The sequence below is a fragment of the Lathyrus oleraceus genome, chromosome 5, assembly GCF_024323335.1.
Source record: "Lathyrus oleraceus cultivar Zhongwan6 chromosome 5, CAAS_Psat_ZW6_1.0, whole genome shotgun sequence".
NCBI lineage: Eukaryota > Viridiplantae > Streptophyta > Magnoliopsida > Fabales > Fabaceae > Lathyrus > Lathyrus oleraceus.
This window is the reverse complement of record NC_066583.1, coordinates 354,425,733-354,497,821: the sequence shown is the minus strand read 5'-3', so window position 1 is coordinate 354,497,821 and position 72,089 is coordinate 354,425,733.

Sequence of the window (72,089 nt, the reverse complement as noted above, 5' to 3'; positions counted from 1 at the left end):
CATGCAACACTTCAATAATGGAGCATTGTTTCTATTAGCAACTTATGGTTGTACACCCTATTTCATTCAACTCATTGCCTTGTAAGGTGGTAAACCTTGGCACTTGTTCCTTGCCTTGAGAGGTGGTAAACCTTGGTAGCTCCTTGCCTTGTAAGATGGTAAACCTTGGCAATGTTATCCTTTTCCTTGAGAGGTAGTAAACCTTGGCAGGTCAGTTCTTTGCCTTGTGAGGTGGTAAACCTTGGCAATTCAATTCTTTGCTCAGAGAGTTATGGACTCTGGCATTTGTTTCTCTTTTCCCTGTAAGGTGATAAACCTTGGCACTTATTATTTGCCTTGTGAGGTGGTAAACCTTGTCAGTCCTGTTCAATTATTTACCTTGAGAGGTGGTAAACCTTGGTAGCTCCTTTCCTTGTAAGATGGTAAACCTTGGAAATTTTATCCTTTTCCTTAAGAGGTGGTAAACCTCGGCAGTTCAGTTCTTTTTCTTGTGAGGTGGTAAACTTTGGCAATTCAATTCTTTGCCTTGAGAGTTATGGACTCTGGAATTTATTTCTCTTTACCCTGTAAGGTGATAAACCTTGGCACTTATTTTTTTGCCTCGTGAGGTGGTAAACCTTGACAGTCTAATTCAATTTTTTTCCTTGAGAGGTGATAAACCTTGGTAATTAAATTCAGTTTCTTGCCTTGAGAGGTGGTAAACCTTAGAAGTTCAGTTCTCTTTGCCTAGAGAGATGGTAAACCTTGGCAGTTTAGTTCCTTGCCTTCAGAATTATAAACTCTGGTAGTGATACCTTGCCTAGAAGGTTATGAATCTTGGCACTCCTTTTTCAGCCTTGAAAGGTTATGTACCCTGGAAATCAATATGTTTTCCTTTTGTTTCAGCCGTATTAGGTTGAACTACGAAAGCTCTGATTTTCTCATTGCACAGTGAGAATACGTAGGCAGGAGAATTCAGGTTCTTCGCGAGCTACCTTATTTATAAATCCTTCATTCTTCATTCATTCAATCAATACCATCTTTTGAGATCAAATATACTTTCTTTTAGGCCCCGTATATACCATTTTAGGACGATATAACAACAACTCACCTTGTAAACCAAGAGTTGTTTGGCTCGTACCCAGACATTTAATTCATGCTTTTTCGGCTAAGTCGTCAGTTTACTCTTCGATTCAAAGTCTATTTCCTTCATGGATCCAAAATACCATTCTTCTTTGATATCAGACTGTTTGTTCCCCAACTATTGATATATTGTCCTTGTAGTTAACAATACTTTCTTTTGGGCTCCGCATATACCATTTTAAGACGATATAACGGCAGTCCACCTTGTGAATCAAGAGTTGTTTGGCTCATACCCAAACATTTAATTTATTCTTTTTGACTAAGACGCTTGTTTACTCTTTGGTTCAAATTTTACTCTCCCTTGTGGGTTCCCTTGATACCATTCTGTTGGTGCAAATTATACTTTTTATCACCTATCTCTTGTTTTGTTCTCATGGTTCCACGAACTACGAATGCTCTGACTTTCTCATTGTATGATGAGAATACGTAGGCACGAGGATGCGAATCTTTGGTGAGCATATTTCTAATTATTCCTTCTTCCGCCTTTGGGCACCATTGATATCTTTCATAAACCATTATATACCTTCAATCATTAAACCGTTCACCTAGTGACATATTGTTTCTTTGAAACCGAAATTCAGTTTTCTTTGGAATTCCATATATACCCTTTTAGGACGCCTAATGAAAAGTCTGTGTTTGTACCAAGAGTTGTTTGTGCTGTCAAACCAAACATTTAATTCATTCTTTTTCGGCCAATAAGACTATTTCCCTCTATGGTACAAATTACATTTCTCCTATGGATTCTAATGTATACCTTTACCTTTGGTTTTAAATTATACCTCTTCAGTCACCTGTTACCAAATCCTTCAATTTTGTGACTTTGATCATTCATTCCATTCATCTCCATGATGCATTCATATTCTACCTTGATTCACTTCATGTGATATACCCTATCATTTGAGCCAAATACATTATCTCTTTGAGCTCCATCTTGTATCTCCTTGCGAACTAAGAGTTGTTTGCATTGTAAAACCAAACACTTAATTCCTTTCTATTCGGTTATTCCAATACAATGATACCATGTCGTAGGCCCCTCACTTGTTGGTTCATACCAGTTTTACTCTTGGGTTCATATTTCATCCCTTTTTGGAGTTCAAATCACATAATCCTTTTGGTGGCTATTGATTACTTCACAAAGTGGGTTAAAGCGGCATCGTATGCATATGTAGCCAAGCAAGTTGTTGTAAGGTTTATCAAGAATAAGATTATATGTCGTTATGATGTTCCAAGTAAGATCATTACTGATAATGGATGTAACTTGAACAATAATATGGTGGAAGCTCTTTGTAAAGACTTCAAGATTTCACATCATAATTCTTCTCCCTACAGACCCAAGATGAATGGGGTTGTTGAAGCTGCGAATAAGAACATCAAGAAGATCATTCAGAAGATGGTCGTGACATATAAGGATTGGCATGAGATGCTCCCATTTTCTTTGCATGGGTACCGTACATCCTTCCGCACTTCATCAGGGGCAACCCCTTTCTCTCTTGTTTATGGTATGGAAGTTATGCTTCCCGTGGAGGTTGAGATCCCATCATTGTGTGTCTTGATGGAAGCCAAGTTGACCGAAGCCGAATGGTGCCAGACCAGATATGATCAACGGAACTTAATTGAAGAGAAGAGATTGATTGCCATGTGTCATGGTCAGTTATATCAGCAAAGAATAAAGAAGACAATTGATAAGAAGGTCAGACCTCGTGTGTTTAGAGAAGGTGACCTTGTGCTCAAGAAGATTCTATCTTTCAAACCAGATGCTAGGGGCAAATGGACTCCTAATTATGAAGACCCGTATATTGTGAAGAGAGCCTTTTCAGGTGGTGCTTTGATTCTTACAACTATGGATGGCGAAAAGTTCACTTGTCCTGTGAATGTTGATGCAGTCAAGAAATACTTCGCCTAAAAAAGAAAAAGAACAGCTCGCTAAGTTAAAAACACGAAAGGACGGTTTAGGAAAAAATGAGCGTCTTAGTGGATTGAAAACCCGAAAGGGCAATCCAGGCAAAAATTAGAGGCATAAAACAGAAATTTATCTCGCTAGATTGAGTACCCCACCTTGGGGAAATCTAGGCAAAAATTAGGGATAATGGCAAGTAACTGCATTCGGTTGGTCCTGATCATTGGAGACATTTTTTGACCAAGTCATTCATTTTTGATTCGTCATTCTCGACCAAAGCCAAGAGCACAACGGATATTGAAGTCTGGTAGGAAGAGTAGTGATCATTGTATTTAATGTAGCCCTTTTCCATGTAAATTATCATTTTCAACTTTGTAAAGATCCATGGAGTCTTGTCATTTACAGGCTACCATTCCATTAAATAAAGTTGAGCTTTTTATCCAATTGTTTCTACTCTTATTTATTTCAGCTAAATAAAATTGAATTTTATCATGATAATTTTGAAAAGAATTAATAAATTAAAATCATTTTTCTTAAGAATATGAAAGAAATCATTTTAAAAGCAATCGATTTCAGTAAGGAATATCAACAGCAGTTTGAGAACAGGTAAGTCTTGAAATGTGGAGCCTTGTTGGTCTCCCTCAAGCAGTTGGTTGGGCGATAATTCCCAAACAATTCATCGTTTATCCCCAGTAGAGTTGAACTGGTGATCAATCCCTTTTGCAAATTTTCCCAGTTGAGTTGAAGGCTCACATCCTCAGCAAATTGGCTCAGACCCCGTGCAGAGTTTTATCTTCGGTACTCCCCGGCTGAGTCCATCTTCAGATATCGAAGATCTCTGATTTCCGGCGATGTTTTATTTGGTCCTCTGCAAGGTTGTCTCCCATGTGATATGGTGTTGACCTAAAATTCCCCGCATAGTTGACAACTTGGATCCTCAACAGATTTTTTTCTCCTTTCCCCAGCTAGGGTTGATTTATTCAGAGCCAGATTATTGGTGTTCATTCCCTAACATTTTTTCTCTAGTTGGTGTTCCCATCTTGTTGAGATTAGCTGAGTGTTGCAATGGTGATTCAAATCGGTGATATTTGTATCCTTTGTGATAAGTTTTGTCAGCATAATTATCAAACACGTATACATATTCATGCATAAAATGCAACATCACATATTTCATTATGCATTTGTTATTACATTTGATTTTATTATTATGATTCCCTGCTATGGTGACATTATTTCCCCATGCAGGTTTGGTGCGTCTGTCCTTCTTCAATGGTAGAGTGTCAGCCCATTAAGCAGAAAGAATTTAACCTTTCTCTTTTCCCCACTGAGTTATTTCCTCGTGGATGATTATTGTTTCAGTTTCCTCCCTAGTTAATTATCTGGATGGAACCACTCCCCTTGAGTTATATCCTCATTTGGGTTAAGTCCTTGTTTGACCGTTTCTTTCTAGCTCTTACCTAGATAGATACTTTTTGGTAATATTCTTCTCAATTTTTGAGTACTTTACTTTTTCCCAATACCTGGTAAATGTAATTCACTTCCTTTATTTTCCCCAGCGGATTCGTTTTCACGTTTCCCCAGGCAGTCTATCCTTGATATGTTCATCCTAACCGATGACGGGTATTCTCCCTTTGTGGTTTTCTACCCAGTAAAAAGGTAGTTGTAATCCATATTCCATTCCCTAGAGGGTTAATCCTTAATATGTTCATCTTAACCGATGACAGATTTCCTCCTCTTTGCGGTCTTCTTCCTAGTAACAGGTAGTTGTAAACCTGTTTTTCCCCGCTGAGTCTATCCTTGATATGTTCACTTTAATCAGTGACGGATATTCTCTTTTTGGTATTCTATCCAGTAACTGATAGATATAATTCCTATTTTTCCCCGGCAGTCTATCCTTGATATGCTCATCCTAACCGATGGAGGATATTCTTCCTCTGAGTCTATCCTTGATATGTTCACTTTAACCGGTGACAGATATTCTCTCTTTGGTCTTCTGCCCAGTAACCGGTAGTTGTAAATACTATTTGATTATTTTTCCCAGCAGGCCATTTCTTACCCAATAACGGGTAACGAATACACCTCTTTTTCCTCAACGAGTCATCCTTGATATGTTTACCCTAACCGGTAACAGATGTCCCTCTATCAGAGTATATTATCTTCCTAACCAGTAACCGGTAATATATAATATACTTCTAGTACTCATGTGTTGAAGTTCATTCTTCCCAGTTGAGTTTAAGTACGTATTTCCTTAGTTAAGTCGTCAATCCCCTATTTGGTTCGAGTATTTCAATTTTGTTCTGATTTACTCGTTTCTCCTGCAGATTTTCCCTTATCCCCAACCGAGTCTTTCCATCGATTTATTTTCATGGAATTCCTCTCGTGTCTCCAGCAGTCTTTAAGTTGTATCTTGGCATACGCATAACCACTTATCCCCCAGAGTCTCTGTCTCCCTAGTGAGTTTTCCTTATGGAATGCATTATGCTCCTGTGAATTTTCAGTTTTTCCGGATTCTTTTCTTTTGTGACAATATGCTCCCCACAAAGATTATTTTAACATTCATGTCAGATGCATCATGAGGTCTCTTAGGGACCAATTTTTTTTTATATGTTGTGATTTAAGTCCATTCTACTGAGTTGATACGAAGATTTTAACCTTCACATCCTCAGTTAGAATTTTCTTAAATATGGGCAGCTGTAAGACCCCCAATTTGACCCTAAGATCCCTCTTTCTATATCAACATATGCATTGGCTTTAGGATCACACCTTGGCATCCTCATTACCCCTCATTCATTGGGTTTGCATTGGGAGAGATCACTAAGAACATTTTGATTGTATCATACTTTGTTTTTCATTATTTACTAACCAAAATACCAAAAATATGGTAATGTATAGTTTGTTGCTTTTGTAGGTAGTGTGTGTAATCACCCATGCTCCATCAAGCTCATATGCAAGGAGATCAATCAAGACATGGTTTACATTGGCTCTATACATCATATATGGATCCACGTGGTCTTCACATATCATTTTGATCCAGAAATCATCAAGAGTTTGAAGCTTGTTTGCCTTGGAAGCCCTAATTCATCTAGGTATCTTGTGTGACTTCCTCAATAAGTTTCTTCATCATTTGATCAAATATATCAAGGGATACTTCATATTACATCATCTTACACATATATGATCCCCCATGAGTACCAAACATCAAGAGGATTTCAAGTTTGCAAGATGGTCATGGTGGTTGACCAGAGAAAATCAACTGGTCAAAACTGGGGTTCCTTAGACCCTATCTCCTACAAGTTTTGTCATATGAAAATGATTACAAGAGCCATGTTACTCCTTATTACATTCCAAATAACTTTCATGTTGAATTCAAGAGCTATTTTTGCTTGGAATGTCATTTTTTATGGTGAAAGATTATAGGTCATTTTGTTTGAACCCTAGTTAGGAGGTCAACTTCCAAGGACCATAACTTGCTCAATTCTTATGAGATTAAAGTAATTCTAGTTACATGATTAAATTCAAGATTTCATTTTCAACTTTTATGTTTATAAGAAGTTCAAATTCAACATGCAAATGCATGTGCCAAGAGGAAACATTATAGGTCATTTTGGGCCATTACCATTGAACAAGTGATTTTCCTCAACTTCTAAAATGCATACCTCCTTCATGCCAAATCTAAATGATGTCAAATTTGTGACCCAATTGAAGAGGTTTAAAATAGATACAACTTTGATGAAGGAACTTTTTTCCATTTGAAGTCCATAGCCAAAGTTATTCAAGGTGGAAGAAGTGAACATTTGGCTTGGTACGTAGAAAATTTTCAAATATGTTTGATTTTCCAAACTTCCACCTCAAAATTAATCATGACCCAAGCTTGAAACGGAAAAGTGTTCAACATAAAATTCATTCCCCTTGATCTCACCTTTCCTAAAAGTCCAAAATCACCTCATTTGGCCAAAGAATGAAGGACTTGCGCATGGGTTCTTTTCAAGGGACCAATTGGATGATTTTCACCTTCACATTTCAAACTCAAATGCATGGCTAAATGACATGATTTAAGCATGATTCACAAGAAATTTTGGACTTAATAACATCACTTGATGGGCCTATCACACGCCCATGCAAGCATGCAAGGTGAATTTTTCATCTCTTCGATTGTCCCTCAATTCTCCACTATTCTTTGTGATTTTTGGTTGCCTGAAGTCCTACCAATGTAGGCAAGAAGATTGAGTTACTTTGAGGTCAAATTGAAGCAACTCAGTTCATGGTCCTCAAAATTCAAATCCTTGTATCTTTTTATATACTTGGAATTGGAGAAAATTGAGGCCAGATTCGAGCTCCCGAGCATTTTCTCTTCAAAATAGTGTCATTGTTTTTCATTTTTCATCGAGTTGAGGTTGGACCAGACCGATGGTCATCACCAGAGAAGATGACCGGAGCTAGGGCACCGGTAGTGAGTTGACTTCATCTCATCCATCTGATCTTGGTCCAAGGATATGATCCCAGCCTTTGGTTTGAATTACCATTTGCACATGCGCGTTGACTATGGACTATGGTGGATGATACGCGCTTGGTCATCAGATCTGCCACCTCAATTAATGAGGGAGATCTGATGGGCCTTGTTTTTTTGTATTTTCTGATTTTTCATTTAATTGCTTTATTTTGTTTAATTCATAATAATTTTATTTTTAATCCAAAAAATATGGGACTTTCACAAAAAATCTTTAAATATTTTTCTCTTTCATTTTCTGAATTAAAATTACTTTTTGGATTAATTTCGGTATATTTCTTGAATGAAAGTTTTTGTGCATATTTTTAATTGTTAAAGAATACTTCTGACTTTTCAAAAATAATGAAGTTTTTTGTCTAAGGTCCTTTCACCTTGTTTGACATAGGATAAATCTCTTGGGTATTTATTTGGTGTTTTGAAGAGGTTTTAGGTTTTGACCAAACTAAATTGAATTTTAATGCATTTTTAATTTGATTTTTAATTGATTAATTGAGTAAAAATTATGTTGAGTCATTTTTATGGATTTGTGGTGTTTGACTATTTGTTTGGGCCTTGGTCAAGGTTGATTTGACTTTTGTTGGATTAAAATTATTGGATTTAGAGGATTGATGAAATGTACATTTCATCTCCCAAAATGAATGAATAATTTTAATTTGACAAAACTCCTCCCATGACCAATTTGTGTTTCTCTCATTCCCCTTCCCCCTCATCTTCATCTCTATTCTTTCCCATTCCTTTCATTGACCAATGAAATTTCAAAAATCCTAAGGCTAATTGGTTCATCAATGACCTTGTGTCAGATGAACCAATACAAGTATGGATGTGATAGGTCCATCCCCCTTGATCTTTTCTTTTAGTGTGTGGTATATTTTAGGAGTTTGGTTTATGATACCAAATATATCACATGCATTAACACCTATGTTTTTATTACCCGACCTCAGATAGTTTTGACTTCTACATAAGTCCAATTACAGTTGCTTAACATAGAGCTAAACTTGACCCTAAAGGCATAGCATTCTAGTAAGTGAGTTTATAAGTCTCCCATCTTTCTTGATATTGTGTGGAAACTTGACATTTTTTTCTTCCTAGGGAAGATGTCTTGGTTTAAAGATCCATGCTTGTGAATAGATGGTTGAGTGTTCTCCAAAAAATGACTTAATCAATTAAAAAGCAAAACACTACTAACATTCAATTAACTTTGACTAACATTTGACTAACTCTTATTAATATTGCTTTACTTTTCAAGTCATTTACTTTATACAATTTAGTTTCTAGTCATTTATCATTCATTGCCATTTACATTTCATTAAACTTGTTTATATTTATGCCATTTTCACTTTGCTCATTTGAGCCATATCTTGTGATTGTATACATTTGTTTGTGTATTTTGATTGTGCTTGTGGTCTTAGGACCTTAAAATACTTAATAAATAACAAAAACCCTAAAAAATATTTGGTGGACTGTTTATCTTGATCTGAACTTTTGGACTTAGGATTAGGCAACATTCCCTGTGCAAAAAGGACTTGGCCAATGCCAACATTCTGAAATCAAGTTATTATGAACTGAGCCTTCATCTGATGCAAGTCTTGGGATTTATTTGAATTCATCTGCTAAGTTGTCTTGATGCAAATTGTTATTTTGATCTTGTGTCTAATGCTTTATTCTGAGTTAATCAAGGAGTATTTCATTTGATACATGATAAGACAAAGAAGATTGCTATCTATGTGATTTACTTGCTTGGATGTGGCTATCTTTATTTGATGTCTTGATCTTCATGATGTCTGATATTGCTAACTTCCTTCTTGATTATTGCTTGATTCAAAGTACAAAGGGAAAATGGGGTTTCTATATGGCATTCTTGTCTGTTGGATTGCATCTCATCGGTCAGATCTTTTCAACTCTTAACTTTTAATTTTTATACTTAGGGTAGCATCTTCATCTTCTCCCACTTCTTAAATTTTAAAATCTCTCACCCTTTTTTCAAAAACTTTCTTTTCTTGTCATTTCAAACTTAGACCTTATCTCAAAAATAGAAACTTTGGCCTTATGCGAATGGATTTTTAAACCTTTTCTTAAATCAACTTTGTAAATAAACTTAATTATATTGACTTAAAATTTCAAAAGACAAAAAGAACTAACAACTTCATTCAAACTTTTAGGCCTTTGTGCCTTTCTTATTACTCCCTCCGTCTCATAAAAAATGTCCTGTTTGAACAATTCACGGTTCTTAAGAAAATGATTAGATGCGTTGGTTTTGATGATAAATTAATATCATTTACTAGAATACCCCTATTAATTGTACTTAAAAGAGTGGTTGGATAAAGTGAAAGTTAATAAATAGGGGTATGATAGTGTAAAAATAATAAGAAATGTTGCATTGATATTGTAAAAGGACAATTATTTTGAGATAGAGAAAAAGTGTAAATGAGTCACTTTTTATGAGATGGAGGGAGTAATCTTTTATTAAAAGAAACCCACTCATTTTGAAATTGTTACCATGAACTACGAGGTTTTGATCCCTCATTTTCATGTTGGTACGTAGACACAAGTCCGAAGGTTTTGTCAAACACAAAAATATAATCATTGAATTCTTTTCTCATCCCCACACTCTATTTCTTCTCAAACATCATTTATACCAAAAAACACATACACACATAAAAAGGGCTCCCTAGGAGTACCTAAGACACTTTGGGTGCTAACACCTTCCCTCTGTGTAACCAACCCCCTTACCTGTAATCTCTGGCATTTTATTAGTTTTGATTTGAAAACTTCTTATCTTTGGGTTTTGTTCGTACGTTTCCCTTTTACTTTAGAAACAATAAAAGCGCACTGGAGACTCTGGTTTTATTGACGTTAAGCTTATCCATAGTTTGATGATCATGAATTTACCGCTACAGCTGCACTATTTATAGACAAAATTAATGAACATTAACGTGTTTACCGTCATATATCTTTAAAAACCATTATCTATAAACCATATTCTTTCAAGAACTATAAGACACTATTAAGATGTAAAACTTCTCTCTCAACTTTTGAAATCATTTTCTTTTGAAGAGATATTTTCTCGAAATGCTTTAGACAGTTGATTATATGAAGGTTTAAAATGTGAGTTTGGATCACATAACTCCAAGGTTTTTCTTTGTGATACGCCAATAAGCATAAATGGGTCAATTCATCATCATCTAAACTTGAGTTAGAGGAAAAATATTCTTCGTCTTCTTATTCCCAAGCTATGTAGGCTCTACGGCCTTTGGAATTTTTACTTTTGCCCTGTTAAACTCTTGCTTATTCTTATGCTTATTTAGGCTTATATAATTAATTTTATAACACTTGGATGTCTTTCTTTTTCTTGGGTTGATGAGACTTCTTGAAGATTATCAAGTTTTTGTTGGATGCTTGAGACATTTTATTTTAATGTACTTGTTATAACGTTTCACGAACAAACCATTTTTTCTTATTTAGAAGAATATTCATTAGCAGTGTCATCATCTTCCTCTACTATGGTCTTGAAAGTGGAGGCCTTAAAGGAGACGTTTCTCTTATCTTCTCTAACTCTTTCTTTATTTTTCATGTTAACTTCACTTCGTTCGAGTCTATTTAACTCATGCTCATGGTTGGCGATTTTTCCAAACAGTGTTGATACATCCAAAGTCTTCAAGTCATATGACTCTTTTATGGTTGTTACTTTTGGTTTCTATTCTACACATAAATCTTAACACTTTGTTAGCATAATCCTGGTTAGATAAAGTTTTCCTAAATTTTCTAGCTTGTTGATTATATGAATAAAATGCACTAGATTCCACGGTTTCACTAGGTTCTATATGAAAAAGCTCATATTCAAATGTTAACATGTCATTCTTAGATTGCTTCACATATTCAGTACCCTCATTGAGTATTTGAAGTGTGTTCCACATCATTTGAGTTGTCTTACAATGCAAAATCTAGTAAAATACGTTAGCGCTCAAAGCGGAAATTAGTAGATTATTCGCTTTCAAACCACAAGAAGCTTTCTTAGTTTTTTAATCATCCCAATCCTTTGAGGGTTTTATAGTTTCAATGCCATTGATGATTCTTTTTGAGACAAAAGGATTGTCTTCGATAACAACCAAAGCATTTTATCAACTGACATTAAGTGAACAAACATGTTATTTTTATGATACATATAATTTTCACTCTTGAATATGAGACCTCTATTGTATTCACATTTCAAATTTCCCTTACCCATATTCTCAACTTTTGAAGTCGCGAGACATGATCAAAAGACCAGTTCTTGATGCCAATTTTTGTTTAGAATGTGGGTGTAGAATGGTTTAGAAAGGGTGGTTGAATAGACCTTTCCCGAAAAATCAATTTCAAAAACAGAGTTTTACAAAAACTTGGTAGTGGAAATTACACAAGACGCATTTGAATTGATTTCATAATTTACACTATAATCAGAAAATATAATGAAGATGAGATATGAAGATGCTAAACAATCATTGTGTCAATTAACCGAATTAAATTTATACGAGATGTTTAAATTCAACATTATTAATTGATATAAAAATCTAATATTATAAATTTATCATAGCTATAATTAGTAGAAAGATTGTTTGGCAGACTTAATCTATCACATACAACACTACAAATAACGCTTCTAACATCGCACATAAAAGATATGTAACCTCGGCTACCGAGGGGACGTAACAAGGGTGACATGAAAAGATGTCACTTAACACCTCAGTTAAAGAAAAACCGAGGGGTAAAGTTATATGATGACGAGTTCGAACCCCAACATCTTCATTTTTATTAATTACAAAAACATTGTCTTATGCGTCTCGGTTTATTCACAAACCGAGGGTTAAAATATATTGTTTTTTTTAATAAAACTTATTACATTATTAATAAAATAATTTTTTTATAAACTACAATGCTTACCCAGAATATTACATAGTTTACATAGAATATTAAAATAAAAATTAATTAATCCATGAAGATCATATGTTAGATCTTCGAATCCTTGATATTTGGACAAGATCAAATGATGAGTGGGACTATATGCTCAATGGATTTACCTCGAATGGTTTTGTTTTTGATATAAAACAAAAAAAAAGGTTGATAAAAAAAGGTTAGATAAATAAATGATTTTTGCTCAAATAAATAGTTAAGAACACTAACCTTAAACCCAAATAATTTTCTGGTCTTGCATCCATCTTAGCATACTTTTATAGTAAATGATCTTGCAAACTGAAAGAGGTGGATGTAGATATGTTTCAAGTGTTATTCATATTCAGAAATATGCTTTTATAAAGGAAGTTTTTTATGTTTCACGCGGATCACTAATGATAATGTCTTGATGGTTGATATCTCTTGAAATGAACGACATATATTTGATTAACAAAACCATTAAAGGTTTTTTATGTTTAATTTAGGTAAAAAAATTTAACCCTCGTTTAAATTGAAAACCGAGATAAATAACCTTTGATTTTTTTTTTATTTTGCATTTCATTGATTACAAAGAATATTTACAAATAAAAAAAATAATAAAAAAGAAAGGTTCCTGGATTGTTGGTTTCTGATTTTTTTCCCTCAGTTATATGGAAAAACTGAGGTAATATATTGTTGTTATATTTAAAAAAAATAGTAATGATCATCGCGCATTAGAATCATATCACTAAAATATTAATGACCATCCTTACTCAAAATGTAACGTATCTTTTGGATTTTAAATGAGGTGTTTTAGCTTTTCTAATTGTTTCATCTCCTCTTTTCCAATTTATTTATACACCATTCAAGTTTCATTGAATTTACATCTCTTTGTCTCTTTAAATCTAGTTTAAAGTCTTTTCTTTATATTCAAAAAATGTCTACAAAAACTTTCAACGGAGATGAAAATATTTTGTTCGTTATCAATGGAAAGTTTGTTGATTTCGAAGAGTTGAAAGACCAAAGTTTTGATCTAATGAAAACTATTTCCAAAGATAAGTTGAAAGGTTACTTTGACATGCTTCATGGACCCATCTAAACTAATCTGGTAACATAGTTCTGGTAAAATTCCCCCGTTAGGCAATCTGGTAAGGATGCTAAGTCAATATAGTCTAGTGTATTTGACTTTCGTATCACCATTACTCCATCACTTATTTCCCAGACAATAAAGTGTGAAGAGAAAGGTAGTTGTGTTAAACAATATAGATTCAACAATGTCTTCTCAAACCATATTCTCCTAATTTATGCCAACTACAATAACCTCACTAGTCCTGCTACTCTCATCCCAATTGTAAAAGTTCTGCATCAACTTCTAGTGTCAAATCTCCTTCCAAGAGAGAAACAATTAGAAACCCTTACTTCAGATGACAAACATATTTTGTACTTCCTTATCCACAACGTCAAAATTAATCTTTCTCTTACTATTTTTAACTTCTTAATGGAAATGGTTGTGATCTCTCACGAGGAAATAACTTTCCTCATACCATATGGAATAGTTCTTTCTTTATCTCATTTTGGGATAGTTAAAGGGGTAAAAAGAGCATGATTAAAATTTGAAATTGAGTTGAGTCAAAAGTTTGAATATTTTGAATAGTTATCTATTTTGTTTTTCTGTTATTTGTTGTCCTGCTTTTCTGATTATCCATGAAAATTTTTCTTTCCTTTTTTTATTGATAACAAAGATTTTGTATTTTACAAATTAACTTAGAGAAAAATTTAACAAAGAAAAAAAGTTAAAAAATAAATACTAATTAAACCATTGAAAAAAACATAAAAATGTAGTAATCGGGGTTCGAAGCGTCCATAATATTTATATTCCCTCGGTTTTTTCAAACGACCGTGGTAATAGGTTATACTAAAAATACAATAGTGCTCCTTATAGATATTCCCTCGGTTTTATGGATAACCGAGGTAAAAGGATGTTAGGCTAACGCTACTAGGAACTATACTCTCGGTTTTTAGCATTTCGAGGTGAAAGTTTTGTTATAAAAAGTGTTGTTTGTAGTAGTGATACCTGCACTTATAACATAAAATCACTATAAGCAATAAACTTATCAACACATGATTCTAGAAAAATGTTAAAACCTAAGATCATATAATTTTATACAGGAATTTAAATAGAGTGATAGAGCAAAGTACACCATGATTTATACTGGTTTAGTGCATTCCTCCTCACTATCACCTAATCCAGTCTCTAAATCATTGGAAATTTATTAGTCTTCCACTGTATGATTATTTTATAACATTTGTTTCAATACAGTCAAATAATCTCAAATAATGATGGAAATTTAAATAAACATATAAGAAGTTTCAACGTGAATCTTCTTCTTCTGACGTATACAATTGACGAGGTTTAATTCCACAAGATCTTTACTCGACCTTGAATCGGTCCACCTTCCAGATCCAAAATTTACTCCAAGTCTCTGTCTGCAGCGATCTTCACTCAAGCCTATTGGAAGTCCCTTGTCCAAGCCTTTGATCTAATTGAAGGGACCAAAAACTCCAAAATTTCTTTGCATCAACATTCACTTGGTCTTACTGAAGTTTTCCTTGGTGAAGAAAATCCTCTATTTTCCTTTGTTGGATTGTCAATCACATCTACACAGTCACAACTTGATTCTTCAATCCGAAACTCAATTTTCGCAAAGCATTACCATCTAATGACACTCATCTCACTAGACCTCACACTTCATCCAAATTTAAAAGCAAACACACAAGAATAATGATTTTCTAGACGTTGAAGATGAATAATATCAAATGCAATCTCACAAAACAATGCTCAATAACTCACGAAATCAAATTAAGAAAAAGTTGTTCTTCAAATTTGAATTGAGAGAGAGAGAGAGAGAGAGAGAGAGAGAGAGAGAGAGAGAGAGAGAGAGAGAGAGAGAGAGAGAGAGAGAGAGAGAGAGAGAGAGAGACTTAAAAATTGTTTTTCAAAATGTGTGAAAATTAAGTGTTGTTTTTTAGAGAGAAAATGTTTGTTTGTATATGTGCTAGAGTTAATGCACTAAAAATGAGTAAAATGACCCTTATAATTTGAGTTAAGAGCAAAAATTATTATATGAGTCAAATGAGAGAGTGATTTGAATCAAAAATATAAAATCAGATTTTGCACCTTTGATTCGAGTCATGATTCGAAACATGTGATTCAGGTCAAAGAAATCCTTGATCGAGTCATACAACCATATGAAAACTCCAAATTGTGAAACTAAACCCTGATTCAAAGTAGGTTATCATGTGATTTGGACCAATCTCTTTTCTTATTCGATTCAGAAGATCTTGTGATTCAAATCATACTACCAGAGGCAAATTCTGATTTACACATTAAGTCCATGATTTGAGTCACCAAATTCACAAATTCAAATCATGATTGAAGAATTGCAATTTTTGATAAAACGAATTGTTCATGCTTGAATCGAAAATTTGTCTGACTTGAATCATGCTTATGTGAGTTTCTGTATTCAAGTTTTCGACTTATTAACTTGAACCATTTTTCATTGACATTACACTTTAACGAAAAACACTCAATTCTTAAAGATGGACACTGATCTAACAGAGAGGGGACTTAATTATTAAAAATGATAAAGTAAACAATAATCAATAGGATGTACACAAAATCCTAGAAGAGAAGAACAATTTCATAAATCTTAATCGTTAAACTAATGTTCAAGTTTGTCAACACCTTTGCAGATGTTCTACTTTATAAAAATATCTGACGCTATATACAAACTCCTTTTTAAATTAAAGTGGATAACTGTTCCTAAATAGTTTTTTTCAAAATATTGTTGAGTACATGTATGAGTTAGTTAATTTAAATTTTTTCAAGTCTCTAGTGAAGATAATTTTCTTGATTGTGCTTAAAGGAATACATAAATCTTGCTAACAGAGGGATTGATATCAATAATATTATCACAAGTGCTCTCGCTCAATATGATCAGTGACAACATTTTTAGATTTCTTACAAAACATACTTGCATCACACAAGACAAGCATGAGGGGAACCGCTAGCTAATACAAACAGTCATTGAGCAAACTGCCTATGGATCTTTGCACAACATAGTTGTCAACCAAACTATCCACTGCACACTTGAATTACAATCTCAGAATGAGTTACTTGCTAATCATATAAAACTTCAAGATGGTATAAAGCCTCGTTTAAGATTCATTAGACCACCCACCATTTAGTTTCATGTCCCATATGTAAATCTTGGACGTAATAAGGGTGTTAAAGAGTCTCAAATCGAACGATATATAGTTTGAAAATGTGTTTATAAATAAGGGCAATCATCACCTTACAGCTGGTTATGTAGGGTGAGTTAAACCCAACCCACGTATACTAAAAAAATATATTTGAAAAATTTATCTAAACCCTCAAAAACCCGGCTTCAATCAAAATTTTGAGTATCTCAAAATTAAGGGTTTTTGGTGTTATGAATAAAAGCAAACACTCCCAAACTAAAAATTCAATCCACTCAATATTTCTCTTTTTTTTTTATCTAGGTAACATTAATTTTCTTTATGAAATTGGTGTTGCAAACAGGTTTTTGATATCAGTTTTACTGCTGAAACTGATTTAAAAACTGAATTGAAGCAACAGAAGCATTATGTGGACTTCCAGAGTCATCAAAACAAATAAATTGCTGAATATTTAAATGCAATTTTCTTGGTGAATTGACTATCCGTCATAAAGCTTCACAAACTTAAATGTTTCAAACAAATTGTTTAAGGCCTAGAAGAACAGAGCATGTTTTCGAGAAAACTTTACAAAACCATTGTTTAAGGCCTTAAATGTTTCAAACATATACATCATTATGCATTACATATGTTTAGACAAATAATTTACCTGACATCTGTAACTAAAATACAATGTATTCCTTTTTAAACTTTATCTCTTAGGACTTTATTTCAATCAACAACAACAATCACATATTATACATTAAATTAAGAATAATCATGAATACAAAATATCTACCAAATCAAATCACATAGCATCTAGTTTTTGAATGTTTACAGCAGGTTACGGCTGAGAATGAGATGGATCCGGAATTGGAGGTTGAGTAGCTTTTGAATGCATAGCAAGGAAGAGCTTAGAGATGCAAGTACTGACGAGGTTGAAGAAACAGAATGAAGTAACCATTAGAAGGAATATGTTGATGATATACCAATTCCAAAAGTGAGGGATGAGAATCCAAAGAAGTATCTCACATCCAACAACACCAGAAATGTGGAATATTACCATAGTGGTTGGCAAGGTGATGTCAGCTGTGGATGCAACAACATGACAAAAGATACAAATCAAAAAGAGCAAGATAGCTGGAGATGATTGTTGGAAGGGATTGGTGTTTAAACCTTGATACTTAATTCCAATTGAACCCAACTCTAAACTCATCAGAATAGTATATGCTTTATACACACTCATACTCATTTTTGTCTGTGCGTTGATATGTTAATTTTATGCTTTCATATATATATATATATATATATATATATATATATATATATATATATATATATATATATATATATATATATATATATATATATATATATATATATGGGTGGGTCGGTATATGCATTAATGGATGATGGTTGGAAATGTTATACTGAATGACTACTGATAATGGCCGCAAAGTCAATCTATTAATTTGGAAAATAACTAGATGATCTTTATTGATTGATAATAACCGTTTATATGCGTTTCTAAAGTTTTAAAATAAAACTAAGGGAAGATTTTTGGGGAATACACCCACAATTTGATAACGCCATGGGATTTGTAGAACGTGCATGTGTTCTCGAACAACTTTTATGCTAACAAAATGAATATCCATTTTCGATATGCTTCGTGTTGTGGTGTTAACTTGTTTCTCGAAGAGGTGTATCGCACTAACATTATAACAATAGATTAGGATAGCCTTTGGAATATGACAATGTAACTCTAAAAGTATATTATGTAGCCTACAAGATTCACAAACTACATTAGCAACACCTCAATATTCGACTTCAGCATTGGAGTGGGATAATGTGAGTTGGCGTTTGGAAGATCATGAAAACAAGTTGTCACCAAGAAAGACACAGTAACTAAATGTATATCTTCTGGTATCTGGGCAGCGGTCCCAATCAACATCATTGTAAGCTATCAAGGATGTATTGGAAGATGAGTTGTTATTACATGTGATTGATAATATTTTGTAGGCGACATGTGAAGTAAGATATTATGTCAAGTTGTGAGACATCATATCTCAAAGTGGTTGTGATTCTTTAGTAGAAAACAACATGTTAAGGAAAATGTGTTGCATTATATGAGACATCCTGTCTCGAGCTGTTTGCTTGGCACTAAAAATATAATGAAGTATATCTTGCACTTTTGAAGACTTGTTTTCTTTTCCATACAATCAGAGATATGATTGTTTAAGCGTGTTTTGGTTTATGGAAGATTTATTCTTAATCTGCTTTAGCATTATTGAATTTCGTATTCCTAAGAGATTCTGATTTTTTAAGATTTGTTTTGTTGTGAATCGAGGTCGTCAAGAACAAACCAAAAAATGAGATAAAGATTAAGTTTCTTGAACAAACTCAAGAAACCCTATTAGGTTTTACGAAAGAAAAAGAGAAGAAGGAAGAAGAAGAAGAATGATTTACTATAACTGTTTCACTATTCACTTTCTCTATTAGGATTAAAAAATTACAAGTGAATATCAACAACCAACTCTCTCTCATCAACCTTAGAGAACTAGTCTATTTATAGATTACTAAGATAATTTAGCCTACAAGCCAACTTAAACAATTGGGCTAAACAAAAGGTCCAATTCAACATGTTAATAAACCTAACAATTCTGACTACTGCATGCTTGAGCATATGTCGACTACAACATGTGAACAGACTTCGACTATATGTTAAACCTTTATCGAACCAAGAAGCTATCCCTTGTAGAGACTAGAGTTCGATCCAAATTCTTACATGTTTCAATCAAGATTTACAATCAATATTATGAAGATTGATTCAGTGCACTTTTTAAGTTCTAGCAGCATTCAAGTAGAGAAACACTAGTTGGACTATTGTTGCTAGTTAAGGAGACGTTCTCCTTTTTGGAGACTCAGACCTTGCACTACTAAGTTAGGCGTGTTTAATTGTAATTGAGTCTTAATATTGTTATGATTTATAATACTCTATTCATGGGTCATATTTTATGTTAGGAAAATATATCATTTGAGTTGTAATAGTGTTTCACCATTCATATACTTTTGTAATTGTACACGCTTGGGAGAATGTTTGAGTCAAAGTGAAAGGGGTCTCAGGTTCAAGGAGAGCCTGGATCAAAGTTCACGGGAAGTATTAGGAAAAATGAAATTAAACTCGGAGAGTTCAAATAAAACTAATATTCACTTTTGACTATTAAGAGTTGATTTCCTTTCATTGAATTAACAATTCATGTGTTATTTAAGTTCTACATTTATCTTTCTTGTTACGCATACTCATTGTCATACACATTGTTCCAACTTTTTCTGACATCTTGTTTTGAGTAGAAAAAAATTTCGCAAGTAAAGTTGTTTCCCTTAATGGAGTATATTATGAATGTAATGAAGTCCTTCGGGTTATGCATAAATAAACATATTTGATGTAATGCGTAAAAAATGCCAGGCCGTAAGAAGATGAGGTACTGAAGGATGCCAACAAATATTAGTTTTAATTCAGATTCAGTTTCATTTTCTTTTAATTTGGTTTACATTTGAATTTCATTTAGCTTGGGCATGTGTATATAAGCTAAAGCTTAGTTTCAGTTTGTAAAATAATTTTTCATTGTAACAGTTTTTTAGTTTGAGATTTAAAGTTAGTTACAACTCTCTCACTCTCTCTCTCTCTCTCTCTCTCTCTCTCTCTCTCTCTCTCCCATCATCTTCCATATTATTCTTCTTCATTTTTATGCACCAACAATTGGTATCTAGAGCTCTAGTTCTGATTCAGAAACGGGAAACACGAGTGTACGTGAGGCGTGTATGATTGATTCTTCTCATTCAATTCACAGCGAATTGAAGATCTGAATCGAAACATAATCACATTTCTTGATTCTGAGGGATTGGGAAACACGAGTGCTGGGGAGATTTTCACAAGAACAAAGATGAACAGAGGAAACAGTAGCTTGAATATAAAGCTTTCAGTATTTGATGGAAAGAATCAGAATTGGTGGATGATTCAGATGCATGTGTTGTTTGGCGCTTAAGATGTTCTTGATCTCGCCAATGACGGTTACACAGGGTTGCAGCAGATGCAACTGAAGCACATAGAAACACGCATAAAGAAACGAGAAAGAAGGATCATAAGACGTTGTTCTATATCCATCAGTGTGTAGATATGAATGTGTTTGAGAAGATCGTTGATTCAACGACGGAGAAGGTTGCGTGGGACACACTGGTATGGTGCTACAGTGGTGATGCATCAGTGAAAAAAGGTGAAGCTTCATTCTCTATGTAAGCAGTATGAGAATCTCAACATGAAGAACATTGAGAAGGTATCTAATTACATCTCTAGAGTGATTCAGATAACAAATATGATGAAATCTTGTGGAGAGACTCTCTCTGAACAAGTAATCATTGAAAAGGTACTGAGATGACTTGCTCCTTAATTTAATTACATTGTTGTAGAAGTTGAACACTCTAAGGACCTCAACACCATGAGAATTGAAGAGATGCATAGTATTCTAGAGGCTCAAGAGTTATGTATGACTGGGAGAAACTCTGAAAGAGAGGTAAAACAAAATCTGAAAGCGTCTTCTGGAAGAAGAATTAAAGGAAGTCTTGGTCAGAGGCCAATAAGAGACATGGTGGTGGTTATCAGAAGTTAGAAGCCTACAACTCTGATGAGAAAAATCATCAGAAGGGAAAGGAGAAATTTGACAAGAAGAAGGTTCAATGTTATTCTTGTAAGAAGTTTGGCCACTTTGCTGCTGACTATTGGTCAAACAAGGAAAGGATATCAGAATTAGAAAACATATCCATAGGAGACTCTGATGATGGACCTTTGTTATTGATGTCTTATGAATCTGATGGTGGATATTTGGTAGACTGGTGGTATATGGACATGTCTGCTTAAATCACCTAACTAGAAACAAAAAATGGCTGATTGATTTTGAATATAGAAAGAAGATAGATATCAGATTTGCTGATGATAAGTATAGGAATGCTAAAGGAATGTGAAATGTCAAAGTCATAGTGAAGAATGGGAAAAAAATTATGATCAAGGATGTTTGGTATGTTACTAGCATGGAGAGAAATCTGATGAGTGTAGGTCAACTAATTGAGAAAAATTTCTCAGTTATTGTGAAGGAAAATCTCTTGAAATTGTATGATTATAATCAGAAGTTGATTATGCGATATGAACAGGGAAGAAACAGAACATTCAACATGAATATGGAAACAGTTGAAACTGAATGCCTTACTACAGAAGGTGCTAAAGGTGACAATGAGTTATGGCACAAGAGATTGGGGCATATGAACTTCAGAAGCTTAGGGCATCTAAGTTCTAAGAAGATGGTACACGATATTCCTAAGATTGTGAAGCCTGAGAAGTCTTGTGAGATGTGCATGAAAAGAAATCAACCTAGATTTCCATTTGCATCAGAAGTGGCTCCAATAGCAAAACATGCTTTAGGAGTAGTACATTGTGATGTATGTGAACCATTTGAAGTACCTTCACTAGGACGAAACAAGTACTTTGTATAATTTGTGGATAAGTTCACAAGAATGATATGGGTATAACTAATCAAGTGTAAGTATGAGGTGTTTGCCGAGTATCGGAAGTTCAAGGTAAAGGTTGAAAAACATAGTGGTCTGAAGCTGAAAGTTCTCAGAACTGGTGGTGGAGGTGAGTACAACTCATCAAACTTCAGAAGGTTCTATGAAGAGAATAGAGTTGAACATGAGGTGGATGATCCATATACTACATAACACAATGGTCTTACTAAAATAAGAAACAAGACTTTGCTTGATAGGATAAGGAGCACGCTGAAGTAGAATAAGCTCTCTCACACCTAATGGGGAGAAGTTGTTGCCACTGCAACATATGTGCTTAACAGGTGTCCAACCAAGAAGCTGAAGGAAAATTTTCCTTTTGAGAAGTGGACTGGACATAAGCAAAGTGTGAGTCATTTCAGAGTATTTGGTTTTGTTTGTTACAAATACGTTCCAGGTGCTACCAGAAAAAAGTTGGATGATAGAAGCAAAGTGATGTTACTGATTGGGTATCACAGTACATGTGCTTACAAGCTTTATAATCCAGTCACTAACAAGTTAGAAGTCAGCAGAGATGTCATTGTGAAGGGAACAAAAGCATGTGATTGGAATAAGTCTCAATCCAACTCTGATGCAGTGTTAACACCTGAGTTAAATTCTAGAGATATTTCAGGCTTTGAATGAGAATCTGCCTCTGAAAGAGATTTTGCCATTGAAGATGAGTTTGAATCTAAAGGTCTAATGTTGCAGTAGAGTCTGAAGGAGAGTCAGACTCTATAGGTGAATCTGATTCTGATCTAGACTCTAGTGGTAATCATGCCTCTGAAGATCCTGAACAAGTTCAAATACCACAAAGAATCAGACAAATACCAAGAATATTTGCTGAGTTTAATATGTTGCAAGATACTGAGATAAACTCTGAAGGGGAAGTTATTAAGTGTGCCTTGTTGGTAGACTCTGAACAAGTTAGCACTGAAGAATCTCTCAAGAAGAAAGTGTGGCTGAAGTTCGTGAAAGAAGAACTTGAGACTATATAATGAAACAATACTTGAGAGTTAACTGAGCTTCCAAAGAACAAGAAAGTCGTCAGTGTGAGATGGGCTTACAAGTTGAAACTGAAGCCAGATGGATCAATTGTCAAACACAAAGCAAGGTTAATAGCTAGAGGATTTCTACATAAATTTGGATTAGATTACTTTGAGGTGTTTTCACCTGTAGCTAGACATGTAACAATCAAATTAGTGATATATATAGCTGCTAATAGAAATTGGCATCTGATGCATTTAGATGTGAAATTCGCATTTATGAATGGTCATTTACAAGAGGAAGTTTATGTGTCACAACCTCCTAGATTTGTGAAAAAGAATCATGAAGGGATGTTGTACAAGTTGCATAAAAATTTGTATGGACTGAAATCAACTCCTAGAGCTTGAAATATGAAAATTGATTCATTTTTCAAGCTTCAAGGATGCAGAAAACGTGAGATGGAGTATGATGTTTATGTCCAGCATACATATGATAGCAATATGATTCTGGCATGTCTCTATGTTGATGATATATTGCTAACTTGGAGCTGCTCATATGAGATAGCTAAGTTCAAGAAGGTGTTGATAAATGAGTTTGAGATGACTGATGTAGAAAATATGACATATATTCTAGGGATGGAGATTATGTACTCTGATAAGGGTATAATTTTGCACCAACTGAAGTAAGAACTTGAGCGTTTGAAGTGATTTAATATGATAAACTGCAAGTCTGCAATTACACCTTCTGAGACAAACCATAAGTTGGACTTTGATTCTGAAGGTGATGATGTAGATGCTACAACTTTCAAACTGTTAGTTGGTTGTCTCAGATATTTGTGCAATACCACCAGACCTGACATCTGTTATGTAGTTGGAATTGTGAGTAAGTTTATGAATAAACCAAAGTGGCCAGATTATTAAGTTGTTGTCAAGACACTGAGGTATATTAAGAGGACTATGAGGTATGGAGTTTTATTCCCTTCTGGTGCTAAATCTGATTCAAAGTTGATATGTTATTCAGACTCTGATTGGTGTGGAGACAGAGTTGACAGAAGAAGTACTTCTGAATATTTCTTCAAGTATTTGGGAGGTCCTATTTTTTGGTGATCCAAGAAGAAACCAATGGTTGCATTGTCAATCTGTGAAGCTGAGTATATTGCAGGTGCTTTGTCTGCGTGTCAAGTTGTTTGGATTCTGAACTTATTGCAGAATATGAAGATCAAGGTGAGCAAGCTTATGAGATTGATGATTGACACTAAATCAACTATAAGTCTTACCAAGAATCCAGTGTTGCGTGCAAGGAGCAAACATTTTACACGAAGTTCTATTTTCTATGCAATCAGATTTAGAATAGAGTGTTTGAAGTTGTTCCCTGTAACATTCAGAAGCAATTCGCAGATGTATTGACTAAAACAATCAAGACTGGATATTTTATCTATTTGAAGGATAAAATTGAAGTTATTATTTTTAATTATCTGAATATAAATTAAGGGATGATGTTAATTATAATTCAGATTCATTTTAATTTGGTTATGAATGATGTAAGCTATGGAGATGAAAAATAGAGTGGATAAAAGGACGACTTTTATTTTGACTAGACAAGAGCACACCGACTGACCATAAAAAATCATTCAACGACGGTTGATGCATATACCATAAACGGTTGATGCATATACCATAAAAAATCATTCAACGACGGTTGATGCATATACCAGACACGTGGATGATAGCTCCCTTCCAACTAAGTTTCCATGAAGTTTCATTGAAGGACCTTAACTTTTCAGGCACTAAATATATTAAATTATTTTAGGGTAATATTTCATCCAACTGTAAAAGACTGTGACGTTTGGTGGCTATACTTGCTTGTTGCAGACTTTTATAAACCACGGTTATTATCGTATATTGAACAAGCGATATATATTTTTATTTTCACAATAACATTATGTTCGGTATATTCTAGGAGATGAAATGAAAAATCACATGAGATACCAAATTGTTCACAATTTTTTCAAATGCTTAGTTTCAAATTTATTTCTATGATCATTTCTAATTGTTGCAATACAAATGCATTTTGTATTTGTTTTTATATAGAAAAATTTGAAAATACTGTTCATGATTCATTCTTGTGAAAAAGAAATTTAACTAATGTTTATATAATAAAGTCATCAACCATGACTAACATATAATTTCTTTGAGTAGATCCGCATGATTGAAGATGTATGTTGCATGTCTCTGTTTTATTGGTTAAATATTTTAATTGTTTGTCTTTTAAATTTTTAGTTTTGTTTGTATAGCTATTGAGTCTTCTCACCGATTACACATTTTTAATTGAGCAATATGTTTCAAGTCAATTTATTGAGTTTTTGGAACAAGAATTATATTAGAGAGTTGTTCAAGTCATGACAATGTTAGAATCTCAAAATCACCTTAAATTTTGCAAAAAAAGTGATTTTGGATGTGTGATTCAAATCACACAGTTTACAAAGAAAGTGCGCTAAGTTGAAAACGTGAGAACAAGTGACTTAGGCAAAAATTAGGGCATCCTTGTGGATTGAAAATCTGAACCAAACCAGCAAAAGTAGGGAAATCGAAAAAAAAACAAAGAGGAATAAAAAAGGAGAAAATCCTCAGCAAGAACAAAATTGTGTGGCTACAAACCAAACAGAAGATGCATGACTATCATTCCGAAAAGAAAACCTCATTGGTTTATCATTTTCACTTCAAAATCCCTTTTGGAAGATGGGTGTTTGTGTCAAACTAGCTGAACGTAGGACTGGAGAACATTACGAAGAACAGGTGGGTTAGGATAGATTTGAGCCTTATATCGGTTCTTTATGAAACCGTGAACCAGACCACATTACGACCCTCAAAAAGACCTAATTGAAGTAGGGTTTATTTCGAAAACGTACTATTGAATATTAGCACAAAATCAAAACAGATTTTGTCGTACAACTCATTATGGTTGGATTTAAATTGTAATTAAATAGTAATTAACTGTATTATTATATTCTTACCTCATTTAGGATTAGCATTTATAGGGAGAATAATTACCCCTATTTCCTACTGTAATTCATAGTCTATAAATATCTCATGTATTGTGTTTCATAATATACAAAAATAGAAAAACATATTTCTATATGGTATCAGAGCAAAAAAAGAATTCTTTAGGGTTTTTTGTTTTTGCTTCCGCTCTGTTTGTCCTTTTCTTTTCCATCACACACAATGTCTGATACCGAGTCCTCACTTTCACCCAAACATTCCTCATCCGAACCTAAAACAGTTTGGACGTACAATGAAAACCAACATGTTCAGATCACAACAATTCGGCTGAACGGTGCTAATTATCTTCGATGGTCGCAATCCGTTCGCATGTATCTCAGGGGGAGAGGAGAGATTGGCTACATCACTGGTGAGAAAAACAACAACCAGACAAGGCATGTGCAGATTATGATACATGGGATGCTGAAAATTCCATGGTCATGACATGGTTAGTCAACTCCATGGATGAAGAGATAGGTGCAAATTATCTCTGTTATGATACTGCAAAAGAACTTTGGTAAGGGGTCTCCCAAATGTACTATGATTTGGAAAATCAATCCCAAATCTACGAATTAACTCTCAAACTGGGAGAAATTCGGCAAGGCAAAGATTCAGTCACCAAATACTTCAATTGTCTCAAACGTATTTGGCAAGATTTGGACCTTTTCAATGAGTACGAGTGAATATCACCTGCCGATAGCAAACATTACAAGAAGATGGTGGATGTTAGTCGTGTTTTCAAGTTCCTTGTAGGTCTAAATGTTGATTTTGATGAGGTTCGTGGCAGAATTCTAGGCAGAAATCCTATCCCTCCAATTGGTGAAGTCTTTTCAGAAGTACGTCGCGAAGAGAGTCGTCGACAAGTGATGCTTGGCCAAAATACAGCAACTGACCCTCCACCAGTTGAAGGATCTGCCTTGGCAATTTCCCATGTCAATCGTAAACCACTTCCTAATCAACAAGGTGGAGACAAGACTCATTTATTTTGTGACTATTGTGGGCGTAATCGCCACACTCGGGAAACTTGTTATAAACTACATGGATGACCAAACCATGGCAAGGCTGGCAAGTTTGGTGACCGTCCTATGCCTATGGCCAATAAGACTGATTCATCTCCATGTACGAAGGAGAAAATGGATAACCTTCTTAAGTTTCTAAAGTTCAATTCATATCTTAATATTCCTACTGGTACTGTGGCACAAACAGGTAAGGATTCTTGGGCACTATCTGCCCACAACCCCTCTAACCCTTGGATAATAGATTCAGGGGCATCTGAACACATGACTAATTGCTCTCATCTATTCAATTCCTATTTTCCTAGTTCAGGTTTTGAAAAATTTAGGATAGCTGATGGTAGTTATTCAAGTATTGCAGGCAAATGCAACATAAAAATTTCAAAGCAAATCACTTTGCAATCTGTTTTACATGTTCCTAAATTCACTTGTAATCTTCTATCTGTTCATAAATTGTCTAAGGACACTAATTGTTCTGTTCTTTTTTGTCCCTCTACTTGTGTTTTTCAGGACCAGAACTTGGGGAAGACGATTGGAACTGCTAGAGAGATGAATGGACTATACTACCTTGATGGAATTCAGTTTGGCAATATAATGTTTTTCGGTTCAAACAGTACAAACTCATCTCCTGTTTCAAATCAAGTTATGTTATGGCATAAAAGATTAGGCCACCCTAGTTTTTCATATCTTAAGCATTTATTTCCTGGTTTTTCCAAAGAAATAAATTCCTCACAATTTCATTGTGAAGCTTGTCACTTAGCTAAAGATCATCGTGTGTCTTTTAAATCAAAAGTATATTCTGCTTCCAAACCTTTTTATTTAATTCACAGTGATGTTTGGGGTCCTTCAAAAATTAAAACTATGTCTGGAAAAAAATGGTTTGTGACATTTATTGATGATCATACACTGTTGTGTTGGGTTTATCTCATGGAAAAGAAATTAGAAGTTGAACAAAGATTTCAAGATTTTTTTAACATGATTAACAATCAATTTCAAACCAAGATTGGCATTCTAAGGTCTGACAATGGCACTGAATATTTCAACAAATATTTAAGTACATTCCTTGTAACTAAGGGGATAATTCATCAATCCACTTGTCGCGATACTCCGCAACAAAACGGTATTGCTGAAAGGAAAAATAGACATCTCCTCGAAGTTACTAGAGCTATTATGTTTTCTATGAATGTACCTAAGTATCTTTGGGGAAATGCTTTATTAACGGCTTGTCACCTCATCAATCGAATTCAATCTCGGGTGTTACAATATGAAAGTCCTGTACAAGTGTTACAAAACAATTTTCCTACACATGCTCAAGTGTTACAAAACAATTCAATAAATGGAATGAATGCAATAAAAAACAGCAAACAGCAACCAAAACCCTAACCTAGAGAGCGCTAGGAGAGACTCGCTTAGGGAAGATGGACCAGCACAGGTCAACTTCTCTATTATCCCCAGCAGAGTCGCCAGCTGTCGCATCACGCGAAAAACCGGCGGGAAAACAAGAACAACAGAGCCGCCACCGTGCGTTATTTATCCCAAAAGAGGGAAAGGAAACGCTCAGAGTAAACCTGGAAAGAACATGGTCTCGCGACCAAAGAGAATGGGTTCGGGAGTCGGTTATGCGAAGGGAAGGTATTAGCACCCCTACGCATCCGTCGTACTCGACGGGATCCACGCATAATAGGAAGGAAAATGGTTGCTAAGAATACTGTTCAAACATACACACACTGGCTGAAAGAGACAAAAGAAACTGACTGAAACTGACTCGGCAGGACATCGTATCCTGGGCCTACTTAGTCTATCAGGCATAGACATCAGAGTCGAAGTAGTTCGGACTGGGGAAACGACACATGCTCGCTAGGATATCGCATCCTATGCATACGTATCTTCTCGGACGAGAGAAGAATCAGAGCATTCGTAGCTCGGCTGACACGCACACAAATAAAAACAGGCAAAGGCAAACATGGAGCCTGAATGCCAATCACTGGACTTACATCAGCATCCGAACCAGAACACACACAAAGAGGCAAACGTGGAGCCTGAATGCCAATCACTGGACTTACATCAGCATCCGAACCAACAAACCCACACTGGAACCCAAATGCCACTCGATGGACTTACATCAGCTTCCAAGCACACAACTAGACAAAACAAAGACACAGGCGCCCGGAGAGATCTGCTCATCTCCTGCCTACGTACCTCATCTGGTATGAGGATCAGGGCGACGTAGTTCCCCTACGCAGGGATAAAGGACTAGCCTAACCAGATAACAGAGGGAGACACAACACTAGGGAGACTACGACTCGAGCCTAGATGTTATCATGCAAATCATCCCTAAGTTAAGGTTTCTAGCTAACTGGCACAGGAAGCCAGCCTATCCTAATCATGACTTGCACAGGAAGCAAGCCACACACACACTTAACTTGCACTGGAAGCAAGCCAAGCAGAACCTAACTTGCACAGGAAGCAAGTCTAAACTAACCCTAACTTGCACAGGAAGCAAGTCAAACAAACATACAAGCACAGATAGCACACACTATACACAAGCAAGTGGCTCAAACAAGGGTTAGGTTTTAGTCGAGGGGTCATATCAACCTCAACAAACAAACCTCTGGAACTGGGTAGATGTTGCTCTTAACCTTGCCATTGAGGGGCTAAGGTGAAGCAGATGAAAGGTGAGTGAAGATAAGACTTCACAGCTCTTATCCCTGGCCTGGGAGAGCTTAAGACAAGAATGTGTGGGTTCAGAAAGTGGGAACCCTTCTACACATTTAATACTGACTCAACTGTACCATTGTACAAGATCTTGGGTTTGTATCTGCAATGCATCAACACAGTGGTGTGAGCAAGGCAGATGACACACAGAATAGCAGGGGATAGATTGCATATCCCTTGTGTCTGCCAATGCCTCTTCACTTAGGAGGTCTTTGACTCTATACAAGGACAAAATTAAACATCCACAAACATTGCCTCTTAAGGAGGACTTCAGACAGTTGCCTGGCTAAGTAACAGGCCAGGTCTTCCAGACTACATGAAGATGAGAAATATACCTCAATGCAAATTGCTTATACAAGCAAAGCAAAGCAAAAGTTCACAAGGAACTGAGCAACTAAAGTACCTGAAACCAGTCAAGCACAGTTAGTATACAAGTCAAAGTTAAATCAAAATGAAACAGATATCAACCAGTCAACACAAGCAAGTGAATGTGCAAGGCACAAGGCTCAAGGCATGTGAGCCAAGCCACCTACAAAACAAACAAGTTAATCAATGATATTCAAGCAAGCTCAATCAAAAAGAATTGGTCTCATTGGTCATTTGTTGGTCAACCTGAAAACATGAGCTCAAAGGTGAGTAACAGGACCACTAGGGCAAGCCTAGGGTCAAAAATGAATGAAAAAGTCAAAACAGCAAAGGGCAAGCATCCAAAATCATGTTGAAACAATTAAGAAACACAACCAATTGGGTTCACATTCATATCAATCATCATCATCATTTCACGAACAATTTAGGTCAAAGTGTTGCAAACAGAAGCTCATAGAAGTCAACAGCAAGACTTAACTAGAAAGCAATCTTAAACATTTCCAAAAATCACCAAATAAATCATGACCAATCACAACCCACAGCATGGTAAGCATGTCAAATTTCATCTCATTTGGACAAGTGGAAGGCATTCAATGAAAATCAGAAAGTCAAAGCAATTTTGAACATGCTCAAAGAAGTCAACCAATCATGCATCAACTTGAAAAATTCATAAATCAGGAATGGTGTATGATAAATGAATGGGACTAAAACCATGGCAAAGATGAGGATGTCTAGTTATCTCATGTAAAATTTCATGTCCATCTAATAAAGTATGAGAATTTCACAAATGAAATGGGAACATGTGTCACAAAAAGTCAACATATGACTAAACAGGGGAGAAAATCTCAAACAATTAGGAAATGCCACAAATAATTCCAAGAAAATTCACATGTAAACTAGACATACAAGAGTACATTCATGCAAAAATTCAAACCAATTTGAGTTCAAGAAGCATGGTAATGAAAATCATGAAGTTGGACATCAATGGTGTGACACAAATTGTCACACCCTAATTCAAAAATTCATAACTCACAAACCAGCAATGATAAATTCACAAACTCTACACCAAAATCACCATGAGTGTGTCTAGTTTAAGCACAAAAAATTTGGGAGCCATTGGATAAAGTATCACCATTTCACAAATGTTTTGGCAAGATGTACAAAAATTGGGCACATGAACAAAACCCTAATGACATTTAAAATCTACTCATCCAAAAAATCAGCAAAAATCATGATAAAAAACTAGGGATCATGATGAGGATGATGAAAAAATTCCCATGAGAATTGGATTTAAAATGAACAAGTTATGATTTTTGCAAGATTGATGATCAAATGAAATAATTTTTGAAATGAAAATGAATTAATATTGAAATTAAATGGTCCGAATGGCATTTGTGTAATTAAGGCAGTCACTAAACCAAACGACTGAGTTTTGGACGTGAGAATGAAATATTCTCATTGGTCAGCATGTCTCTACAGTACCATACACACGTTCACAGTGAACTTTCTGGGCAAAGCTTCAATGGAATTAGGGTTCATACCAAACAGTAACAACATCATCTTCCCAAATCGTGTTTTTTCACAAAAATTCCCAGAAACCAAAATTAAATACACAGAAATGTTCAGCATGGCATGGCAAACAAGAATCCAACAGCAATTTTCATTAAAACACAACCACACTCATGAATCGAGCACAAACATAAATCAACATCAAACTTGTTTTCAGCATAACTTCATGAATACATGGCCATTTTCAAAAATAAAAACATCATGAAGCTCAGCATGGAGAGATCTACACTAAGCATGTATCTATTTGATGAAACAAGGAGGTCGAAATTTTACCAAAATGGAAGTGCAGTATGGATTCAGTTGCTATCTTGTGTTTTTGGCCTGAAACAGATGCTTTAAAAACCTCCTAATGATGAATGGTGAAGATGCTTTGGCTTGAAACAACTTGGTTTGGCTCTAAATCAACTCTGCCATTGATGACACCTTGGAAAAACAGTCCATGAATATGGCTTTACAGCTGCACCTCCATGCTTGCAATGGCTTCCAATATGATTGTGAATGATGGCACAAGCAAGTGTGGCTCGAGCTCTTTGAGGTTTTCTCAAGAAAAATGCCAAAATGCAAAAAATGGATTTTAGAGAATATGAGTTCTTTCTCTTTAGACCAAGTGGCTGCTAGGGTTTGTAAATGACAGAAAATCATCTTTTAATTCTCTGTTTAAAGGTACAAATCAAAGTCCATGAAAAGGTGGGATGTAGTTGTTGAAAAATGTACTTTTTTTCCAATTTTCAAGCAAGTTGGCATGGGTGTATGTACTGCACGAATTTGGTCTTTCAAACATGACACAAACCACATTTCTGAACTATTTCAATTGGCCAAATGGTTTAAAAATGATTATTTTGAAAAGTCAAAATTCAACTCACTTGAAATTAATTAAGGCAAGTTCAAAAAGGCCATTTTGATTGGTGAAGTTTTGGTGAATGATGGTTACATTTTTGGAAAGAGGGGATCAAATGTGACTTGTAGGAAAAAACCCACCCAAATTGGCCAAATGGTTTGAGAGATATGGCCTTTTGAAGTTCAAGAATTTCTGAAAATGATTTGATCATAACTTGCCAACCATACATGGGAATTGAGTGTTCTTGGACTTTTTGGAAATGGGAGAACAAGATCTTCAACTTTCATGTTGGGCAAAAATTCATTTGAAGCTTGTATCATGATGTAAGTTTGAGGATCAAGACTTTCCATTTTGGGCAGGTTTCAATTACAGGTCCAGTTTCCATTTTTGGAAATTTCTGATCTGGCTTCAAAATCTTCCATGATGTTGTTTGACATGATACATGAGGCCTATTTGGACATGAATAAGCTCTCTCAAACCAATTTCCATCATCAAATCACTGATTAAATGGACAGTTGACCAACAGTTGACTTTTAGGGTTTCTGACTGACTGTGCATTGAATGATGACTTCTGAACATCCAATCCTTGACCAAAATACTTCAAATGGATCTCCAAGTCATGTGAACATGTTGGACCAACCCTAGGGCCCTGGCTCAATGAAAAACTCACTTGCTTGCTTGATTGACTGATCTCCTGATCAGTTTGACCTAATTCTCTTGATTGACTTGCACTTGAGGCAAAGGGACAATGCAATGCTATGCAGTGGACCATGATATGCTATGACCTAATATGAGAATGTATGTACAATGATGGGTGCAAATTTGAGGTGCTACAGCTGCCCCTATTCAATCAGCTGGGAACCCGAATGGATGAGAGCAACGGCTGTCAGACTTTCAGGGTAAACAGGGATTGAATACCAAGAACCGTAGAATTTGCACTCTGCTGGATATGATACAAGGAGAACCACGTCATTTACCGATGACGCCTGCAATTGACAACTTCAGAAAGGCGAAACCATTTACCGATGGTTAGAAGATGGTAACTTGATATTTACCGATATCAACTTCAGCGAGACCATTTACCGATGGCTGTTGGGAAACAAATCTGATGTAAAAGGAAGCAAGACCATTTACTGATGGTGGCTTCAAAGAAACTTGACATTTACCGATATCAACTTCAACTTGACCATTTACCGATGGCTACTGCAACTGGGGATATGATATTTACCGATATCGAAGAAAACGGGGCCATTTACCGATGGCGGATAAAACTGGGCATTCAATATTTACCGATATCGAAGCATACAGGGCCATTTACCGATGGCGTCTCCACTTGGGGAGGAATAGAATCTTGGTGGTGTAATCAGACAAGACGTTTACCGACGACTTCTGAGGATCTTGATTTTATCAACAAGGAAACAAAGCATGACCAGACATTTACCGGTGACTGGGGTGAGACTCTACGTTTACTGACATCGAAAGATGATGTTTACCGACATCCAAAAATGACCAGACATTTACCGATGACTGGGGAACACTTCACTAAGGGAAAAAACAAATATTTGCAACTGGAAACCAGATAGGACATTTACCGATGACTCTACTGGGGATAGAAAAACAAATATTCGCAACCGGAAACCAGATAGGACATTTACCGACGACTCTACTGGGGATTTCTAGCTGGGGAATTATCAGACATTTACCGATGACTGCAGAAAAGACTCGATGTTTACCGACATCGAAAGATGATGTTTACCGACATCAAAAAATGACCAGACATTTACCGATGACTGGGGAGAAAAACCCGATGTTTACAGACACCGAAACAATGGTGTTTACCGACACCAAAAATGATGACCAGACATTTACCGATGACTGGGGAGAATACCCGATGTTTACAGACACCGAAACAATGGCGTTTACCGACACCAAAAATGATGACCAGACATTTACTGATGACTGGGGAGAAAACCCGATGTTTACAGACACCGAAACAATGGTGTTTACCGACACCAAACAAAGAAACACACGCGGGTGCTAGTATGACACTTACCGGTATCACAAGAACGTCATCTTAGATATGTCAAGGCAAGGTTGACCACTTCTGGGGGTCTCACTGGGGAGAAACAAACTTTCCGTCCTCGGACGGGTGAGGAAATAAACCTCTCTGGGGAATATCAATCCTGAGTGCTGTCAGGAGCCACTGTAGCAGGCGTGTTGCACCGATGTTGAACAAAATGATCCGCCTCTGCCGGGGATATTGTCTGATTGGGTTAACACATGAATGCATATGTTTGAATTTTTCTATGGCGTAATGCTCCATATTGAATGGGAATGCTACGCAGTTTGAGGATGCAATGATCACTAAAATGCAAAAATGCAAAAATGATGAAAAAACTCCGGCTGGGGAGCCAAAACTGATCGGGTACTCCAACTCTGCGGGGAGACTCTGCAGGGAGAGCAACGACTTCTCACTCATGTTGGAGAATAGCACTGCTGCTGGGGAAAGGTAAACTCCGCTGGGGATATCCTTCAGTCCACAGATAGGATAAATGTTGGAGATAAATTTCAATGAGTCTGCCTCACTCGGGAGGAAATCGGCAAATACAGGCCTGCTGGGGATAGGCAATCCTTAGATCTGTTGGGGAATAGAAGGCACTATCCACAGACGTCTCCGCAGGGGAACATAGCTCTGATAGCTTCCAAACTTGCTTGGGGAAAATATCTGCTGAGGAAACGTCCTCACAGATGCCAACCTAAAAAACAGCACAACAAAATGCCCCCAGGGGATACATGGACAAGATACGCTCAAGTGTCCTCAACATTCAAAATGATTTTCAAATGTTTCATCTTTTTGCACGTTATTGTGTAGCCTTCATGTTTTTATATGCAATGCTTATCAAAAATTAGGACATTTTTGCAAACAAAACAGTAAAAATAAAAACCAAAGAGCTATTTATCTGAATAACGACTTTTATTGATTGAAAATGTGCCTGAAGAGGCAAATACATTGGGAGGCAATTCCTAGAAAGAGGTAATTGCGCACGAAAGGAAAAATCTATCCTAATGGCAACGTGAACACGGCATCCACTATTTCCCAATTTTGTTATAACTCACAGATCATCAGTTTTCCTCCCAACTCCTTGCTTTCTGAGAAGAATGACTGGACGGATCACATCTTTCGAGATGGCAGATGACAAAGCTTGATGAAGTACAGACAACTCAGACTGTAGTCTTCGCTTTAATCCCTCTTTTGGCTGGATCGCCCTTTCGGGTTTTCAATCCACCGGGATACCCATTTTTGCCTAAGCCGCCCTTACGGGCTTTCGACTTACCGGGTGTACAAATTCTTTTCATTTTATCCCTAATTTTTGCCCGAACCTTTTCTTTCTGTTTTTTGGTTCGCCGGGATGCCCATTTTTGCCTGGACTCTTTTTTTCTTTTTGTCCAGCGGGTCAATTTATGCGAAGTATTTTTTGACTACATCTGAGTTAACAGGAGACGGAAAGTCTTCACCATCCATAGTTGTAAGCATCAAGGCTCCACCGGAGAATACCTTCTTCACAACATACGGACCTTCATAATTAGGAGTCCACTTGCCCCTGTTATCTGCACCGGGAGGGAGGATCCTCTTCAAAACTATATCACCGATCTGATAGCTTCGAGGACGCACTTTCTGATCAAAGGCTCGCTTCATCCTTCTCTGATACAGCTGTCCATGACATACAGCTGCTAGCCGTCTCTCCTCGATAAGGCTCAACTCATTAAACCTTGTTCGAATCCACTCGGCTTCGTCCAGCTTGACATCCAATAAAACTCTCAGAGAAGGAATCTCCACTTCAACAGGTAGAACAACTTCCATACCATACACAAGGGAGTAAGGGGTTGCCCCGGTCGACGTACGTACTGAGGTACGGTACCCATGCAAAGCGAAAGGCAACATCTCATGCCAATCCTTGTACGTAACGACCATCTTCTGCACAATCTTCTTGATATTCTTGTTTGCCGCTTCTACGGCACCATTCATCTTCGGTCTGTAAGGAGAAGAATTGTGATGTTCAATCTTGAAATCTTTACAAAGCTCTTTCATCATCTTGTTATTGAGATTCGAACCATTGTCAGTGATGATTCTCTCCGGAACTCCATAACGACAGATGATTTCTTTCTTGACGAACCGGGTAACCACTTGTTTGGTGACGTTAGCATAGGAAGCTGCTTCCACCCACTTGGTGAAATAGTCAATCGCTACCAAAATGAAGCGATGTCCATTCGAAGCAGTAGGTTCAATCTTCCCAATCATATCAATGCCCCACATGGCAAACGGCCAAGGCGAATTCATGACATTCAGAGGGCTTGGTGGCACATGCACCTTATCAGCATAGATTTGACACTTATGGCACTTCCGAGCATACTTGAAACAATCGGATTCCATAGTCATCCAGTAATAACCCGCTCTCAACAATTTCTTAGCCATTGCATGTCCGCCGGCATGAGTACCGAAGGAGCCCTCATGAACTTCCTGCATTAACATGTCTGCCTCGGGTCTGTCCACGCATCTGAGCAAGACCATGTCAAAGTTTCTCTTATACAGCACATCATCCTGATTCAAATAGAAGCTTTCAGCTAGCCTCCTCAGGGTTTTCTTGTCATTCTTCGACGCACCTTTAGGATACTCCTGAGTCTTGAGGAAGTTCTTGATGTCATAATACCACGGCTTCTCATCAATCACCACAGACTCGGCTGCAAACACATACGCAGGCCTCTCGAGTCGATTCACCGCAACATGTGGCACATGATTCCACCAATGAGCTTTGATCATAGACGACAAAGTAGCCAAGGCATCAGCCATTTGATTCTCATCCCGGGGGACATGATACAACTTCACCTTCTTGAAGAACGTCAGTATTCTTCTGGTGTAATCTCTATACGGGATCAAATGCGGCTGATTCGTATTCCAATCTCCATTGACTTGATTGACCACTAGAGCTGAATCTCCAAATATATCAAGAGTTTTGATCCTCAGATCAATGGCTTCTTCTATCCCCATGATACAAGCCTCATACTCAGCTTCGTTGTTGGTGACGTCAAACGTCAATCTGGCAGAAAAAGGTATATGAGCACCTTTAGGATTGATCAATACTGCCCCAACACCGTTACCGTTCATATTCACAGCCCCATCAAACATCAATGTCCATTTGTCATCCGGATTCGGTCCTTCCTCGACAAGAGGCTCTTCACAATCTTTCATCTTCAGATACATGATGTCTTCGTCAGGGAATTCAAACATCATAGGCTGATAATCTTCAATCGGTTGCTCGGCGAGGTAGTCTGACAGAATACTACCTTTGATGGCCTTTTGTGACGTGTACTGAATATCATATTCTGTTAGAATCATCTGCCAACGAGCAACGCGTCCGGTGAGAGCCGGTTTCTCAAAGATGTACTTCACTGGATCCATCTTAGAAATCAATAAGGTAGTATGGTTCAACATATACTGCCTCAGTCGGCGAGCAGCCCAGGCCAAAGCACAGCAAGTTTTCTCGAGCAGTGAATATCTTGTTTCACAGTCGGTAAACTTTTTGCTAAGGTAGTATATGGCATGCTCTTTTCGACCAGACTCGTCATGCTGTCCCAATACACACCCCATCGAGTTCTCAGTCACTGACAGGTACATTATCAGAGGTCTCCCTGGAACTGGAGGTATAAGGATTGGAGGTTCCTGTAAATACTCTTTAATCTTGTCGAAAGCTTTCTGACAGTCATCATTCCACTTGATCGCTTGATTCTTTCTTAGCAATTTGAAAATTGGTTCACATGTGGCAGTTAGGTGAGATATGAACCTTGCAATGTAGTTCAATCTCCCTAAAAACCCACGGACTTGCTTTTCCGTTTTCGGTTCAGGCATCTCTTGAATAGCTTTGACTTTTGCTGGATCAACCTCAATCCCTTTCTCACTGACAATGAAGCCTAAAAGCTTCCCTGATCTCACCCCAAACGTACACTTGTTCGGATTCAACCTCAGCTTGAGCTTTCTCAACCGATCAAACAGCTTCTGCAAATTAACCAGGTGCTCCTCTTCTGTCTGCGACTTCGCGATCATATCATCTACGTACACTTCAATTTCTTTGTGCATCATGTCATGAAAAAGAGTCGTCATTGCCCTCTGATAGGTAGCACCAACATTCTTTAGCCCAAATGGCATCACCTTATAGCAGAACGTGCCCCAAGGTGTAATGAATGTCGTCTTTTCCATGTCCTCTGGCGCCATCTTGATCTGATTATATCCAGAGAAACCATCCATGAAAGAGAATACCGAGGATTGAGCCGTATTATCAACCAATACATCAATGTGAGGTAATGGGAAATCATCTTTCGGACTCGCTCTATTCAAATCCCGGTAATCGACACACATTCTGACTTTACCATCCTTCTTCGGCACAGGAACGATGTTGGCCACCCATGGGGGATAACTTGTAACAGCCAAAAAACCCGCATCCCACTGCTTCTGAACCTCTTCCTTGATCTTAGTTGCCATGTCAGGACTCGTTCTACGAAGCTTCTGCTTGACCGAAGGACATCCTTCTCTAAGAGGTAATCGATGCACCACAATGTCTGTATCTAACCCAGGCATATCTTGATATGACCAGGCGAATATCTCCACATATTCTCTCAGCATCTCAATCAGCCTCCTCTTGACAGAGTCCTCTAAAGCAGCCCCAATCTTGATTTCTCTTTTGGCGTCCTCAGTACCCAAATTAACAACCTCCAACTCCTCCTGATGAGGTTGGATGACCCTTTCCTCCTGCTTCAGCAATCTGACCAATTCTGCAGGAAGTTCACAGTCTTCCTCACTCTCCTCTTCAGCTTGGTAGATGGGATTGTCGAAATCATACTGAGCCATAACAGAACTGTTCATAGTGAATGCCATAAGATCGCTTCTGCATGTTTAATGCTTTGTTTTAGAAAAAAAGTTCAATAAAGTCACAAAAAACAAAAACATTGCCATTTTTATTGTTTTGAAAAAAGATGAAAACAAAAAATAGAAAGACAGGGATCACAAAGTTTGATTTCAAAAAATGTCCTTCATTAATGATAATCATTAAAACATGATGAGGCCCTACAATGAATCACTACGCCTTGGGCGGACCGTAGGATTTTCATGCAAAATGAAAAAAAAACAGAAAAATTACTCTGTCAGAAGAGTAACTTGAACCACTTCTTCAGCCGTCCAGTTGTTGATAGACCCCCCTGGTGCACACGGGCGAACCCAGTTGTCCAAATCACAATCACTGTCACAGTCTTCACTACCGGTTGCGGAGACATCGCCATGATTCATCAGCCCAGCGCTGGTAAAGGTACTCGGACCCGCTTGACCATTCTGCTCTGTTTGGAGAGGCTCATAACCAACACCAAATTTGTCTTCTTTGACAGGCAAATCCACCATCTTGCCCCAGCCTTCAGCTTTGCCAGAATCAACAACCTCCTTGGCCTGCTTGTAAGAAGTAATTGAAGCACCTGGCTTCCTCTGCTCAGCGTACGCCACTTTCTCAAGAGCCACAGTCTCAAACGCCTGACATAAGGTTTCGTGGATCTCGCCATCCACCTCAACATATTTGAACGAGGACAGATGACTCACCAGAATCTCTTCTTCACCACACACAGTCACAATCTGACCGTTCCAGACATACTTGAGTTTTTGATGGAGAGTCGACGAGACTGCCCCTGCTGCATGAATCCATGGACGCCCCAATAAACAACTATAGGTGGGCTGGATGTCCATAACATAGAAGATGATATCGAATACCTCAGGACCTATCTTCACAGGCAAGGTAACTTCTCCACACACAGAACGTTTGGAGCCGTCGAAAGCACGAACGATCAGGTCACTGGGAGTAAGCACAAACCCTTCCACATCAATCTTCTTCAGAATCTGCCTAGGCAACACATTCAGCGACGACCCGGTGTCTACCAATACGTGAGACAACACTGCCCCCTTGCACTCCATGGTGATGTGCAAGGCTTTGTTATGGTTTCGCCCTTCAGGCGGTAAGTCCAGGTTGGTGAAACCTACACCATGCCTGGTGCTCACATTGGCCATCACACCCTCCAGTTGATTGACAAAGATCTCCTGAGGCACGTAAGCCAGATTCAACATCTTCAGCAAGGCATTACGGTGTGCCTCAGAGCACAATAACAATGAAAGTATAGAAATCTTGGACGGAGTTTGATTCAACTGATCTACAATCTTGTAGTCACTCTTCTTGATTATCTTCATAAACTCCTCCACGTCCTTCTCAAATGACCCCTCGGGCGCTTCCTTCTGGACAGGTTCTTCCTCAACCACAGCTTGCTTACCCTTTGCTTTGGCGAGAGCCTCAGCATTATTGTCCCTCAAAGGCTGCGGTGCGAACAGACGACCGCTTCTGGTAAAACCTCCTGGACCCCCTACATTATCCACAGCCGGACCAACAGTTGCAGGAACTCTATTCGGTAAACCAATTGTCACTGGAGCTTGATTCACTGGTCTCGTCTGCCTTTCAGCCCTTCTGTAACTGCGGTGAGCATTATCATACTTCCACGGCACGACTCTACTATTCTCAACAGCCCTTCTTCCAGACGCGGCAATAGTAGTTGGAGCACTGATGGTTACAAGCACGGAAATGGTAACTGGGGTACCATTTGTTGCAGGTGCACTAACGACCCTTTGTCCACGTTCTTCAGTTGGTTTAAAGTAAATGGTGATAGTTGACACTGTTCCACGATCTTTTACAGCCCTACTGAATTGCAAACAACCCTCATCCATCATACCCTGGATACCGACCCTTAACTGGTCGCAACCATTCTCAGATTCGGCACAGCCCAAACAATCCTCATCACAGCCCGAGTAGATACCCCCATTCAGCAGACGGCCCTTCACAACTAGCAGAGAAGTTTGAACATCATCAACATTAACAACCAGATCTTCAGCTTCTTTCCCCCTCAATATTGTTCACTCTATGCCCACCATGCTGAGGCATAGGGTTGTTTACGACGTTAGGCACTGGAGCGAAGTTGATTGCCTTGGCATCGATCAAATCTTGGACCTTGTGCTGGAGAGCCCGACACTTCTCAGTATGATGCCCTGGTGCCCCAGAGTGAAAGTCACAACGGACGTTGGCGTCGTACCCAGGAGGCAATACTGTAGGCGGAGCCATTGTACGCAACTCAACCATCCCCAACCTGAGTAGTTCGGGCAGCAGTTCGGCGTACGACATGGGTAGCGAATCAAAACGTCGATCAGGCATCCTTTGTCTGGGCTGATACGGACGTTGCTGTTGTTGTTGTTGTTGCGGTTGTTGAACTCTTTGTTGTTGTTGTTGACGAGGTTGAGGTGCCGGAATGGTTACTGCAGCAGCTTGACGGTATTCAATTCTGTTCTGATCTCTGCGGTGTTGAACAGCATTAGTTTCACCCTCTCTTCGACGAGGTGCCCCAGCAAACGGCTTCTTAGAAGAAGAGGAACCAGCATCTTGGATCTTCCCAGTTTTAATCAAACTCTCAGTCCTCTCTCCACAAATGACAACATCAGAAAAACTACCGAATGGGCAGCTCCCCATCCGGTCCATAAACACACCCTGAAGAGTGCCGATAAACATATCTGTCAACTCCCTCTCCAGCATAGGGGGTTGAACTCTAGCAGCCAGTTCACGCCACCTCTGGGCATACTCCTTGAAGCTCTCATTGGATTTCTGACAAAGACTCTGCAGCTGAGTCCGGCTCGGTGCCATGTCCATGTTGTGTTTGTATTGCCTCAAGAAGGCCTCACCCAGATCCCTCCAACAGCGGATAGAATCTCTCTTCAATTCCATGTACCAGTCCAAAGAAGCCCCAGATAGACTATCTTGGAAAAAATACATCCACATCTTTTCATCATCGGTATACGCAGAGATTTTTCGATAATAAGCCTGCACATGGGTGCGAGGGCAAGAAGTACCGTTGTATTTATCGAAGGACGGTGCTTTGAACTTGTAAGGGATTCTCAAACCTTCCACCAACCCCATATTGGTAACATCAAAACCGAGAGAATTCTGACATTCCATAGCTCTAATTTTCTCAGCAAGGGCATCAACTTTACGATCCCTCTCATTAACCCTTCCCAGAACGTCTTCGTCTTCACTGAGCAGAGAAAACATATCCTCTTGTCTGTCAACAATCGGAGCAGGATTACGGGCCGGGGCACGGACTGCTCTGGCATTAGCGGCATCTGGAGCAATAGGTTGACCGTTGATTCGAATACCCCCCAACTCATCACCTACAGCATAGTTGTTGATGGGTACAGCAGCAGCAACATTGTTATCATTGACCGGGCCTCCCTCTGGCGGAGCATGGTTGACCGGTGGATTTGCAGCCTCTTGTCTCTGAACCATGGCTCGAAGTTCTTCTTGACCTTGTGCAACCCCTTGCATCATATTCATAAACTGGGCCATGTTAGCCTTCATCTCAGCCAACTCTGCTTGAACTTGATCCATACCTCTCTGTTGATTCAGTCTTGTTGAGTAGCGGTGCGGACGTTGATCAGCTATCCTGCCTGAACAGGAACCAAGAGTGAGAAGTCACGACCAAGAACACCTGTTATGCAAAATGATATGAGTATGGTGCTAATGATGCGTATGATGCACATGATATGTTCATTCCTCAGGCATTCAAAGAGCCTGAGTCATCCTCAAAAGATGGCAACCTGCAGCAAGAACAACATAGAAGCACAGAAGCAACATACACAAGAGTGATGAGTACAAGGTGAAACCAACAACCTCATCTATATGAGTAACAGGATCATACAACAAAGTCGACAAAGAAAATCCAAACAATCGGAGTACAACAATGAATCCCATCCAACAAGCCTGGAGGTGATTCTCAACATACATATCAAAGATACAAGCTAAGACAAACGGCCTCCCGGAATGAGAGTCTTCAAGTACTGACACTGGTCTATCAACAGGTCACATTCTGAACATTCTGGCAAAAGAGTGATCTTCCCCTTCAGTTGTCGTCTAAGCTCTACCACTTCTCCTCCAAGGTGGTTCTCTGATGCTTGTCTCAAATCTACTTCCTTCTTCAACTGGACGTCTTTATCTCTGAGTTGCTTCTCCAAGTCTCTGATCTTCTTCTGATAGCTGGCCTCAACTCTCTGCAACCTCAAGCACTCCCGGTGTTCTGCATCTAACATGCTCTCCACCTCCTCGTAGGATCTCTTCTTGCTTCTCAGTCTGCTAGCATCTTCTCCTCGCACTCCTCTGAGTTGATGAGCCAAGTTCAAACTATCAGCTTTGGCTTTGTACAGCTCCATCTGGGTATCTTGCTCCTTCCCTCTCAAACGGCGATTCTCCATCAGGGCTTGCTTGTAGTGCTCCGCAGGCACACTCTCAGCAAGGATCAAAGGTGGTTGCTCTTGCAACGGCTCCATCCTATCGTAGGGTAACAACAAAGTTTCTACTCTCTCCTTGACCCAATCAGTGTAATCAGGCATAGCAACGACAAACTTCTTCCCTAAGACAGATCCATCCTTCACACCAATAGACTTCCACGCTCTCCCTATCTGCTCCAATCTGGCCGGGTCACTCTGCTTCTCAAAATACACACTTTCAGCTACCTCAGCCTCAAGTGGTCTTCCCTTCATCACAAATCCCAACTGGCGGAGAGAAAGAACCGGGTTGTAATTGATGCAACCCCTAGTCCCTACGAGTGGCACATTACGGAATCCTCCACAGCTCATAATGACGTTACGCACATCCATCCGGTAAGATTGCCACCTGATATCATAGGAAGTAAGAGACATAACCCTCTGAGTCCACTTATGCATGCTCTGAGCATCCACAAAAGGTCCACTGACTGGCAAAAGAGACAAGAACCATCTGAGCAAAAGCGGGAGACAACACCTGATAGCCCCACCCTTACCATGCCTACTGTGAATAGCATAGTAAGTGTCAGCTAATAGAGTAGGAGCTGGATTTCCTCCAATGAAAATACTGACTGCAGCATAGTCAACAAAATTGGGCATACTCGGAAACAGGACGATCCCATAGATCATGACGGCCAACTGAGCATGAAAGGCTTCCCAACTTCCCTTCTCTGCTTCTTCTCTAGCTACCCTCAACAGAAACTTCAAAGGCAATCCTACAACATCCCCACTTGACTTCCAACTATCACTGACTTCCTTGATACCCAAATGGAGAGCTCTGGCAACAGCTCTGAAATCAACCTCCTTGGGCACATCCAAGAAAGGAACCTGATACCGGACCGGGACACTCAGCAGAATGGAGTACTCCTCAAGAGTAGGCGCCAACTGATAATCTTGAAAGGTGAAACAATGAAGCTCTGGGTCGTAGAACTGTAGAAGAGTCTGCAACGGCACCGGATCGACTACCATCTTCAACAGTGTCAGAATATCTCCATACTGGTCAACAAACCCCTTCTGGTTACCACTGGTCATAAGGTTGCTCAACTCAATCAGAGACGTCAAAGGTTCACGGTGAAAGCTGTAGGAACAAGTCTTCCGCTTCAACTCTGGGACTGTTGCCATCTCTATCAGTGAACAAGCTCTGGAATGTACCTGAGAAATGATATGCATGCAGGGATTAGTTTTTTTTTCTTTTTCTTTTTTCTTTTTTTTTTCTTTTCTTTTTTTTTTGCGTATTTTTTTTTGAAAATAAACATGCTATGATGCAAATGATGCAGACACGACTGGTTGGCTGTGTCTCTCAGAACACAGGATCAAAGCTTCGGCTTGAACTCGGAACCACATATTCATCTGAAGCCCAAAGTCATATGAGACCCCAAAATTCTGAACCAATAGTCACCAACAGGATCACAAGTCACCAACAAGTCACCAACGAGTCACCAACTGTACCTGTACCTGTAATAATGATCATCCCCTCCCCACTCACGGGTGTCATCTAGGCTAGGGTAAGGTCGAGAGAAACGCAGCATAAATAACCTTTCGCAGAATATCATCATATACACACCCGAAGTATGTAACGATAATATCCCACCAGGGTCTGAACTGCTCGTGATATCAAGGTTCCGCTAAGTGGCGCAATACCACCCGCTTCCCATGAATCACTCTATTCCTAAGTATCCTAGATTTCACTCATGGCCTGGGTATTGGGCCTTTTACCTCATGTAACTCCCACCCCAACAGAGAGAAACAGACAACCAGCCAGGTGAACAGATGAATATGAATGCAAACATTAATGCAAACAATAAATGCAAACAATAAATGGAATGAATGCAATAAAAAACAGCAAACAGCAACCAAAACCCTAACCTAGAGAGCGCTAGGAGAGACTCGCTTAGGGAAGATGGACCAGCACAGGTCAACTTCTCTATTATCCCCAGCAGAGTCGCCAGCTGTCGCATCACGCGAAAAACCGGCGGGAAAACAAGAACAACAGAGCCGCCACCGTGCGTTATTTATCCCAAAAGAGGGAAAGGAAACGCTCAGAGTAAACCTGGAAAGAACATGGTCTCGCGACCAAAGAGAATGGGTTCGGGAGTCGGTTATGCGAAGGGAAGGTATTAGCACCCCTACGCATCCTTCGTACTCGACGGGATCCACGCACAATAGGAAGGAAAATGGTTGCTAAGAATACTGTTCAAACACACACACACTGGCTGAAAGAGACAAAAGAAACTGACTGAAACTGACTCGGCAGGACATCGTATCCTGGGCCTACTTAGTCTATCAGGCATAGACATCAGAGTCGAAGTAGTTCGGACTGGGGAAACGACACATGCTCGCTAGGATATCGCATCCTATGCATACGTATCTTCTCGGACGAGAGAAGAATCAGAGCATTCGTAGCTCGGCTGACACGCACACAAACAAAAACAGGCAAAGGCAAACATGGAGCCTGAATGCCAATCACTGGACTTACATCAGCATCCGAACCAGAACACACACAAAGAGGCAAACGTGGAGCCTGAATGCCAATCACTGGACTTACATCAGCATCCGAACCAACAAACCCACACTGGAACCCAAATGCCACTCGATGGACTTACATCAGCTTCCAAGCACACAACTAGACAAAACAAAGACACAGGCGCCCGGAGAGATCTGCTCATCTCCTGCCTACGTACCTCATCTGGTATGAGGATCAGGGCGACGTAGTTCCCCTACGCAGGGATAAAGGACTAGCCTAACCAGATAACAGAGGGAGACACAACACTAGGGAGACTACGACTCGAGCCTAGATGTTATCATGCAAATCATCCCTAAGTTAAGGTTTCTAGCTAACTGGCACAGGAAGCCAGCCTATCCTAATCATGACTTGCACAGGAAGCAAGCCACACACACACTTAACTTGCACTGGAAGCAAGCCAAGCAGAACCTAACTTGCACAGGAAGCAAGTCTAAACTAACCCTAACTTGCACAGGAAGCAAGTCAAACAAACATACAAGCACAGATAGCACACACTATACACAAGCAAGTGGCTCAAACAAGGGTTAGGTTTTAGTCGAGGGGTCATATCAACCTCAACAAACAAACCTCTGGAACTGGGTAGATGTTGCTCTTAACCTTGCCATTGAGGGGCTAAGGTGAAGCAGATGAAAGGTGAGTGAAGATAAGACTTCACAGCTCTTATCCCTGGCCTGGGAGAGCTTAAGACAAGAATGTGTGGGTTCAGAAAGTGGGAACCCTTCTACACATTTAATACTGACTCAACTGTACCATTGTACAAGATCTTGGGTTTGTATCTGCAATGCATCAACACAGTGGTGTGAGCAAGGCAGATGACACACAGAATAGCAGGGGATAGATTGCATATCCCTTGTGTCTGCCAATGCCTCTTCACTTAGGAGGTCTTTGACTCTATACAAGGACAAAATTAAACATCCACAAACATTGCCTCTTAAGGAGGACTTCAGACAGTTGCCTGGCTAAGTAACAGGCCAGGTCTTCCAGACTACATGAAGATGAGAAATATACCTCAATGCAAATTGCTTATACAAGCAAAGCAAAGCAAAAGTTCACAAGGAACTGAGCAACTAAAGTACCTGAAACCAGTCAAGCACAGTTAGTATACAAGTCAAAGTTAAATCAAAATGAAACAGATATCAACCAGTCAACACAAGCAAGTGAATGTGCAAGGCACAAGGCTCAAGGCATGTGAGCCAAGCCACCTACAAAACAAACAAGTTAATCAATGATATTCAAGCAAGCTCAATCAAAAAGAATTGGTCTCATTGGTCATTTGTTGGTCAACCTGAAAACATGAGCTCAAAGGTGAGTAACAGGACCACTAGGGCAAGCCTAGGGTCAAAAATGAATGAAAAAGTCAAAACAGCAAAGGGCAAGCATCCAAAATCATGTTCAAACAATTAAGAAACACAACCAATTGGGTTCACATTCATATCAATCATCATCATCATTTCACGAACAATTTAGGTCAAAGTGTTGCAAACAGAAGCTCATAGAAGTCAACAGCAAGACTTAACTAGAAAGCAATCTTAAACATTTCCAAAAATCACCAAATAAATCATGACCAATCACAACCCACAGCATGGTAAGCATGTCAAATTTCATCTCATTTGGACAAGTGGAAGGCATTCAATGAAAATCAGAAAGTCAAAGCAATTTTGAACATGCTCAAAGAAGTCAACCAATCATGCATCAACTTGAAAAATTCATAAATCAGGAATGGTGTATGATAAATGAATGGGACTAAAACCATGGCAAAGATGAGGATGTCTAGTTATCTCATGTAAAATTTCATGTCCATCTAATAAAGTATGAGAATTTCACAAATGAAATGGGAACATGTGTCACAAAAAGTCAACATATGACTAAACAGGGGAGAAAATCTCAAACAATTAGGAAATGCCACAAATAATTCCAAGAAAATTCACATGTAAACTAGACATACAAGAGTACATTCATGCAAAAATTCAAACCAATTTGAGTTCAAGAAGCATGGTAATGAAAATCATGAAGTTGGACATCAATGGTGTGACACAAATTGTCACACCCTAATTCAAAAATTCATAACTCACAAACCAGCAATGATAAATTCACAAACTCTACACCAAAATCACCATGAGTGTGTCTAGTTTAAGCACAAAAAATTTGGGAGCCATTGGATAAAGTATCACCATTTCACAAATGTTTTGGCAAGATGTACAAAAATTGGGCACATGAACAAAACCCTAATGCCATTTAAAATCTACTCATCCAAAAAATCAGCAAAAATCATGATAAAAAACTAGGGATCATGATGAGGATGATGAAAAAATTCCCATGAGAATTGGATTTAAAATGAACAAGTTATGATTTTTGCAAGATTGATGATCAAATGAAATAATTTTTGAAATGAAAATGAATTAATATTGAAATTAAATGGTCCGAATGGCATTTGTGTAATTAAGGCAGTCACTAAACCAAACGACTGAGTTTTGGACGTGAGAATGAAATATTCTCATTGGTCAGCATGTCTCTACAGTACCATACACACGTTCACAGTGAACTTTCTGGGCAAAGCTTCAATGGAATTAGGGTTCATACCAAACAGTAACAACATCATCTTCCCAAATCGTGTTTTTTCACAAAAATTCCCAGAAACCAAAATTAAATACACAGAAATGTTCAGCATGGCATGGCAAACAAGAATCCAACAGCAATTTTCATTAAAACACAACCACACTCATGAATCGAGCACAAACATAAATCAACATCAAACTTGTTTTCAGCATAACTTCATGAATACATGGCCATTTTCAAAAATAAAAACATCATGAAGCTCAGCATGGAGAGATCTACACTAAGCATGTATCTATTTGATGAAACAAGGAGGTCGAAATTTTACCAAAATGGAAGTGCAGTATGGATTCAGTTGCTATCTTGTGTTTTTGGCCTGAAACAGATGCTTTAAAAACCTCCTAATGATGAATGGTGAAGATGCTTTGGCTTGAAACAACTTGGTTTGGCTCTAAATCAACTCTGCCATTGATGACACCTTGGAAAAACAGTCCATGAATATGGCTTTACAGCTGCACCTCCATGCTTGCAATGGCTTCCAATATGATTGTGAATGATGGCACAAGCAAGTGTGGCTCGAGCTCTTTGAGGTTTTCTCAAGAAAAATGCCAAAATGCAAAAAATGGATTTTAGAGAATATGAGTTCTTTCTCTTTAGACCAAGTGGCTGCTAGGGTTTGTAAATGACAGAAAATCATCTTTTAATTCTCTGTTTAAAGGTACAAATCAAAGTCCATGAAAAGGTGGGATGTAGTTGTTGAAAAATGTACTTTTTTTCCAATTTTCAAGCAAGTTGGCATGGGTGTATGTACTGCACGAATTTGGTCTTTCAAACATGACACAAACCACATTTCTGAACTATTTCAATTGGCCAAATGGTTTAAAAATGATTATTTTGAAAAGTCAAAATTCAACTCACTTGAAATTAATTAAGGCAAGTTCAAAAAGGCCATTTTGATTGGTGAAGTTTTGGTGAATGATGGTTACATTTTTGGAAAGAGGGGATCAAATGTGACTTGTAGGAAAAAACCCCACCCAAATTGGCCAAATGGTTTGAGAGATATGGCCTTTTGAAGTTCAAGAATTTCTGAAAATGATTTGATCATAACTTGCCAACCATACATGGGAATTGAGTGTTCTTGGACTTTTTGGAAATGGGAGAACAAGATCTTCAACTTTCATGTTGGGCAAAAATTCATTTGAAGCTTGTATCATGATGTAAGTTTGAGGATCAAGACTTTCCATTTTGGGCAGGTTTCAATTACAGGTCCAGTTTCCATTTTTGGAAATTTCTGATCTGGCTTCAAAATCTTCCATGATGTTGTTTGACATGATACATGAGGCCTATTTGGACATGAATAAGCTCTCTCAAACCAATTTCCATCATCAAATCACTGATTAAATGGACAGTTGACCAACAGTTGACTTTTAGGGTTTCTGACTGACTGTGCATTGAATGATGACTTCTGAACATCCAATCCTTGACCAAAATACTTCAAATGGATCTCCAAGTCATGTGAACATGTTGGACCAACCCTAGGGCCCTGGCTCAATGAAAAACTCACTTGCTTGCTTGATTGACTGATCTCCTGATCAGTTTGACCTAATTCTCTTGATTGACTTGCACTTGAGGCAAAGGGACAATGCAATGCTATGCAGTGAACCATGATATGCTATGACCTAATATGAGAATGTATGTACAATGATGGGTGCAAATTTGAGGTGCTACAAAACCCTATTGTCTCTCTAGTAGAAATCCAATTTGATTTACCAAGTGAAGGTCCTACAGATAATTTGTCTTCTAGTTCTTCATCTGGTAATCCTTCTTACTCATCCAATGATTTATCCGATTTGTCTTTTCCTGATATTAATCTTCCAATTTCTGTGAGAAAAAATATTCCAGACCTCGATGTCCCAATTGCTGAGAGGAAAGGTTCTCGTATGTGCACTAAACATCCTATGTCTAATTACTTGTCATATGACAAACTATCACACATCCACAAGGCATATGTGTCTAGGATTTCTAATTTGTTTATGCCAAGAACTATTCAGGAAGCATTAAGTGATCCGAATTGGAAATTAGCGGTGAAAGAAGAGATGGATGCTCTAAACAAAAATAACACTTGGAGTATCACTGATCTACCACAAGATAAAAAGGAAGTAGCGTGTAAGTGGGTCTTTACAGTGAAATGCAAGGCTGATGGAAATGTGGAAAGATACAAAGCGAGATTAGTAGCAAAAGGATTTACTCAAACTCATGGTATTGATTACCAAGAGACTTTTGCCCCGGTTGCTAAGATCAATTCTATCAGAATCCTTCTTTCTCTTGCAGTAAATTTCATTTGGACACTATATCAATATGATGTTAAAAATGCCTTCTTAAATGGTGAATTACATGAAGAAGTATATATGAGTTTACCTCCTGGATTTGAAAAAAATCTTGGAAGAAACAACGTATGCAAATTCAGAAAATCCTTATATGGATTGAAACAATCGCCAAGGGCCTGGTTTGAGAGATTTGGAAGTGTGGTTAAGAGACATAGCTTCACCCAAAGTCAAGTAGATCACACTATGTTCTTTAAATACTCATGTAAAGGTAATATTGCTATCTTAATAGTGTATGTTGATGACATTATTATTACATGAGATGACGTCAAAGCAATTAGTGATCTAAGAGAAGACTTGAGGCTGAGTTCGATATCAAGGACCTTGGAAAGTTAAAATACTTTCTAGGGATGGAGTTCGTAAGATCTAAAGAAGGAATTTTTCTCAACCAGCGCAAGTATATACTCGACTTACTCGCAGAAACAGGGATGACAGGGTGTAAAGCAGTAGAAACACCAATGGATCCCAATGTGAAACTAAAGTCAGTTGCTGAAGATGAAATAGTAGATAGAGAATGTCATCAATAATTGGCTGGAAGACTAATTTATCTGTCACATACAAGGCCAGATATAGCCTTTGCAGTGAGTGTAATAAGCCAATTTATGCATGCACCAGGGGCAACCCACTTTGAAGCTATTTTCAGAATATTAAGATATTTGAAAGGTACTCCAGGAAAGGGGTTGATATTCAGAAATAGAGGACATATACAAGTTGAAGCCTATACAGATGTTGATTGGGCAAGTAATATAAATGATAGAAGGTCTACCTCAGGATATTGTACTTTTATAGGTGGAAATCTAGTTACATGGAGGAGCAAAAAACAAAATGTTGTAGCCACGAGCAGTGCAGAAGCTGAATTCCGATCTGTGGCCCATGGTTTTTGTGAAGTATTATGGATCAAAAAATTCATGGAAGAATTGACGTTTTTTGGCCCAACTCCAATTAAAGTTTACTGCGATAATAAGGCTGTTATTTCTATTGCCCATAATCCTGTCCTACATGACAGGACGAAGCATGTTGAAGTGGACAAGCATTTCATCATAGAAAAAATTGACAGCGGTGAGATTTGTATGTCCTACATACCCACCAAAAGTCAAGTAGCAGATGTTCTCACAAAGAGTCTTCCAAAGAGACTGTTTGATAACATAGTGTGCAAGCTTGCTATGAACGATATATTCATGCCAGCTTGAGGGGGGGGGGGTTGAATATTAGCACAAAATCAAAACAGATTCTGTCGTACAGCTATTGAATAATATATCTTCGGCAAATATTTTTGTATCGTATCCACAGAGATTGGTTGATATTACCGCCGTTCTATAATCCGAATGTTATAAGTTTAGAAAGTAACAGGGTTGTTTTGTTTGGAAAAATATCTTGTGAGTAAATGTTAACAAAAACTATGAAATGGTCTTAGTCAAATATAAAAGCTTGGCAAGATTGGAGTTCACTATTTCAAATGTTTATGATTCCTTATGTTAAATACATAGATTCAAGATTATTGATGATGTTCAAATATCCTCTCAAAGTCATTTATGTCTAAATGATATCGTGATAATCACTATATTGATCCTTAGACGATCTCTCCACCTAACTATCAATATAACAATCTTTAATGTTTAATATTAAAGAAGAGTAATGAATAAATCTATCTCTACAACTTATCCACTACTTGAAAATTTGTTTTATGTCTAAACTCAAGTAATCTCTCTCGACAACTACTCAAATCTGGTTTTCAACTCAGAGCAAAAACAGTATTCAATACATCAATAATCTTTATCATATATATATATCAAAATGAATACATAAACAAATGAGAATAGCTACTACCTCCAATCTTGACAAAAGGGAGTTTAACTCCTCATCATCATTGTTCAAAACAGAAAGTTAAAGAAGAAAACTCTCTTTTCTCTCTTACCAAAAAACTCTCAATAACAATCTGTGAATGATAATAGTCTATGTTTTCAATGCCCTAGATTAATGTATTTTGTCTCTAACAAAAAAGGTTGACATTTCCCTAATTGGACATTGTCATCTAAAGCAGAAAAGCAATTCCCAGGCAGACATCAAAATGGCAATAAACTTTTCCTGCAGAACAGCACTTTTGACCCTCAGTCAGCTTGCTGGATTCGCAGCCTTCGCGGCGCGAACTGTTGCTTCTCCAGCTTCCTCCAAGATGTGGTATTGCAATCCAAAGCCTTCTTATCCCAGAAATTCTACAAAACTAACAAAAATGTGAAATAACTATTCGAAACAAAATAAATTAAACCTAATTGCATTTATACAAAATAGTGAGAATAAAAGTGTGTAATAACATCAAAACTTGGTAAGAGGGACCAATAAAATGGTAAAAGTAGTACTAATTGGTCCCTAACAACTCTCCCCAACTTAGCATTTTGTTTGTCCCTAAACAAAAGTTTCCACCCTCACAACCAAGACAATAACACAAAAGATTGGAGCAAGGATTTACCAAGGACATTCAAATGGTTCAAAAGTGTTTGGCAATTTTTTTCCAGTCCACCTATCTTAATTCTAGACAAAACATGAATAAGGAAAATGGTTGAGTGCAAAAATCATTCCAATGGAATTCAAAACCATATATGTCAAAATTGAATCAAACTTACACACACATCATAATAATGATGAATAACATGAAGGGTTACTTTCACTCATCCAAGCAATTCAATCAACAACAACTCAAATCATGCGGTTATCACAACAAATACCAAATCATGTGAAAAATGAGAATCAAGAGGTCTTTCAAAGGTTGTTTGTGGCTTAGGTTACAAGAAAGGATATGATTAAGAGAATTTACAAAGTTTCCTATCCTAAGGGAGCATTCCCAAATATTCAACTCTACACAATTTCCATTTCTTTGATCCCTATCTTTTTCTTTTTCTTTCCACATCCACACAACCATGAGCATTTCTTTGTTTTTTTTTTTTTTTTTTTTTTTGCTCTATGGTTTCAAGGGTGATTTCTTTTTCTTGTTTCTTTTCAAAATTTTCACCCTTTTATAACGATTCACTTTTCCAAGTTTCTAATCAACTTTTCACTCTACTCTCCCCAACTTTAGATTTCGAAACCAAATTTATTCAATAATGCTCCCTACTTAGACATAAGCAAAAGGCAAAATTTTCAACAACTCGATTTAAGGTTTCAATTGACACGAAAGAAATTAGGATTCATTTATTCCACAATTTTCAATTGATTTTTCAATGATCAATAAAATGAATCCTAAATTAAGCTCAAAGGGGTTTAACTAAGGATTATTCCTCACAAGGTTAGTTGATTCAAACTTTTTGGTCAAGTGGTTTTTCTCACAAACAATGCCTCTATCATTTTCAAAAAATTTACACACAAATAGCTTGATGCATGATTTAGCATGATAAGAATGAGTTAAAGTAATGCTCGGTTTCCCGCTTTTTAGTGTATAATGGAAAGCTTCCTCACAAATGGTTAAGTCCTATTTTGATTCAAAGATGACATACATTTCAATGAGTTTATGAAATGGAAGTTGCACAAACCATCAAACTACTCATGTTAAGTCTAGAAAGCGATAAAGTGTACCTTGAAATGCCGACACTAATTCTTATCATCACCACTCGAAGTGTCCGATGCTTCTTTCTTTGCGATCATTTCTCAGTAGCTTAAAGCTTGACTTAAGAGTAAGAACAATTAACAAAAATGTTGGTAAACCAGTATTCGATTAAAACACACTTAATTCTCAACTAGCATTCATGCAATTGTCAAAATACTAAAAAAATTAAAGTGCCAAGATAAAGTCATGGTGACCTAGAGCCACCCAAAAGTACATCAAAAATTCTCAAAAACAGAAACAGACATAGTACAAAGAAACTCAGAAATACAACAACTCTCAAATCTCCACATTTTCAATCCTCCTCCTCTTCATCACCACCTACATTTCCGAGAACATCTTCCATCTCCTCATTTGGGTCAGCACTACCTCCTGCACCCCCCATAAAATTTGGCCTGCCCTCAGGCCAATTAGCATAAGTTGCATAGTCAGCTTGCGAAGGAAAAGTTCGGGCCTCTGGTGCCAGAAACGTGTTCTGGAACTGCTGCTGCATGGCATCGAAAAGAAATGATTGAGACCTCCTGGAGGCCTCAAAGTTCTCGCAGCAGTAGTTGGCAAACGCCAACTGATCAAAACCTGGGGTAGTGTGAGGTTGAGGTTGAGGTCGGGGTCTGGCTCGGGCTCTGGATGAAGAAGTACCGGGTGCATCAGTCTTATCATTTGGGTTATGCAGGAACCTGTTCAGGTATGAATCATTGATCACGCTGGTGATCGAGAAGTGTACTTCCTCAGGGATGGGAACATTTGCCTTACGGCACAGTCCCATGATAAGGCCTGGATAAGCTAGCACACCAGCTTTGCCCCCGAAATTGGTTCCGCTTAACACTATCTTTCTCAATTCGCCTGAAATGAGGGCTGCAACATCCACAGACTTTCCAACCATGATGCAGTACAACAGACACCCTACGTCCATAGGAATTGTGGTGGTGTGGCTTCTTGGTCGGATATTAGACAACAGTAGCACCAGAAAAGCCCTAGCTTCCAAATTGAAATTTTCCCTTTTCCACAATTTCGGGTGTCCTTGATCATTCATTTCATAAGATTTTCCGCTGAGACATAGGGTAGCATTGACCGCTTCCAGATTCCATCTGTTAGCTGCCTCCATGATACTGTACTCACAACGCTCACCCTCTCCGAGAGTTAAGGGATTACCCAGATAAGCATTAATATCATCCCTTCCAAAGGAGACGATCTTCCCCCTTACCCTGGATCGGTAAATGAAAGTCGTACCCTCCTCGCGATGCATAGCATTCGCATAAAATTCTCGAACAATGTCGTAGTTGATTGCGGCTTCCGGTTCGCATAACTTCATCCACTTTCGTTGCTCAAAAGCCGCAACCACGCTGTGATACACCCCGGTTGGAGCTAGCCGAATAAACCTTTCAGGCAAAATGGTTCTCTTGACGAGGCTCTCAAATCGTGCCTCGTGTTCATCACTAATGAACTTCCTGAATGAACGTGCTTGAGGAGGTGCCATGGTTTTAGTTCTTTTGGACATCTGCACTCAACACCAGAACAACCACAGAACAAATATGAACAGCATTAGCAACAATTAACACAAAAAAATATGCTGCTGGAATTCACAGTTCGCGGCGCGAAGGCAAGGTCGCGGCGCGAACTCTGCGAATTCAGGAAATCCCCAAAGTTTCCTAGGGTTCCACCATTGAGGAGAAATCTACTCCCAATCAATCAAATTTCTCAAATCTACCCTAATCCTATTCTAAATCAAACATGCAAAACGATTTCAAGCGGTATTCAACAGAAAAATTTGATTTCCAATCAACCCTAATGAAAATCCTAAAGAGGGATTGAAAAAGAGAAATTTAAGAGCAAATACCTTATGAATCGCTAACGCTTGCCAAAAGATGAAGATTTTGAACAATTGAAACGCAAGAATCTTAAGATTTGGTGGGATTTTGAGAGTGGGGTGAAAGCGCGGCAAAGTGGTTTGAAATGAGGAATGTTTGAAATGAAAAAGAAATGACCTAAACAGTATTTAAGTGATTCTGTCACGCAAAGTTCGCGGGGCGAACAGTGTTCGCGGCGCGAACAGCAGAAAACAGAAACACTTAAAATTTTTCAATCAGTTCGCGGCGCGAACAGGATGTCGCGGCGCGAACTGCAAAAAACAGAACCCACTCAAATTTATTCATTCAGTTCGCGGCGCGAACAGGATGTCGCGGCGCGAACTGCAAAAAACAGAACTTAAAAATTCTAAAACTTTAACAGAGTTAAAAATCACAGGACAGAAAAAATTAAAATGCAAACTAACAACGTTGGGTTGCCTCCCAACCAGCGCTTTGTTTAACGTCGTTAAGAGCTCGACGGTACCTCGATTAGCCTGATCCAGATAATGACAGGACACACACATCACGGTTTATATCACCGCTATGATAGACTTTCAGTCTTTGACCATTGACAGTCCAGCTTTCTTGAGACTTTGGGTCCTCTATCACAATGGCTCCATAATTCCGGACTTCCTTGACAACAAATGGTCCTGACCATTTTGACTTCAACTTACCCGGAAACAACTTCAACCTTGAGTTAAAGAGCAATACCATCTGTCCAACATGAAACTCCTTATGGCGGACCTTTCCATCATGGTATGCCTTTACCTTTTCCTTGTACAGCTTATTAGAATGGTATGCATCGTTCCTCAATTCCTCTAATTCATGGAGTTGACCTTTCCTTCTTTCTCCAGCTAGAGTGGAGTCGAAGTTCAAGAACTTAAGAGCCCATAATGCTCTATGCTCCATTTCCACTAGGAGATGACAAGTCTTCCCATACACCATTTGAAACGGAGTCAGCCCAATAGGTGCTTTGTAGGCAGTACGATACGCCCACAAAGCTTCATCCAGTTTTAAGGACCAATCTTTTCTTGAATTTGAGACTGTTTTCTCAAGGATCCGTTTGACTTCCCGGTTTGAAACCTCAGTTTGCCCGTTCGCTTGTGGGTGGTAGGGAGTGGTCACCTTGTGCTTTACCCCATAATGTTGCAGAACTTTTTCTAAGGGTGTATTGCAGAAGTGTGAGCCTCCGTCACTTACCAACACTTTAGGCACACCAAAACGTGAAAATATGTTCTTCTTTAAAAATTTGATCACAGTTTTGGCATCGGCCTTAGGTGAGGCAATTGCTTCCACCCACTTCGAAACATAATCAACAGCTACTAGTATGTACTCATTTGAGAAAGAAGAGGGGAATGGGCTAACGAAGTCAATACCCCAACAATCAAAAACTTCCACTTCAAGCATGTTGGTTAGAGGCATTTCATCCCGTTTTCCTATTCCTCCACTCCGTTGGCAAGTATCACAACTCTTCGCATGTTCGTGCGCATCTTTGAATAAAGATGGCCAATAAAAACCCGATTGGAGTACTTTAGTGGCTGTTCTCAAACCACTATAGTGACCTCCATACGGAGAGTTGTGACAGTGCCAAAGAATGTCTCTTGACTCCTCAATTGTTACACACCTTCTCAAAATATTGTCTGCTCCTACTTTAAACAGATAGGGATCATCCCAAACATAATATTTTGCATCTGCTAAGAATTTCCTTCTTTGATTGCAAGTGAGGTCTTCCGGTGTTAAACCAGTTGCTTTGTAATTAGCAAAATCAGCAAACCAAGGCCTCACTTGAATCGCATAAAGTTTTTCATCTGGAAACTCTTCTCTCACCTCTTCTTCTTTGTTTGTAATTTCTACGTTGACCAAACGAGACAAATGATCTGCCACCAAGTTCTCAGAACCTTTTTTATCCCGAATTTCTAGATCAAACTCTTGTAATAAAAGGATCCAACGAATAAGTCTTTGTTTTGAATCCGGCTTGGTAAGCAGATATTTTATCGCTGAGTGGTCAGTGTAGATTACAACTTTTGAACCAATCAAGTAAGCTCTAAATTTTTCCAATGCATATACTATGGCTAGTAATTCCTTTTCAGTTGTTGCATAATTAACTTGTGCGTCATTCAACACCTTACTAGCATAGTGTATGGCATGGAAAACTTTATCGCTCCTTTGCCCTAACACCGCACCAACTGCATAATCGCTAGCATCACACATGAGTTCAAAATCAAGGTTCCAGTTTGGTGCTACGATTATTGGTGCGGTGACCAACTTTTCTTTCAAATCTAAGAAAGCTTTAAGACATGACTCATCAAAAAGAAAAGGCGTACCTTTGTTGAGCAAATTGCTCAGTGGCTTTGCGATCTTTGAAAAATCTTGTATGAATCTCCGGTAGAAACCGACATGTCCTAGAAAGCTTCTTATCCCTTTAATGTTAGTTGGAGGTGGCAATTTCTCAATAACCTCCACCTTGGCCTTGTCCACCTCTAGCCCTTCAGAAGAAATCTTGTGACCAAGTACTATACCCTCAGTGACCATAAAATTGCATTTTTCCCAGTTGAGCACTAGGTTGGTCTCCACGCATCTCCCCATAACTACATTAAGGTGCTTTAAGCACAATTCAAAAGATGATCCATAAACAGAAAAATCGTCCATGAACACCTCAATGCATTCTTCTATCAAGTCTGAAAATATAGCTTGCATACACCGTTGAAATGTGGCCGGTGCATTACATAATCCAAAAGGCATTCTTCGGTAAGCAAAGATGCCAAAAGGACACGTAAAAGCTGTCTTCTCATGATCTGCCGGGTTTACTGAAATTTGATTATACCCCGAATATCCGTCCAAGAAATAGTAGAAATTTTTGCCGGCGAGCCTCTCCAACATTTGATCCATGAAGGGTAGTGGGAAATGATCTTTCCTTGTGGCTTGGTTCAACCTTCTATAGTCGATACACATTCTCCACCCTGTCACTGTTCTCGTCGGAATCAACTCATTTTTATCATTTTTAATCACCGTCATTCCGCCTTTCTTGGGGACCACTTGTACCGGACTCACCCATGCACTATCAGATATAGGATAAATCATTCCGGCTTCTAATAGTTTGACAACTTCTTTCCGGACCACCTCTTTCATTGATGGATTCAGACGCCTCTGAGGTTGCGCAACTGGTTTGAAATTTTCCTCCATCATGATCTTGTGCATGCAATAGGCCGGACTAATACCCTTCAAATCGGATAACACCCACCCTATCGCACCTTGGTTCTTTTTCAATACTTGAATCAACTTGTCTTCCTCTTGCGTGGACAATGTGTTGCTTATAATCACGGGTTTAGTACACTCGTTTCCAAGAAACACATACTTCAAGTGCGACGGAAGCATTTTCAACTCTAACTTTTGCTCTTCCGTTTCCTTCTTTGTATCCAACTCTTCCATTAATTCTTCTTGATAGGCCAGCTCACCACAAGATTCTAGCTCATGCAACATTGCTTCAATCTCTCGTTCCTCATTGTCGGTTAACACGTTGTATGCTCCGATAAGGGATCTTTCTAGAGGATTAGAGATATGAATTTGGTTCGCGACCTCCACTACTTCCTCTTCAATTGCATCGATTCTGAAAGAATCATGCTTATTGGTTGGATGCTTCATAGCTTCGAAAAGATTAAAAGTCACCTCTTCATCTTGCACTCGTACCTTCATTAGCCCATCATCTATGTCGATCATCATCCGAGCTGTTTTCATAAAAGGTCTTCCAAGAATTAGGGGTACATCACGGTCCTCATCCATCTCTACTATTACAAAATCCACCGGAAACAAAAATTTGTCCACTTTCACAAGCATGTCTTGAGCAATTCCGTATGGTGAGGTGGTGGACTTGTCGGCTAGTTGCAGAGTCATTCTCGTCGATTTAATCTCAACATTCCCCAATCTTTTTACAATGGAGAGGGGGATTAAATTTATACTAGAGCCCAAGTCAATCAACCCATTTCCAACGTATGTGCTTCCAATGGTTACCGGTAGAACAACCCGGCCCGGATCGGACTCCTTCCTTGGTAGAGTCTTTTGAATGATGGCGCTACACCGTGCATCAAGAAATATGGTCTCATCTTCCACGTGTCGCCTTTTCTTGGTAAGAATGTCCTTCATAAATTTAGCATACCGTGGCATTTGTTCTAATGCATCAGCAAATGGAATGTTGATTTGGAGTTGCTTGAAGATGTCCATGAACCGTGCATAATGCCTAGCATTGTCCTTCCTTGATGGAGCATGTGGGTAGGGTAGATGTTGGGTTGGAATGACGCTCACCCCTTTCTCAGATTTCTTCTTCTTTTTTGATTCAACATCCTTTTTCCCCTCTAAGTCAGTCTGCTGATCAGTTGGCAAAACCTGCTCTTTTCGCGGCGCAAAGTTGGCTCGCGGCGCGAACTGAGCATTTCCAGAAGTGTTTTCCCTTTCACCAACTATGTCTTTTTCTTCCAGCATCCCATCAGTGATGTTCTCTTCTACAATTTCTTCACCTTTTTCACTTACCAACTCTTTACCACTCCTTGTGACAATTGCTTTACAGTGTTCCTTTGGATTCGGTTGAGTGTTAGCAGAGAAAGATGGTCCTGCATTTTGTTCCGACAGTTGCTTCGCGAGTTGGCCTACTTGATTTTCCAGATTTTTAATTGCTGCTTCGTTACTCTTCTGATTTGCCATGGAAGCTTGCATGAATTGTTGAAGAGTGTCTTCTAGCTTGGAATTTCCTCCTTGCGACTGCTGTCCTTGAGAGTTTGAATGTTGGTAAGGACTTTGCTGCTGAAAATTCTGATTGCTGAACCTTGACGGTTGATAGCCTTGATTGTTTCTTGGTTGGTAGCCTTGATTGTTAGGCTGTTGTCTTTGATAGCCCTGATTCTGATTGTTCACATAACTCACTTCTTCTTGGGGTGGAGGACAAAAACCAGTAGGGTGATCCCCTTGACACAATTCGCAACATGTTACTTGATGCTGAACTTGAATTCCTTGAATCTCTTTTATTTGCTGTGGAAGCTTGGCCATTTGTTGAGTGAGAAGCTCCACTTGTTGAGAGAGTAGCTTGTTTTGAGCAAGGATGGCATCATTGGTATTTAACTCAAGAACTCCCGGTTTACGTTGTGAAGGACTACGGTCATGTTGACTTTGACGGTCATTGAGTGCCATCCGGTCAATAATAACGTTAGCTTCTTCCGCAGTCTTTGACATAAGAGAGCCACCCGCGGTAGCATCCAAAAGTGTTCTGTGAGTTGATTGGAGCCCATTTAGAAAAATATGAATTTGAGTGAGCTCATCAAAACCATGACCCTTGCATTTTCTCAACATTGACTTGAATCTTTCCCAAGCTTCATTTAGAGACTCGTTGCTTCCTTGAGTGAATACCGCGATAGCCGTTTTGGCTTCCATGAATCGGGATTGAGGGAAATATCTTTCTAAGAACTTTTCTTCTAGCAAATTCCAATCCGTCATCACTCTTGCTGCTTGATCAAGGTACCACTCTTTTGCCTTTCCCACTAAGGAGTGTGGGAACATCCTTTTGAATAATGCCTCTTCACCCGTCTCATCAATTCCCGTAGAACCCGCAATCTCATAAAATTTGATGAGATGGGTATACGGATCTTCATGATCCATTCCGGTGAATGGATTTGCATAGAGAAGTTGGAGGATTCCGGTCTTCATCTCTGTATTTCTTCCTCCACAGGCAAATTGAGCATTTCTTCTTGGACTATTAGCGGACATTTCGGTACGATTGTCATCCGCCATGTTTCTGTCACAAGCCTCTATAACCACTTCTTCGATTGAGACAAGTGCGGAAGTAGATGCTTCTTCTCTCCGGTTCCTCTCTTCGGCTAGTTTCCTTCTCCTTCGTGTTTTGCTATTGAGCTTCCGAAGTGTTCTTTCAATTTCAGGATCGAATTGAAGTTGCTCCTCGGTTACTTTTCCTCGCATACACTAGAATCTACAAAACTAACAAACCAAGTGAAACAAAAGAGGGATAGTAATAAATGTAACACAACTTAAAACAAAGAATTATTGCAATGCTTGTAATATCGACACCAATCCCCGGCAACGGCGCCAATTTGTTGAATAGTATATCTTCGGCAAATATTTTTGTATCGTATCCACAGAGATTGGTTGATATTACCGCCGTTCTATAATCCGAATGTTATAAGTTTAGAAAGTAACAGGGTTGTTTTGTTTGGAAAAATATCTTGTGAGTAAATGTTAACAAAAACTATGAAATGGTCTTAATCAAATATAAAAGCTTGGCAAGATTGGAGTTCACTATTTCAAATGTTTATGATTCCTTATGTTAAATACATAGATTCAAGATTATTGATGATGTTCAAATATCCTCTCAAAGTCATTTATGTCTAAATGATATCGTGATAATCACTATATTGATCCTTAGACGATCTCTCCACCTAACTATCAATATAGCAATCTTTAATGTTTAATATTAAAGAAGAGTAATGAATAAATCTATCTCTACAACTTATCCACTACTTGAAAATCTGTTTTATGTCTAAACTCAAGTAATCTCTCTCGACAACTACTCAAATCTGGTTTTCAACTCAGAGCAAAAACAGTATTCAATACATCAATAATCTTTATCATATATATATATATATATATATATATATATATATATATATATATATATATATCAAAATGAATACATAAACAAATGAGAATAGTTACTACCTCCAATCTTGACAAAAGGGAGTTTAGCTCCTCATCATCATTGTTCAAAACAGAAAGTTAAAGAAGAAAACTCTCTTTTCTCTCTTACCAAAAAGCTCTCAATAACAATCTGTGAATGATAATAGTCTATGTTTTCAATGCCCTAGATTAATGTATTTTGTCTCTAACAAAAAAGGTTGACATTTCCCTAATTGGACATTGTCATCTAAAGCAGAAAAGCAATTCCCAGGCAGACATCAAAATGGCAATAAACTTTTCCTGCAGAACAGCACTTTTGACCCTCAGTCAGCTTGCTGGATTCGCAGCCTTCGCGGTGCAAAGGCAGTTCGCGGCGCGAACTGTTGCTTCTCCAGCTTCCTTGTTTGGCAAGCTTCCTCCAAGATGTGGTATTGCAATCCAAAGCCTTCTTATCCCAGAAATTCTACAAAACTAACAAAAATGTGAAATAACTATTCAAAACAAAATAAATTAAACCTAATTGCATTTATACAAAATAGTGAGAATAAAAGTGTGTAATAACATCAAAACTTGGTAAGAGGGACCAATAAAATGGTATAAAAAGTAGTACTAATTGGTCCCTAACAACAGCTCATTATGGTTGGATTTAAATTGTAATTAAATAGTAATTAACTGTATTATTATATTCTTACCTCATTTAGGATTAGCATTTATAGGGAGAGTAATTACCCTTATTTCCTACTATAATTCATAGTCTATAAATACCTCATATGTATTGTGTTTCATAATATACAAAAATAGAAAAACATATTTCTATATGTACTATAGTCAGTACAATCGTGTTAAAATGGACTCCTTAATAATTTGCTCATAATTTGTGTTGATATTGACATGACATTCCCCATTAGTGATTCATTCATTGTATGTCATAATTCCAGTGAACATGCTTGGATTTCAAAACTAGCATAAACATAATATTGTCATTATCATTTCTAAAAATGAACATATGTTACTCATGAGTAAGCACTTGACATCAAGAGAAACTTTCGTAATGAACGTGAATTGGAAATCTTGATTATACCCGAAGAAGAGTAGAATGCCTAAAAGACTTTGTTAAGCATAGGCAAATTACTTCAACTGATTGAATCATAAGAACACCTGAGAACTCCGTTGAGCAGAGACAGATCATCTTGATTGGATTGTACTCAGAGAGATAAACTCCTGAGACTCCGTTGAGTAGGGGAAAATCATTTAGATTGATCATACACCAAGTGCAGAATTCCCGAGACTCCGTTGAGTAGGGGCAAGCCACTTCATGTGATGATATCAAGGATCATAATGTCGAATAACTCCATTGAGCAGAAAGATAAGACGCTTCAAATTTAGTCAATCTGAGATAGTCACGTTAAGGAATTTCAGCAAGACTCAATTAGTTTGAGACAGTTATGTCGAGATTCGGAGAATCTCTCCAAAGATCAGATAGTTAGGGAGTAAACCACTCAAGTTGATCGCATCAGAAGACCAAACTCCTAGGAACTCCGTTGAGCAGGGGAAAATAATTTAGATTGATCATATCAAAAGTGCGAAATGCCTGAGACTCCGTTGAACAAGGGCCAACTACTTTAGTTGACCATATCAAGAAGAAGAATTTCTAAGAACTCCGTTGAGCAGAAAAACAAGATGCTTCAATTTTCAGTCAGTTTGAAGCAATCACGTCGATAAATCTCTACAAGATTCAATTTATCTAAGAAATTTACATTGAGATTCAACAAATCTCTACAAGACATATCAGTTAGGGGCATTTCTTTAGAGATCGATCATCCAGAGGCAAGGTTATTCCAAGACTTATACTGGGGAAAGCTACCTCAGGAACCTAAGAAATCAATATCTCTGAGATAGTTAATCAGAGGTATGAAGTTCCAAGACATTAGGGCAGGTCAGATCGAGATAATTATTATGACAAAGGTGTTTCACAACCTTTGACTGGGGAAATACATGCATATTCCCAATTGTTTGGGGCATGACTGACTAGAGAAGGAAGATTTTTTCTATACTTTTGAGGCTGCTCAGTGCAAGATCCATTATGCATAGGAGACTTCTAAGTTCCAGATGAATGTAGGGAAGTCACGCTAAACACATCACATAACCTTTCAATAGAGAACACTGATCATGATTGATAAATCCAATGGTTATTGGTACCCTATATTCTCAATCTCCAGAATACATCCAGCCATGCATAGCTGTATATAACCAAAGGCTAACCATGCATCAACATTTTGCATAAGTAATCTTGTATTACATATCATTGCATCATGAAACGCGTAGCATATTTCATCAAGGTGGAGCATTACGCCATAAAAATAAACATGCATAACTGCATAAAAGTCTTTCTCGAAATCATAAAAGAATCCTCCATTGAGACGTTCTTCCTCCCCAGTTGAGAATATTATCATGAAACTCTCGAGCGGTATTTTCAGCAGGTTTTCCCAAAATATATCTCCTTTATGTTTCCTTTTGCAAGTACCTTTTAAATTTTTCATCAGTCACTTACCTTTCGTAAGTTCCCTTCGGCCTTGTTCCAACTCTCCTTGCCTTTCACGTGGAGAAGATTATTGAAATAACTTACCTTTTGTGAGTTTATTTCATTACTTTGTGCATGAAATCACGTCTCTCCCTCGTTGCTGTAAGACCCCAATTTTGTCCCTAAGATCCCTCATGGCATCATATCATATCATTGCATTGCCTCGAGGATCATTGTGCACCTTGTTTGCTTCCTTGTGGTTGGGTTGCCCTTGTGAGTGGTTCTTGATCACCAAGCATGTGTTGCATTTGTATATCATTGCTTTTTCTTTTATCACTAACCAAAAGTACAAAAATATGTCATCTAACCTTGTTACTTGCAGATGAAGCAATCACAGGTCAAGGCAGTCAAAGGCAGTCATTGAGCAATAGATGGTGGCCATTCTTGAGAATTTGGACCCCATAATCATTATCAAGAGTTCATATGAGCTATGATATCATTTTGAATCAAAATCCCAAGTGGTAGAGGCTTGAATTTCATCAGAACATTGCCAGGTCAACTGAAGGCCTAGAAAGTCAACTGCCAAGTCAACAGTGGATTTGGAGGTGGGAAGTGATTAGAAATACTTCATTCATGTTCAAACAAGTCTCATTTGACATTTCAAACACCAACATTGAAGAAAATAAAGTCAGGTCAAAACTTTCCAAAAATAGAAAGTGACCTATAATTTGGATTTGCCAAAAATGGAAAGGTTTTAACCTAACTTCAACTTCAAATTACATCATCAATAAAGCTTCAAATGAAATTTTGTTGAACATGAAAGTTGTAGATATTTCTCTCCCATTTCCAAAAAGTCCAAGATTATCAATTTCTCATGTGTGGTCAAGGAGATATGATCAAAACATGGCAAAGTGTACTTGAAGATTCAAATGGACATAACTTCTCAACCAAAGCTCCAATTCAAGTGGTTCTTTTTGCTACATTCTCATTTTGACCTCTAATTTCCAAATCTTGCATCACATTGCATAATTTGTCATCACATAATCATTTGCAAATTCTTGGATTTTTGGAGGGAAATCTTGAAATTCAAATTTGGTGCATTATTTAAATTTTTGGCAATTACCATTGATTTTAAAAATGCATTTTAAGTGAAATTCAATTGATTTCGTGCACTGTTCATTCATGATTTTCATGCATAAGGGTGAAAAACCAAATTTGCCAAAACACCTCAAACTTCCCTAATCCCATTAGCATTTGGTTTAAGCATAATCTAAACATGTTTAGCAAGGCATATAAATAGAAAACCCTAACTGTTTTTCATAAAAGAACAATCACAATTTTCAGATCTAGAAATTTTTCACACTTTTTTCTCTCAAATTTTCTCTCAAATTCTTCAAACAATTTGCATTTCCTTTGGTTGATTCCTCATCTGTAAGCATCATTGAGTAAGTTTGGAAGAGAATCCACATGGAATCGTGCATGATTGAAGCATAGTGAAGCTTGAACTCAACAATGGCAAATCAAAATTATGTTGAAATCGTGTGCGATTGAGCTTTGATCTTTCATCCAATCAACCATACAAGTGTTGTAGAAGAACATTAGAGCATTTCAAGGCCTGAAACACACAAATTCCAAAGCTGCTCTTCAAGAGGTACATAAGTTGCTTTAAGTTCATTTTGAACTTGCTTTTGCTTGGTTGCTTAACCACTTAGGTATAACTTCTAATCTTCATGTAGTCTGGAAGACCTGTCCTGTTATGTGGGCAGGCACCTGTCTGAAGCCCTCCTTAAGAGGCAATGTCTTTGTGTGTTTAATTTTGTGCCAAGCAGGAAAAGTCCTCTTATGAGGCAATTGGCAGATAAAAGAGATGTGTAATCCATCTCCTGCTATTCAGTGTGTCATCCCCTTGCTCACATAACATGTTGATGCATTGTGGATCTTAACCCAAGATCTTATAGAGTCAATAACCTTGTGGAGAAGAGTTCCAACTTTCTGAACTCCCACACCTTCCATTGGTCAAAAGCTCTCCCTGACCAGGGATAAGAGCTATGAGGCACACCCCTCATCTCCATTTCATCTGCTTCACCCTAACTCTCAATGTTAGGGTTAAGAGCTCATATTACCCCATTCCAGTTGACTGTAAAGTCTAACCTTGCTTGAGCCTAATTGATTGCATATAGTGTGTGCTAATTGACTTGTTTGTCTGATTGCCTGATTCATCTGTGCATATTTGCTTGTGTGTGCCTTTGTGCATTTATCATCATTAATTGTACATCATTGCATGATCATTGCTCATATCTTTGTGACACCTTTGTTTGTCCATTGAGGAGTCAATTGTAAGTCCATTTATTGGCTATTGTTTCCTATGATTTGGGAGGAGTTGGGACTAAGACCATTTATTGGCATCCTATTTCCTTGGAGTCGAGTGTAAGACCATTTATTGGAAACTTGTTTCCTCTTGCTTATTGCATTTGTCTGTTTTTGTGAGGAGTCAATTGTAAGCCCGTTTATTGGCAGTTGTTTCCCATGATCAGCCTTTGGAGATTGGTATAAGTCCAGTTGATTGGCATCCGGTATCCATCCTTTGTTTTGGTTTAGGAGATTAGTATAAGTCCATTGATTGGCATCTGATATCCATGTTTTGCTTCTTTGCTTTTGGGAGACTAGTATAAGTCCATTGAGTGGCATCTGGTATCCATGTTTGTTTTAGGAGATTGGTATAAGTCCAGTGATTGGCATCCGGTATCCACCTTTGTTAGCTTTGCCTGATACTTTGTTTACCTGTTATTTGCATTGTTGCCTATTCCAAAGGAATCACTTGGATCATCTACATATGATCTCAAGAGGTGAACATCTAAGAAGTTTTACTTCCTCACCCTCCCACCTTTTGTTTCTTTAAACTTCCATTTGCATGTTAATCCAAAACCTGAAAACTATTGTGAAAACATTTTCACTTCTTTTCAAATTAGAAACCTAGGCTTTAGGCCTTTGATTTTCAAACTTCATTTTCATTATACTTCTTTTTGAATTGAATTCTAATCATACTTTGACCATTTTTGTGAATACTCATAATCAATTAATTTCACTCATTCAATTGTTTTGTGGCTCAAGTCCACATTCTTGATAAGTTTTCATGCATTAGTCATAGGTTTGATTTATCCTAGTTGGTTGATGTTAATCTCACCTTTTGTCCTTAGTGATTGAATTGTAAGACTTCCTTGCTTATTATAGGGTTAACCCCTCACTAGCAAGTTGAAGCTTTTCTCACATTGTGGACTTGTTGTTTGTATAAGGTTGAGTTTTCTCCCGTGGATAACGAAAGACCTTAGGGCTTTTGTTTAAAATGAACCCACTCATATTTTGGAAATCTTTTAGCTGAACTACGGCGTTTTGATCCTTACCTTCCATGGAAAGGTACGTAGGCAACGGGTTCATCCGTTCAAACACAAAAACAATAAAAATTGTATATTCTTTTCTCATCCCTTCCATCATTGTTTGCACAATATGTCATAAACAAATAAACTTTTTTATACAACAAGTGTGAAAAGGGCTCCCTAGGAGTACCTAGGACGTTTTGGGTGCCTAACACCTTCCCATTGCGTAATTAACCCCTTACCCAGATCTCTGACCTTTTCATTAGTTTTCTATGTGTAAAACTTCTTAGGCTTTTATTCGCTTTTTAGCCATTCCTTTGGATAAATAAAAGTGCGGTGGAGACTCTATCTTTGTATGCTTTGCTTTTGATTTAATCGATAAATCATAAAGTGACGAATACACCGCTACAGTTGCCTTTTGCACGAGTAGGGTACCTAGTCAGATCTTTGCATCACGTTTTATTTAAACACTTGATGTAGGTTTGGTGAGTCTCGTGGTTTGGTAACCATTTTTTTGAGAACTTCATCCCCGCCATTTGTGCATGTGGGACATAATGAGGTTGTCGTGCCTACTGCAAGGTCCCCACCTGACAGAGTGTATCAAAGCCCAAATTCTGTCTGGAAAATTCTCTCAAACCCAGGTTTTTCCTAGAGAAATATCTTCAGAACTTTTACAAGTATTGGTGGCCTTTCGTCAAGTAATTACCTTTTGTGAGTCTATTCTATTTTTGTTCTTTGCAAGCCCTCCTTGCCTTTCGCTTGGAGAAGATTATTGAGATAACTTATCTTTTATGAGTTTATTTTGTTGCTTTGCACATGAAATCACGTCTCCCCCTCGTTTCCTTTTGCACAAGTAGGGTACCTCTGCCAGATCTTTGCTTCCTGTTTGTTTAAACATTTAATATAGGTTTGGTGAGTCTCGGGGTTTGGGTAGCCATTGTTTAAGAACTCCATCCTTGTCGTTGTGTATGAGGGACGATATGAGGTCTCCGTGCCTATTTACAAAGTCCCCACCTGTCAGAGTATGCCAAAGCCCAGATTCGTCTGGAAAATCCCCTTAAGTATAGGTTTTACCAAGCAGACCTTGTCCCACTCTTTATTTTGCCTTATGCAAATGTTTGTGACCTTTTGTCCATTACTTACCTTTCGTAGTTATCCTCTTCCTTTTACATGGGAGGTATTCCCCTTCTTGTTTACCTTTTGTGAGTCCCCTTTGTGCTTTTTGCATAAATACTATCATCCCCGTCTGCTTACCTTTTGTAAGTCTCCTCGGTCTTTCGCTCGAGGATATCTATTCCTAAACCCGCTTACCTTTTGTAAGTATCTGTTGCTTTTTGCCTTGGAAATTTTCTCTTGCAAATGAGTCGTTGCTAACCTTTTGTATGAGATGATTGTCCTTTCCAGCTTTCTTCTTATCCTTTCGGTGAGAAGTTTCTTATTACCTTTTGTATGAGAAATTATATCCATCTTCATGCGTCTTCTTAACCTTTCATTGAGAAATTTCTCACTACCTTTCGTATGAGAAATCCAGCCCAGCTTTCTTCTTAACCTTTTGTTAAGAAGTTCTCACTACCTTTTGTGTGAGAATCCTCAAAAGACCTTGTGTCTAGGAGCTTTCGTTACCTTTTATACGAGAATCTCATCCCCAACTTTCTTCTTAACCTTTCGTTAAGAAGTTCTCACTACCTTTTGTGTGAGAATCCCCATAAGACCTTGTGTCTAGGAGCTCTCGTTACCTTTTGTACGAGAATATCATTCCCATTTTCTTCTTAACCTTTTATTAAGGAGTTCTCACTACCTTTTGTGTGAGAAATTTATCTGTCTCCCTTCTCAACCTTTTGTTTAGAAGATCCCCTTTCTCTTGTGCTAAGGAGTCGTTGCTACCTATTGTACGAGAGAAGTCATATTCCCCCAGAGAGGTCGTCCCTCATTCCCTTTTTTTTCTTAACCTTTTGTTAAGGAGTTATCATCACTTTTTGCGTGAGAAGTTTGTTCACCGTTCTTCTTAGCTGTATTTGGAAATGTTTATTTCTCTTGCTAAGGAGTCGTTGCTACCTGTTGCACGAGAAATGTCATATCTTAGTTGAGATGCTTGCCTTTTGCAGGAGATCTCATTCCAATTCCTTATATCCGTTGGTACTCGCCTTTTACAAACACATAATTATTTTACCTTCGCGGAATATTGCGGGAATACCTCGATCCTAGGTTACATGCCAAAGCTTGTTAGCGGAGGCAAGAATAAATAAAAAAGTGAAAAGAATGAGGAAGACATAAAGCTAAGAGAAAGATAAAAAAATATCAATCATACTACATTAGTATATTGCATACGTCATGCACATCAAACCTTCTCATAAATACACATCTACCAAATAACTTTCCAATCCCTAGCAGTTG